The sequence below is a fragment of the Lactuca sativa genome, chromosome 4, assembly GCF_002870075.4.
Source record: "Lactuca sativa cultivar Salinas chromosome 4, Lsat_Salinas_v11, whole genome shotgun sequence".
Classification (NCBI taxonomy): Eukaryota; Viridiplantae; Streptophyta; class Magnoliopsida; order Asterales; family Asteraceae; genus Lactuca; species Lactuca sativa.
The window spans coordinates 399,121,345-399,193,433 of record NC_056626.2 but is presented as its reverse complement, the minus strand read 5'-3'; the positions used below and the strand labels follow the sequence as shown (position 1 = coordinate 399,193,433).

At 36.2% G+C, this 72,089-nt stretch overlaps 3 protein-coding genes and 1 non-coding gene across 5 annotated transcripts; 2 read left to right on the top strand and 2 right to left on the bottom strand.

Moving 5' to 3' along the window:
- Positions 1 to 45: 45 nt before the first annotated feature.
- LOC111901918 (uncharacterized) lies at positions 46 to 3,306 on the bottom strand. 2 transcript variants are annotated; one of them, XM_023897778.3, is made up of 10 exons: positions 2,919 to 3,306; positions 2,779 to 2,840; positions 1,971 to 2,114; positions 1,708 to 1,818; positions 1,426 to 1,609; positions 1,226 to 1,284; positions 1,029 to 1,081; positions 731 to 953; positions 558 to 666; positions 46 to 469 (listed from the first exon to the last, which is right to left on the bottom strand). In XM_023897778.3, exons 1-10 carry the CDS (start codon positions 3,289 to 3,291, stop codon positions 207 to 209), a joined length of 1,581 nt encoding a protein of 526 aa, XP_023753546.1. In that variant the 5' UTR covers positions 3,292 to 3,306; the 3' UTR covers positions 46 to 206. The 2 variants fall into 2 exon arrangements, with proteins under 2 accessions (XP_023753546.1, XP_023753554.1); XM_023897786.3 differs by having other exon boundaries at positions 46 to 466; positions 2,919 to 3,212.
- Positions 3,297 to 3,369, top strand: TRNAA-AGC (transfer RNA alanine (anticodon AGC)). Its single transcript has one exon. It is a non-coding gene; the product is annotated as a tRNA-Ala (tRNA).
- A 2,130-nt stretch (positions 3,370 to 5,499) lies between these two features.
- LOC122197436 (uncharacterized) lies at positions 5,500 to 6,394 on the bottom strand. Its single transcript, XM_042901527.2, has 2 exons — positions 6,028 to 6,394; positions 5,500 to 5,778 (listed from the first exon to the last, which is right to left on the bottom strand). The coding sequence occupies exons 1-2, from the start codon at positions 6,220 to 6,222 to the stop codon at positions 5,668 to 5,670; spliced, it is 306 nt and encodes a 101-aa protein (XP_042757461.1). The 5' UTR covers positions 6,223 to 6,394; the 3' UTR covers positions 5,500 to 5,667.
- A 34,294-nt stretch (positions 6,395 to 40,688) lies between these two features.
- Positions 40,689 to 41,078, top strand: LOC111902068 (uncharacterized mitochondrial protein AtMg00810-like). The gene has a single exon (XM_023897948.1). It carries the CDS (start codon positions 40,689 to 40,691, stop codon positions 41,076 to 41,078), a length of 390 nt encoding a protein of 129 aa, XP_023753716.1.
- The last annotated feature ends 31,011 nt before the right edge of the window (positions 41,079 to 72,089 follow it).

Genomic DNA, 72,089 nt, shown 5'->3' with positions numbered 1-72,089 from the left:
ACTTAACATGCCATATACATTTCATATCAAATAATCTTCAAATCAGAAAACAGTAATCGTAAACGAAAAAGCACACAAGTGCTCTTTCAATTACTTGGCTCCCAACAACCGATATATTTATTAAAATATTAATTAAACATCTCTAACAATCATAATCCAACATGAAAATAAAAAATCAAATGTTAGTTTTATAGTATGAATTTAAGTTAATGAAAGGGGACAGGGGTACCTTGCTTTTTGTTAACAATAGCCATTGCTAGATACCGAGTGCCCATTCCAATTGGCATTTGCTCATTTGGACCTTCCCAAAATGGAGCTTCACCCTCCCCCACCAACCGCCAGTAGCCTGTTCTCAGTGACTCAGCTTGCTCCTCCGTGCAATTTTGTAGCAAAGATTCCACGCGGAAATTTATCCCAAGATTACCAAGAAAATGAGACTGTGTGATTGGCCCATACACACACACATCTTCTGCAAACATGATATAGCAATATACTTTACTTTCATTCATTTGTTTATTATAGAAATAGAACCCATATAATAAACAAGGAATGCAAACCGGAAACTTCCTCAGCAGAATGCTTGATTGCAGGAAAATCAACATATGCACTTAGATCAGCAGAACCAGGATCATCCAACATATTCACAAACTTGTGTTTTCGAATTGCCTAAAAAAACCAATAAAATTTTATTTATGGAATTCATAAATATTGGAGAAGAGTGTTGAATTACCTGAAGACTATCGGAGACTATTCCATCCAAGCCATAATCAATTATGAGGGCCCCACCACCATCACTACTTATTCTTTTGGCAATATTTTGTGTCAAATCCATTGCTTTGGGGCAAATCTCAACATGTTCAAGTTTACTTAAATCTTCAGTCGGGGCCCACTTGCAACGTTTTAGAAGGTAAAGGGTTGCAGGTGTAGGCTGTGGTGAGAGGACAACACGAAACCTGAAAATAAATAAATAAATAAATCAAGAAGCTATAAAAGAAGTTGATGATAATTGTGCAGGCTTTAAAACATACTTTGAATCTTCTGCAACATCAATCATCTTTTCACACCACCCACGAGAAGCTTTCTGGAAAAAGAAATAAAAATTTATAATAAAAGAATGTAATTGGTATTTGGTAAGCATAGATTATGATCTTAAATTCTTATCACTTTCTATTTTAGGTTGCTCCAAATTGCAACATTTCCTTATTTGGAAAGAAACTAAGTTAACCTGAAACTGATGAACTGGTAAGGCATCATAGAATTCATGGGCAATGATAATTGTTGGCACTGCATGGAAGCAAAAAAAAAAAAAAAATGAAGTCAGAAAAAGAAAATGACTAAAATGACCCTTTTAGCCTTTCAGAAGATATACAGAAGGAGTTTAAACTTAAAAACAACATTTTTAGCATTATAGAGTAGCATACTTACATCCTGTTGGAACTTCCTCTAGGGTTGAGTGCCATGAAACAGGTGTTCCAGTCAATGTGGTAGCAGTATTTTCATCCTCATCTTCACATTTTAATGTTAGCTTTTGGATCTTCTTTAATGCTGGACTAACTTCAATCATGTGTATGTTTAGGGATTTTGTGAACTTCTCAAACTTTGAAGCACCCTATGGTGGGAAATCACATCCCCATATTATTAACATACAATTAGCAACATATATAGGAAAAAGAAAGTAAAACCTAAAGCATAAGATTAGTAGTATACTCTTAGAAGATCAGCCATGAGAGTTCCTCTTCCTGGCCCCAGCTCAACTAGATTGACTCTATCTGGTTGCCCCATTTGCTCCCACAAACACATTGCCCAAACACCAACCATCTGAATCAAGAATAGCATGATAGGTTAATAATCTAATATTTTTGTGGTAAACTTTGATTCAGGAATATAACATATTTCTACATTTTTAACAGAAGTTTGAATGATAAATGAATCAATGACTAGTTTGAAGAATGGGTATGGCATCAAATTACCTCTCCAAACATTTGGCTTACTTCAGGGGATGTTATGAAGTCACCTTCTGCACCGAAAACATCCCGATTGATATAAAAACCAGCCTTGGGATTTATCAGGACTTCTTCCATGTACTCAGCAACCGATATTGGGCCACCTCTGAACTGAAAGATAAACAATCAAAACTCTTTATGAAGATGAAAACAAAGCCAAAACAAAGTGAAGAAATCAAACCAACTAACAAACAAAATCCTAAGGGCTGAATACTCCCTGAGTTCCAGAAAAATGCCCAAATAGAGTCCTATGGTCACAAAAAACTTGAGTATTGACATAAGAGTTCTGAGAGTAGGTAAGAAGTGATTGTTATGTTGGACATCATAAAAGAAGCAATATGAATCAATGAATTGTGTTACTATTGTAAGAACTAAAGAACATCTAAATAGAGCACATAAATAGGCTATGATCCGATTACTTGCATTCTATGCTGAGGTTTATGGGTTTCCATTTCAAAACCATTAGTTAAGAGAGGATTCACGTTTGGATCTTGATGAATGAATAGAATTTTAGGCAATGCGACTAACACTATGATGTTCTAAACCTACTCTTCAAAAGAGTGTATCATGACATTGAATTCCATCGTGCGACTGATAGAATCAGGCAAACTGACATACTTAAATTCTCGAATGAATAACATTTGTTCATATAGAAACAAATTAGGTAACACTAGGAATACAACAAATGCTTTAATCTTCAATTCAACTCAGACCGATAGAAAAACAAACTGGACGCATATTCGATGTAAATAGAGAAACGAGGCGCAAGTAAAACCTTAATTATGCTTTTAAGATGCTTAACAAGCTCAGAATCTTTCGACGTTTCATGAGAATGCTCTGTAAAAAAGACATGTAAGTTATTGCACATCTCAAGTAATTCGCGTGTAACAATAAAGAAGTAGACAGAGACCGAACCAGGAGGATTGCTCAATCCTGACCGGTCTATGGAAATCCTCGCGGCGGGTTGAGAAGTGTAATCATCGGAAAACTGAGTGTTCGTCGGTTGTTCGGCGGAAGTTCCCACCGGAGCTTGAGACGACGCAGTCGCCGAAGATGAACATCGACGGAGAGTGTCAGCTGACGATTGCCGACTGATGAGGCATCGACATCGTTGTGCTATAGAAGCTTGTCCTATGAATCTCCGCAGCATTTCAATGGTGCCTTTGTGAGCGGTTTGCAGATTGCAGGTGTCGGAGCAAATATACCTCGAATCGGAAAACAGTAGTGTTAATCTACAGAAGTGGAATACACTTATTGAATAAAACTTTACAAGTTTGCAGAAAGACATCAAAAGGGGATGTAGCTCAGATGGTAGAGCGCTCGCTTAGCATGCGAGAGGTACGGGGATCGATACCCCGCATCTCCAAGTTTTTTTTTCGCGACAGACTAGATAAATAATTATCTTGTACACTTTTTGTTCGAAAAAAGACGATACATATTGGCCTGTTTACAAAAATATGTTTTTAGTTTTTTCAATAAATCTTTACAAAATACTAACTATACATTATAACATTTTTCAATCGCTACCCTGAATCAATCCTCACTATTCAAACTAGCTATTTTACAGTGGAAGTTCTAAGCATCTATCTCTTTGTATTGGTGGTTGTATAACATTTTTACATTCTTTACATAACTCCTAGTGTTTCACCTTTATATGACTAATCTAAGTTTGGCGCAAAGTTTCACCGAAAATCGATGACGTTACACTGATCAACAATGTACGATCAGGTATAACACAGCCAAGTGATATCCTTGAGTTGATGATTTATGTATAGTTGAAGTTGATTTATTTCTTTTGACCACGGTAGAAGTGATATCCTTGAGCCCCTTAATAATTACATGTTGATATTGAATGTATAGTTATAGTCAGACTAGATTGATAGTCAATCATGTTGTATGTCTTTTGGGCCACCATGAATCCATATTAAGAATTAAGAAACAAAATAATAAACACGAGAGTTAGACGAGAATCACATGTCTTACGTTTATAAAATGAATGTTTGATGACTTACCTATGACTATATCAGACCTAAGGGTTCAGATGACAATGTTAGTAAAACATACCTAGTGAAAATTGTCAGTAAAACATACCTAGTATAAATTGTAAATACAAATATATAGATGTTGGGACATATACAATTGAAAGTTTGTTGAAAACATGTTGTGTAAGCTAGAGTGACAAAATTTCAATTAGTTGTCGGTTATAATTGGAATAACCATGTAAAAATAATTAATATGTCAGTAAGATTTTTCTCTTTTTTTTTTTGCAATATTATCGGGTAAATCTGTAATTTTTGGCTACGATAACGTTTTTTTTGAACACTTTACTAAGTTCAACGGTATATGATCGAGCAAGAAAAAATCTTTAATGATATATTTTGAACAAACTGAAAACTTTATTAATAACGTACTTTTTTATCAAAAAAAGTTATATGGTGTCGGTTTTTTTTTTTTTTTTTTTTTTTTTTTTTTTTTTTTTTTTTTTATGAATCACACTAAATGTACTCATCCCTCATGATTCGAGTAGTATTATGCATAAAAAAAGGTGCCTATATTTACGAGAGTCCTAAACTAATCTAATTTCATCACTATTAAGGGAGGAAGGAGTAGTGGGGTTGTGAATATTTGATGTCAGCGGTATCACCAATATATGGTTCCGAGTAGTGGCAGTTCCAACCGGAACAACTTAATTGATTGAGTTGCTTTATTGACCTGCCAACTTTGTTGTATTCAATATGTATGTGTGCATGTGTCTTTATTTATGTTTTTTTTTTTTTTTTTATATCTTTTTCTGTTTTTTTTAATATAATTTTTATTTTAAATTAGCGTAAATTTATTTTTAAATGTAAAAATGTTATGTTTATTTTATTTATATTTTTTAATTTAATTAAATAAAAAAGAATGACGTGAAAGTGGGTTGAGTGACATGGTAAAAATATATTTTGTATGTGTTGTGGGTTGAAAGATGGAAGACAGTGAAGAGAAAAAAAAAACTGACGTGACAATGAGTTGAGTGAATTGGGAGGAAAGAAGTCTCTTCCCTAAAAATAATGAGTTGCAGAAGAAATTTTGGTTTATTAAGTTCGCACGTCAAAGGGTGAAGACGTAAAACATATGCTTGGATTTCCTTTTGATCATTTTCTACTATTTTTTTGAGTTTTATGATTATTGATAGTTTCAGTGATTTAGTGAAAATTATATGTAATTGTGTTTGGGCTATTTTTATCAATGTTAATTAATTTTACTGCATTTATTCTTCTAATGCTACCTCCACTCAACATAGATAAATAGTTCATTCGATACCAATAGAATAACCATTTCGATTCCAATATAGAATAACCAAACATCACAAGAAAACAATAATAAATCATTCTATTACCTTAGCTTATTTCATAATTTCATTTATTTTATTCCATTGATTTACTTATTATATTCACTATTACCTTGTTTATTTCATTGTTTCAGTTATTCCATTCCATCTTACAGTATTACTTAATTATATTAACTTCAATCATCCAATACCTTGATCATACTTCATACATTCATACTACCATCCAACTAAACATAATACTGTACTTGATAATCATTCCTGATTAAAAAGAAAGACAAAAAAAGTGTAGAGATCATCGAGAAGACACAAAAAGCAGCAAGCCCACAACTCCATTTACACTTTCTCCAAAACGGAATCGGAGTCATTCTTCAGTTCTCGTGCATCCAACCTCTGATTTCCAAGTAATCCAATTCCATGTTCACCGGATTTCATATTCTCCCAATCCTTAACAAGATCAACAATTACAAACTCATATAACAAAAACACACTACACACCACCACAACAAAGTACAAAGCCACCGTTATTTGCAAACTGAGAAAATACCCAAACTCACAAACGAATCCAAACGAGAGAGACATATACAGAAACCATATTATCAACTTCAGCCATAATTTGCGACTCGAATTCTCGTTTTTAGGGATAGAAAAGTACAATGGCAAGCAACAATCATACAATGCCAAACTTAAAAGTACCAGGAGACTGAGAATAGCTAGTGAGTAGTCGTTACGCCGGTAGGCTCTGGAGAACATTCCGATGGTGTTGGGAATCATGATCAGGAAGTAAAGTGGGAATATTGGATCGTCGTCGTTGATTTCTTTCGGGTGTCTGTAGATCGTCCGACGAGGATTTGGGGTTTTCTTTTCACGGGGAGGCGCTACGGCTGCCATTTTGATCGGAGTTGAGGATGTGATATTATCGATTTTTTTTTTTGTTTAAAGTTGCTTTGATGGAGTTTGGTGATGGAGGTAGTCGGTTTTTTATGATGGCAACGCCATGAAAGTGATCTGGAAGTTTCGATGTAATTTCTTGGCAATTTCGCAGCATGTACTCGTGTGTTTGAAGTTGGGTATTGAAGTTTAAAGATGTAATATAAATAACAATTATGGAACAAAATAGGCTGTTCATCTAAAAATAATTAATTTTTTTTTTTCAAAAGTGAATAAGTTAAAAAAATATATTTAGGTATAGAGAAAAAACTTTTAAAACAACTTTCTGTTTAGTGTTTAAAAATATGATTTTAAAAAGTAACAATTTCTAATTTCTTGAAAAAGTTTATAACTAATATTTATAAAATAGATAAAAACATTAAGCCAAATATTTTTTAAGTTATTGATTTATGGGGCAATTACTAATCTAGCCAAATTAAGGAAGTGATTAGCAATTTTTAGCTAAAAAATAGTAAATGTCCAAATATAGCCCACGAAACCGTAGGTTTCTATATTCGTCTACTGTTTCGCCAATTCTCAAAACCCTAAATGAGACATGAGCACTATAAAAGGAATGATATTGCCTCCATCCCAGCCACCATTTTCAGAGAGTGAAACCCTAAAAGAGATAAACCTTCGTTCTAAACTTGTGTGTGTGTATTTGAGCTTGAAAATGTCATTGTGTGCTTGTGAAGAAGAAGAGAAGACCTTGAAGAGGAAAGATTAGAGTCCAAGCTTCTAGATCTGAGCTAAACTGAGTGGGGAGCCTCTCACAAAAGGTGGAGACTTTTTGAGCAAAGGAACTCCATGGACCTTGATCTACCCCATTTCAGTGTATTTTGTGTTATAAATCCATAAAAATCCAATCTTGGACGTTAAGATTAAGTCATGCATGAGATTAGGGCTTAATGGGGAAAAAGGATATGTGTTTGAAGTGATTGGTGACCTTTACAGCCATGCAAAGGCTTAAAGGTTTCGACTTTATGGCTTAAGAGACAATAGAGTGCTTGGATCTGAGATATGAGCTTATGTCTTAATCTATTCAGACCAAAAATCATGAAAGTATGAGACTGGGACTTACGTTGGGCGTAATCCTAGTACGCGCCGCGTAGGGGGTCAAGTTCCCTGATTCTGGATGACCACGGAGTACGCCCCGCGAACAAAGCTGGTACGTGCAGCGTACCTCCCTACAATTGACTTTCGTTGACTTTTAAGGTTTGGTCAACATGTGGGCTTTTGGACCATTAGAGGGGTAAAATGGTCTTTTAGCCTTCTGAGAGAACATAGGAAGGGATTAGTCTAGCCTTGAGATCCGTTATTGATTTGAGATAATTACTTTATGTGATTAGGCGGGGGCTAGGTCATTGTTTCAAGTTCGGGGATATCGAGCACATAAGTTACTAGACATCATACGAGGTGAGTCTTCTCACTATACCTTACCTAGAGTGGTAATTATGTGTGACTGGAAGGTCTTATGTGCTATGACGAGTATGTGATATATGTTACTATGTGATATGTATATGTTATGTATGTTATGAGTAGCATGGAATGGATCGGAAGGTCAGTATGATATGGACCGGAAGGTCAACAGGGTATGGACCGGAAGGTCAATAGTGTGTGGACCGGAAGGTCAACAGTGTATGGACCAGAAGGTTAGCAGTGTATGGACCGGAAGGTTAATATGGTATGGACCAGAAGGTCGACTGAGTAGGACTGGAAGGTCTACTCAGATTGTGGGACCGGAAGGCCCCTGAGACACATTGATCGGAAGGTCTCGTAGAGCTATAGACTCGAGTGGCTAGTCGTATGTACGTAGTATTTTGGGGAACTCACTAAGCATGCGTGTTTACCATTTATGTGATATGCGTTTCAGGGACTTCAGAGGACTGCGGGAAGGCACCGACATGATTGTACACACACACACTATGTTTTGGGAAGAGCTACTGTGGATCCTGGATTTTATGTGATGATTTTGAAAACTTTGTTAAATGAATAATTGGTGTTGAACAATATGATATATGTTTTATGAATTAAAAATGAAAATTTGTTTTGAATTTCCATGACGTTACAACCATTCTACCATTTCCAAGCTAGACCGAGCCAAACTGTAACATCCCACAATTTCCAGATAAAATTTTCATTTTAAAATTTGTCCTAATCATACGATAATCATATTAAAACAGTCGAAAGTATATCATAGTAAAACAATATATGAGTACAACTCCTAAAATCAAGTAAATACAGAAACATGGGCGGATGCGGTGCGATCAAGTCAGACACTTCCCTTTTGAGCTAAAAGTACCTGAAACATAAACTGAAAAATGCAAACACAAACTTAGTGAGTTCCCCAAAAATACCCCTTACCATACATACATAACAGTAAAAAAACATATTGGGTCTATTTCACCCCCTTCAGTATCTTTCAACCGGTATTGGGTCTATTTCACCTCCTTCGGTATCTTTCACCGGTAAGAGTCTATTTCACCTGCACAACTAACACATATAATCATAAAAATAAGAGTCACAAAGGCATCAAGCATATACAGGAATAACATATAATTATCACGAAGACAATCATCATCTTACAAGCATAATCTAGTGGGTCGGCCTTGGTGCCTTCAACCCACGGATACAGTGAAGGAAACTCCCCTCAGACTGAAGATATCTGTAACATCCCAAAATTGAGACCCAATTTTTTTTGTTTTATAGTATATATTACTTGTAAAAATAGTTAACGGAAAACAACATTGATATCAATTCAAACATAAAGTCACAAATCACAAGTCTCAAAATCATATGATCAAATAGTATAATATCATAGTACAATCCCAGGTTTCTCAAATGTGGAATATCATGTGTGAATGTGTGATGTGCTGCTACCCCAACGGTTCCTTCCCCTGAGATGAAGAGGTACCTGAAACCAATTTGTGAGTTCCCCCATCATACTCATACCAAATGGTGCATAATCTTCGGTATCTTTCAACCGGTAACTGTCAGGCATAGCCAGGAGCTGGGCTTCTCCTCGGTATCTTTCAATCGGTAACCAGGAAGTAACCTCCCATTCGGTATCTTTCAACCGGTAACTGGGAGCTACCCTCCCCTTCGGTATCTTTCAACCGGTAATCGGGGACAATTTCACCACTTACTACTGCTAACACATACCAAGCATAGTAAACATATCAAGCACAATAATAATATCAGGCACAATAATCATATCTCATATCAACACTAGATAATTATCACAAAGACAATCATCTATCCAACACTCTTACTCATGGGCCAGCATTGTGGCCGTAGACCCACTCCTACTAGGAGAAAACTCACCTCAAAGTCGTGTAGTGTCTGCACTGATCTCGATGTGAAAACCAACTCTCCTTGAATCCTCAATCCATACACAACAACTTTTATAACTTATCGATTCATACTCGTAACCCTTACAAGGGCCAACTCAAATCCAAGACAAGGTCAAGGTCAACACCTTAATCAATGGTCAATCCTCTGTCAAAGTCAACATCTGGTTGACTAGACTCGCCGAGTTGGTCCGCTAACACGCCGAGTCCCCATGTTCACCTACTACCATAATCCCGTCCTTACTTGTCGAGTCTAGCAAGAGCTCGACGAGTTCGCCTTCAACAACACATCTGACTATCTTCAACCGAATCGTAGAGTTCGTCCTTGAACTCGTCGAGTTCATCTTCATCCATATGAAGATGTTCAGTCTACGACTCGCCGAGTTCTCCTTGAACTCGTCGGGTCCATATTCATGTGGTTGGGACATTTCCTTGAACTCGTCGAGTCTATTCATCCACTCGCCGAGTCCTATGATTCCGAGGTCCAAAACAAACCCCCTAGCAGGCTGAGTGTTCCTTCCACTCAACCAAAACCCTTTCCAGAAGACGTTTGTGTTGGATTAATGTCTAAGTCCATAACTATATTTGGTATGCACTTGACTCAACCCGGCATGGTCCATTTGGGTTGCACTTCACCGGCACAATTTATATGGATAGTCTTTTGAAAATAGTATATTTATGATTTATATTAATATATTATAAGTTCTAATATATTAATATATAATCATATTATTTAATTAGTATTGATCAAGAATTAATTTATAATTAATTAAGTGATCAGAAGGAACTAATTAAATATGGACTCTTAGATATATATGTGTAGTGGGCCAAGTTCATTTAGGTTGGGCTAAGTCTTCATGGATAGTCTGTAGAGCTTTAACCCATGGATCCTAGGAAATGAAAGGTCATGGGTATTAGGGTTTAACCCTAATCCTCCACACTATATAAAGGGTCTTATGGTTCATGAAATAAGGCTAGTGGCTAGTGTGGATACACTAAAGAGGGCAATAACCGATTTCATAAAGTGTGAGCCAAGTATCCATATTCTCTAAAGGTTTTCCAAGGTGTTTTGGTGATTTGTGATTCCACTTAAGGCTTCCACACTATTGAGGCTAAGCTCTTAAAGTTCAAGACTTCAAGCTTCATTAAAAGGTATGTATTCTAACTTGTTATATTACCCAAGTATCAAGGATTGTATGCTAGATAGGGTAATACCTTGGAATATTCATATTTGCATGTATAATAGAGAAAACATAGATCCAAGGTATTTAGGGTTGCATGTACACTTAGGAGTCTTAGAATGCTCAAAACCCAACAGTGGTATTAGAGCCATGAGTTGTTTTGTGTTATATTCATGCAAATGTTTGATTTTCAAAGTTGGAAAAAAAAAGGAAAAAAAACATGAAGTTTGTCAAATTTTAAGATAATTACTTGTTTTGTGAAAAACTAATTATTTGTAAAATTTGAATCATTTTCTATATGATTTGAATTAGGTCAAATTTAGTAAAAGATAAAATGATATGATTATTTTATTAGTTTTAAAAGTTTGATCTAAATGTTTTAAGGAGTTACAAATTTTGTCATAAAATTTTGGAGCTCAAAAGTTTTTTTTTAAAGTTGTGATCTTAAGTGTTTTGAAACCTCCATAAGTTATAGATATGAAAAGGTTTAAAAAAAATTTGATTCAAAGTTTTTATGGAGTTACAAATTTTGGTGTTAATATTTTAAAAAAATTCCATAACTTATTCTTAAGTAATGGAACATGAAAAGTTTCATCATAAAACAAGCATTTAACTCCATAAATTATGGATTACAAAAAGTTTTATGTTTCCTTGATTTATGAGTTAGTTTAGATTAAAAAAAATTGTGTTTTAGTTGTTTTCAATCCTAATTAATCTAGAGGCAGTTCATAAAATGTGTTTTTGTAACTTGTCCTCAAGTTACATAAAATGTCACATTTATGAATCTTAAAACTCATAGGTTACATAAAAATTGAGGAGTCTTTTTCATTAAATAGTATTATGACTCTATAACTTGTCATCAAGTTGTGGATGTTTACGAGTCACTTCTTTAAAAGTGTTATTAAAGAATAAAAATGAAGAGTCTTCATTTTAATGAACCATTAAACTCTTAAGTTATGAAATGAAAAGTTTTGAATAGTTTCAAAAAACTTGCCCTCAAGTTTTGGAATTTGTAAAGTTTTCCCATGATACTTTAATTCCAAGTTAAGCCCTTAGAATTTTAAAAGTTAAAATTCAACCCTTATACTTTATAATATTATAAGTTAATAATATTTATATATATGTATAAGAGCAAGTCGTCTTACCATTAGTAGGCCTCATTCACGAAACCGGTCTATAAGGGGGGTATAAGGTTACTGCCTATAAAATGGCAGTTTAATGGGTGTCCACTCTCACCCACCGCTTCCTTGACTGGTGGAGGGTTGTTAGCCGAACGGGTAGGACAAGGACTATAATTCCCCCTTCATTAAAAAGTATTAATGATAAATACTAAGTAACTAAACTCTTATTAATACCCAATCTTAGTTACTTAGGAAAAATATGAATTTGGTGCTAACCCATGAAATTACACTTTGCACTTTGCTTAAATCGGTTAGTGGAGAGTGTGTGGTTAACCGGCACACTAGCTTGATTTAACAAGGTAGGCAAAGGGTAACTTAATGTTTATCATAATATCGATGGAGCGTGTGTGGTTAACCGGCACATCGATTGAGGGGTAAATATTAAGGGTACCAAGTATATTTGCATGGTTATTCACTCCTTGTTTTGTGATCCTCGGCATCCCAGTCACAAAACCTGCAGGGCACACTCAAGATTGAAATATGCCATTGAAAAGTTCAATGAATCTCAAAAGAATATAGGAGTTTCAAAACCAATTAAAACCTAATAATACATTTCGTTTATCTTGGTGGAAATTGGTGAATCGTCATTCACATACCTTCAAATATTTTATAGCTTGGATTACGACATCCCTCTTCCAAGTTATAAAATAGTTTGTTGGGTCCTAGCCTTAATATTTCATATTGGGTGTTATATTAAGGACTTTATATCAACTATCTTGAATATCTCCCAAAAGATGTCTAGTTCAGACATCTATGATCCTACCAAATCTCTTGGAACTTCACTTCCTCCACCTCCTCCAATTATTCTCCCTAACCCACAAGTTCAAGGTCACTCAAGCCCTATTGGCAAGTCAAGGTCTAAGTGTGATCACATCTTGGAGATGAAGTCACATAGTGATAAGCCGGGAGAGTTGGGTGTCAAAGTCTTGAGAAAGTTGGTGGTTCAATCACTTTCTAAGCCACATAGTGAGTTCCTTTGGGACTCCTATGAAACAGACTATGGCAAGACCCTTAATGATCTTATCTATTTGCTTGGTGTTTCTGAATCAGAAATGATCTGGAAGGCTAGTAAAGCACATTTGATTAGAAGATCGACTTCCCAAAACTTTATGGATATTGACAATGGTTACACTAGAAATCCAGAAAAAGCATTATCTTCCCAATGGAATGGGATCGGCCATAGTCAACTTGGTTGACCAAATGGTAAAGAGAAAAGCTAAGTTTGTGATAGTCCCATGTACCAATACCAAAGGGTCCATATGTTAAATTGCCAAAGGAAGGGGCATTGATTGCGAAGTTGCCAAATTTACCTAAGGATGTTAAAGTCAATAAGTTTGACTCTACTTCAGGTAAAGTCCGTTGTCTAACTCTGTTAAGCTCCTATTTAGAGATTCTTATTACATAATGTGACTGTGTCACATGGTGATGTTATAAGAATCAAAGAAAAGAGAGAAAGCTTAAAGGAAGTATATGATGATTCTGATCGCGAAGATGGATTTCGATCGCATCAGAATTTTGAGCTGTTACTTAGGAGTTATGACACATTGCTTAGGAATCGATAACAACAAGGTTTCCATATGGATTGTAAGGATGAGTTTTTCCACATAGTTTTTAAAATAAAAGGAAACTTTTGATTTTATTTATTTTAAGTATCCTTACAATGGCATTTGTGAAAAAATTGTTGCTTATATGATTCCATTGCTAGTAATATAGGAAAATGGTTTTGATTCTTTCATTTGTGGTAGTGTCTAAAATTACCAAATAAGGAAAGTTTCTCATCACCAAAGTTTAAATTAGACCGAAACTTGGAATCATGCAAGGTGTATAGTATGATGAATGAGAACTTTCAAGCATTGGAAAATTAAGACTAATTACTTGTTCACATGGATGTGTGAGTCAAGTAAAGGACTGAGGGATTGAATACACATTCTTGTGCACTGATCAAGCCCACCACAAATAATCGTTAAGACTATTCAACATGATTTACTAAAGTTTAGTAAATATGGTTATACTTACAAGTTCAAGTATAATTTTGAAAATTTGAAAAGTTTCAATGTATGGCAGCGCAAATAAGAAAGAATCAAATTATGGCAGAAAGATAAAAGTTTCTCAAATCTGAAAAGATGGGAGAGTACTTTATGATATATGATCATCGTAATGATTAAGAGACCTTATCGCAATTCATCCTCTAAGTGCATTCTGATAGCTAAAAAGAGGAGTTGTGAATTGTTGACGTGGTTAAATCAAGAAGATGATTCATACTTCATTCCAAAAACAATTCTTAGAGTCATACTCCAAGATTGTAACTTGAGTGACACATCTTAAAGAAGGTTTATTAACACTATTCAAATGTAAGAGTAAAAGGTTTTCTACCCTTGTACATTTGAAATTGGTAAGTTGTGATGTTTTGGATAAAACAGAGACCAACTTAGGCCAATCGTGTTAAGTGTTTGTCTTGATTAGAATCCACATTATCTCTTGAATATTTGGCAAGAAAGTCTTATAGGTCAAGGAGACAGTGGGAGTCTAAAATATCCTGAAAGGGTTTCAAGAAGTAATCAAGAATAAAACCTGTATTTCATCACTAGCACACAACTAGAGGTTTATAACCTATCATGTTGACATTTCTGTGCCCATTCCAGTTAATTTGGCTATACATTTGAGTTCTACATGTTCTCAATTGTTTTCATAGCTACTTGGAAGCAATGTTAGGCCCTTGAGCTGCCAGGTGGCAAGAAGTTAAGATTGCACAAGTTCAATCCATATGAGTTAGGATTTGTCACTAACCTAGTCTTGTGATTATGGTTTGACAAATTCACATGGATAAGAACACATACACCATAAAATATAAGTGTCATAAGGTTTCTCTCCGATTCATGAAAATGATGGTGAGGAAATTCTTTCACTAAGTAGATTTTAAGTAGATAGCAATTGTGAAATTTGCAGTTCTCAAAGTCGTTAGTGGAGCATGCGTGGTTAACCGACACACTAACATTGACTTATGAGAAATGGCAAAAAGTATAAACAATTGAGACTATGATTACAACATTCCTTTTCATAGTTCTGAAATTGTTTAGAAACACCTGTGATCTATCTAAGATAAGGTGTATGATTTTGATAAAGTCTTATCAAAGCAATCTAGTATCAGAAATCCAAACTTTGGTAAGAATGTCAATAAAGTATTGACTTCTAGAGGTCTAACTGTTTTATGGATACATGTCAAAGCTAGTGGGAGCATAAGTGTTATGCTAATAATCATCATGTTAGTGGGAGCATGATAATTATGGTAAGTATTACAAGTTATCAATGTTAATTATAGAAAACAAAAGTTTCAATTCGTAAGGTTGCATGGGTTGGAAAAGTTGTTTTGCTATAATTAAGGGAGAGGAAATTATACTTCATTTCAATTCTAAAAAAATTAGATTGAGTTTATAATCATTCTAAAGAGCTTATATTGAGATTTTAATCACATTTAGTCAAGAATATATATACGAATTTCATGTTGGATTGGTTCAACTTAAGAACGTTCTATATATTGCGTTCTCAAAATTCGGTTATGATTACGGCATCCCTTTTCATAGTCAAATTTTGAGAATATGGCAAACAAAAAATTATTATGGCAAAAGACTGGTCTAGAACCATGTATTTATGTGAAACATCATGAATCGTGTCCCATTTACTTTGGGTACAAGATCGATTACATGTGCTATAATATTTATCCTTTCTGAATTTTCCAAATGCCTAGGGGAATTAAGGAGGAAAATGTCTAGAATTGGATATGACTAAAATGATTAAGCAATTGTCGAGGACAATCTAAGGTTTACCAAAGATTGGTTGCTCAAGGACAGTTGGAAGTATATTGTTAATATTGGAAGGACCATATTGACATAGTCTGAAAAGAGGCAACTCTTGTTCAGAAGTGGTAGTCAAAATGGGAATATAGAGTTGTCTTCATAGGTGGAAGCAATCTGTGTAAGGTTAAAGAAACTTAATGCAAGAAGCATGTTCAAAGCAATGCGCTTTGAATTTGATACATTGTTTCCATGGAATTGCACTCCATTGGAATACTCTGTAATGATTGTTGCCAAGTCTTTGTGGCTTTGTGCATAATCATTACAAGAGGAACAATGCATATAAGTTTAAAATCTAAATAGATTTCGATAAATGTTTGGAATTCTTACATTTAAGACAAGGATTTGGGAGTGTGAAAAGAGAATCACTGAAATTATGTTGAATTGATCTAGTTCACTAAGAAAAGGATCATAGACAAACATAGAGTTCATACTTGGTGTATGCCAAAGCTATTGTTTAGAAAACACGGTGTACATGCTTGGAGCATGGGACACCTAGTGTTTTAATTCAAGTATAAAGTTGATAAAACCGAAACAATGAATAATCAGTAATCAGTATGGTGATAAATAGAAAGTGTTTTATTTATATTCATAGGTTTTGATACCATATTAGATTCATTTATTCTTGTGTTTCACTTTGCATGTTTTGACTTCCATAATAACTAGGTTATTCTTCCGGAATGACTAAGTTATTCAAACCATCCACGGTCGGTCATATGTTGGAAGTAGATATGAATCAAGATTGTCATGGGTTGGCTTGTATAGGTCCAAGTTGGTGGACAAAGTTGTGCTACAACACTCATGAGTGATCATAAGTTCTGACTACTAGATTCAACCCGCGCTCATTTGAATCACTTCATGGATTTTATCACGAGTGATCATGAGACAATAATATCTTATATTCTTCAAACCTAGAGATATGAGTTGTTACTATGAGTTGGTTGTATATTGATTGCACGAAACCGCATTGGTAACTCGATGTTATAAAATGTGCCTTTGTGTATGATTCAACAAGTAGTAGAATAAGACATATGAGTCGAAGTTTATCCATTCCTTTTACCTTTGGGATAAAAGCGATATCTGTGGTCCCCTCGATGATTAAGTGATGACACATGTGAGTGCTTGGCCAAGCCATGACTGATTTGATTTGTTCAATCAGTTAGTCGTCATAAATCAGAAATCGGGAAACAACAAATGGACAGAGAGAATGATTGATAATCCATGTCTCAGTCCATATGATATCTAGAATGGAGGAATATATGAGCCCTTATCTAATGGACAAGTCATTGACAAAGTTTAGAGTTCGTTGACAAGGTCAGAGTTCGACAGCGGCTTTAAGAGCTACGATTGCCAGTTAGGTTTTGGAGTCATACTCAATAATAGTTTTAGACTTATCCAAGTGGGAGACTGTTTGATTAATGTCTAATTCCATAACTATATTTGGTATGTATTTGACTCAACCCGGCATGGTCCATTTGGGTTGCACTTCACCGGCACAATTTATATGGATAGTCTTTTGAGAATAGTATATTTATGATTTATATTAATATATTATAAGTTCTAATATATTAATATATAATCATATTATTTAATTAGTATTGATCAAGATTTAATTTATAATTAATTAAGTGATTAAAAGGAACTAATTAAATTTGGACTCTTAGATATATATGTGTAGTGGGCCAAGTTCATTTAGGTTGGGCTAAGTCTTCATGGATAGTCCATGGAGATTTAACCCATGAATCCTAGGAAATGAAAGGTCATTGGTATTAGGGTTTAACCCTAATCCTCCACACTATATAAAGGGTCTTATGGTTCATGAAATAAGGCTAGTGGCTAGTGTGGATACACTAAAGAGGGCAATAACCGATTTCATAAAGTGTGAGCCAAGTATCCATATTCTCTAAAGGTTTTCCAAGGTGTTTTGGTGATTTGTGAATCCACTTGAGGCTTCCACACTATTAGGGCTAAGCTCTTAAAGTTCCAGGCTTCAAGCTTCATTAAAAGGTATGTATTTTAACTTGTTATATTACCCAAGTATCAAGGATTGTATGCTAGATAGGGTAATACCTTGGAATATACATATTTGCATGTATAATAGAGAAAACATAGATCCAAGGTATTTAGGGTTGCATGTACACTTAGGAGTGTTAGAATGCTCAAAACCCAACAGTTTAGGGGAAAATGTGTCTCGACTCGCCTAGTTACCCAAGTGACTCGCCGAGTCGCTACTAGTCCAAAACTATACAGTCGATTATAATGGGTCTTAAAGCATCAAAACCATATATCTGACTTCCTAGGGTCCCTTTCATACGTAAAGCTACGAAATTGATGTCCATGCATGGGGTTTTTGGCTCCAAAATCCATAAAAGAAGGTCTACAATATGCATGGGGTGTTTATGGCAACAAAGTTGGAACCTTTATGCTATAAAGACCCCTAATAGCCGCAGATCCGAAGTGCAACTCCAAGCACACCCACAAAATACGATTTTTGCTTCTATATACTCATAAAAAGGGTAGAAATAGCCCCAAATCAAAATCTAAGAGATAGATGGTCATGGTTCCAGCTTTACCTTGAATGAGCTGAGAATGAACTAAAACTTCTAGATCTCCTTGCTTCTACTTGAACTTCCAAGCTTCCTTCTTCTTCTTCAACTTCAAACACACACAAAAAGCAGCAAGAGGCTCAAGAACAATCAATAAGGGTTTAGGGTTTCAATCTAGGTTTTCTCTGAGTTAGGAGGGTGATGGAGGATGGATTGGGACGAGGTAGAGTGTTTAAATAGGGTGCAAAACCTAAACATTAGGGTTTTGTCCAGACAACTCCTACTCGCCGAGTCCGTCTCCCGACTCGTCGAGTAGATCATTAAACCCCCTGCATAATGTTGAGTCTACTCGACGATTTGGGCCTCCAACTCGCCGAGTCCCAGAGTAAATTACAACATTACTTGAATTTAAATACGGACCAGGAACCAGGTGTTACAAATCTCCCCACTTATTTTAGTCTTTTTCCTTGAAGTCTGCTGCTGAGCCCTGAAAGAGCTTGGGGTAGTGCTCCCTCATCTCATCCTCCGGGTCCCAAGTCCATTCCGAGACCTTGCGGTGCTGCCATTGCACCTTCACCAATTCGACCATCTTGATCCTCAGATCCTTCGAATTCCTGTCGAGGATAGCTACTGGTCGCTCGATGTAATTCAGGTCGTCATCCACCTGAATGTCCTTAAATGGCACCACTGCCGAATCGTCCACCAGACACTTCCGTAACTGGGAGACGTGAAAAGTGCTATGAATCTGACTGAGTTCGAATGATAGGTCCAGCCTATACGCCACCTTGCCCACCTGGGCTACAACCTTAAAAGGTCCAATGTACCTGGGGTCTAGCTTTCGCCGCTTCGTGAACCGAATGACCCTTCCAAGGAGACAACTTCAGGAGCACCATATCCTCGACCTGGAACTCCAGGTTCGAACGACGCCTGTTGGCATAACTCTTCTGCCGACTCTAAGCGATCTGAAGCCTGCTTTGCACATGCTGGATCCTCTCTGTAGTCTTGAGTACCACTTCGGTACTCCCCATGACCCTCTGTCCAACCTCACCACAACATTTTCTCCCGTACAAAATCTTGAAGGGAGGACGGTCAATACTCACATGATAGATGTTATTATAGGAAAACTCATCCAAAGGAAGGTAAGTATCCCAACTACCTCCGAAGCCTAAAACACACACCCGTAGCATATCCTCCAGAGTCTGGATGGTCCTCTCACTCTGACTATTCGTCTGTGGGTGAAAAGCAATGCTAAAGTGCAGACGAGTACCCAACTCGTCATGAAACTTCTTCCAGAACCTGGAAGTAAACCGCACATCTCTGTCAGAAATCACCAAAACTGGCACCCCATGCCGAGCCACTACCTCTCAGATATAGATGTCGGCCAACTTCTCGGCCGAAATTCTCTCTTGAATTGGAATGAAATGGGCGCTCTTGGTTAACCGATCCACAATGACCCAAATCGAATCCACTCCCCGCGCGGTCCTGGGAAGCTTTGTGATGAAATCCATAGTGATATCTTCCCATTTCCACAGTGGAATATCCAACGACTGGGTCTTGCCGTGAGGCCTCTGGTGCTCGGCCTTGACTTTCCTGTAGGTCAGGCATCTCTCAACGAACCAAGCTACACCCCTCTTCATGCAGGGCCACCAATAATCAAGACAGAGATCCTTGTACATCTTCATTGCCCTGGGATGGATAGAAAACCTGGATTTATGCGCCTCCTCCATCAATACCTGGCGCACACCTCCATGATATGGGTCCCACACTCTACGATGTAGAGTCAACAATTAATGAATGTCATAATCTAAGTAGGAAACCTGGCCCACAATACGCTCACTCTTACGATGTTCCTCCTTCATAGCCTCCTGTTGGGCCTCTCGAATCCGCTCCAACAGCGGAGTCACCACGGTCATCCTCATGCAGATGTCTCTGATCGGCACTGCCTTGCGGCTAAGCGCATCGGCCACTACATTGGTCTTCCGCGAGTGGTAGAGGATCTCACAATCGTAATCCTTCACCACATCAAGCCACCGACGCTGCCTCATGTTCAGATTCGGCTGATCCATAAGGTACCTCAAACTCTTATGGTCCGTGCAAATAGCACAACGGACACCATAGAGGTAATGATGATAAATCTTGACGACGAAAACAGCTACCCCCAATTCCAAGTCATGTGTGGGATAGTTCTCCTCATGAGGCTTCAGCTGCTTCGAAATGTAGGCGATAACATGCCCCCTTTGCATCAATACTGCGCCCAAACCCGAGATGGATGCATCATAATACACCACAAAATTCTCCACGCCCTCTGGCAGAGCTAAGATTGGTGCCTCACACAACCGCTGTCTTAATATCTCGAATGCGGCCTGCTGCTCAGGCCCCCAGCGAAAGACCATAGCTTTCCTTGTCAACCGGGTCAAGGGAATGACTATCTTGGAGAAGTCCTGAATGAATCTCCGATAATAACCTGCCAGTCCCAGGAAGCTCCGAATCTCAGATGGAGACCTCGGGACCTCCCACCTCATCACGGCTTCCACTTTGGCCGGGTTGACTGAAATCCTGTTCTGGTTGATAAGGTGCCCAAGAAACTGCACCTCGCGCAACCAGAAATCATACTTGGAGAACTTGGCATACAAGCTCTCCCTCGTCATGGTATCCAACACCTCCCGCAAGTGCTCCTCATGTTGCTACCGAGTCTTGGAATAGACCAAGATGTCATCAATGAAAACTATCACAAATCGATCTAACATCGGTCTGCACACATGGTTCATGAGATCCATGAACATGGCTGGAGTATTGGTGAGCCCGAAAGACATCTCCACAAACTCATAATGACCATATCGTGTCCGAAAGGCAGTGTTCTGCACATCCTCCTCTCCGACCCTCATATGGTGATATCCTGAACGCAAATCAATCTTAGAGACCCAAGATGCTCCCTGAAGCTGGTTAAAGATATCATCAATCCTCGGGAGTGGGTAACGGTTCTTCACCGTTACCTCGTACCATTGGAAATACATTCGCGTACTCTCGTACCACTGACACATCACTCACCGTCGCTGCTGAACATAAAGCTGGTCCGCATTGTGGCCTCTCTCCCTGAGTCACCAGTTCTCCCCCACCCAGGGTCCTGATCCGAACCAGCTACTGCGCACAGTCGATCACTGCTCCATTGGGGATCAACCAATCCATCCCTATAAAAACCTTGTTTCCCCACAATGGTATGGGAACCAAATCTACCAAGTAATGCTCCTCATATAACCTTAAAACACAATCTCTAAAAATCTCTGACGCTCGCACTGACCGGTCGTCTGTAGTCTCGACCTCTAGAGGGCAATCTAACATGCCCGAAGACTCAGGAAACCTTTTGCTAAGCGCAAGAGAAACAAATGATCGGGTAGCACCCGAATCAAAAAACACCTGAACCAGGATACTGTTCACATGGAATGATCCTAAACAAAACATATAGCATAATAAGTCAATATCACAAGCGACATATATATAAATTAGAGAGAAGAAACCATAGCTGTCACCACATCGGGTGCGGCACATGCCTCCTCGGCTTTCAACTGGAAAGCTCAGCTCCTCACCACTGGAGCCTCTGACTTGACCTTTCGGCCATCCATAACCCGTGTAGTCGCTGGAGTTGGCGCCTCCACTGGCGCTGCTGCTGCTGTCAACCTGGGGCGGTTAGCCTTTTAATAGCCCCTCTGATTGCAATGGAAGCAAATCAGGTCTGACATCTGAACAGTGGGGGCAGGAGCAGTACAATCCCTGCCAAAATGCCTGGTCTTACCGCAGTTATAGCAGCCTGATCCCGACCCAGTGCGACAAACTCCCTCGTGTGACCTACCGCATTTCCACAGCGGTCCCGACCCTACTGGCCCTTCGACCTAGCATCGAATCCCTTTGGTTTCTTCCCTGAAACCCCAACAACCTGTCCTGTCTCCAATTTCCTCTTCATGAGGTGCTCTAAATCAATCTCCATCTCCCTTGCCCTGGCAATCATGGAATCTAGACAGGGGCGGAATGCAAACAATAATGCTAGAGGGGCCGAAACTTAAATTAACCTATGATTACTATATTTTCATTTTAATATAAACTACATGAAAAAATTAACAAACATTAAATGAAAATAATAATACATTGATTTTTAAAAAAACTAGTATTTTGATTAAAATAAAAAATAAAATAAAAAAACTAATAATATATAATTTCTTTACCATTCCAAAGTTAATGTCTTTTTTATATTAAAATTTGATTCATAGAATCTTTAAAAACTAATTTAAGATCTTAACTATTTTTTTAAAGCTTGAAAATTAATCGACTTTTCAAAAATAAATAGATTTTGAAATCAAGAATTATATATATATATATATATATATATATATATATATATATACACCACTATTTACTATTATTATTAATTTGTACTTTTATAGCTGTGATAGAGGCTATAACCTTATAGGTACACAACTAGATTACTTGTTCCAAAGTCTTTATTGCATTACTAAGTCATGCCATATTAATATTCATATATACAATTTTTTTTTAACCCGGTTCAGATATACAAATGAGAGTTTATTAGGTTTAATTGAGCGACTGAAAGAGATATAGAGGTGATGCATACCTCATTCCGACGGAGAGGAGAGCAGGAACAATAGAATGCATTACTTCTGTCGGCATTTGGCTCTAGCAACTCGGCGAGGATAGACGATAAGGAGTAGGTGGAGAAGAGACAACTAACCTGGCGAGGAGAGAGCAAAAGGCCTGATAAGATGCATTGCGGTGGTCCGATGGAAGAGTTACGTTTTCAAATGCGGTAAGATCTAGCCTGAATATTCTGATTTAAGTCGGATTAAAAGCTTCGGTGAGTTGCATGGCGGTGGTGATAACATTTAGGGTTTTCTTTTGTTTTGAAGATTAGAGTCCGTAATTGAGTTTTTCGGTATTTGTATAGAGTTATTACTTAGTTTTCAATGTTAATTTTGTGTTCGATCTAATAAGATTCATTATTCCTAGTTAAATTAGGTTTCATTTGATAAGATATTATTTAAATTAGTTTTTGACTTGCTTAACTTTTCTTAACTAGACAACGATAGTTATGATTTTTTTTTTAAATTAGAGAGCATAATTACTTGTTTTTTGTAGATAAAAACCTATAGGGGCCGATTAGTTTTGATTTTCAAATAATTAGTATATGATTATTAATTTCATATGTTCTAATATTAACTGGTTAAAAAAGCTGGGGGGAGCATGGCCTCCCACAGCCCGTTCTATGTTCCGCCACTGAATCCAGGGTTGGGCAAGCATAATAGATGACATGCTCCCGAATGGCAGCCCTCAACATATCATGATAGCGGGTCTTCCGCATCTCTTCATCCCCTGCATACTGAGGTACCAACAAGGCCCTCTCTCGGAACTTGGCGGTGATTTCCGCCACAGTCTCAATAGTCTGCCTCATATCAAGAAACTCTCTGGCCAGCTACTGAAGCTCCACAGACGGTGCAAACTCAGCCCTAAATATGGTTATGACCAAGTCATAGCCTCAATGGCTGGGGCTCCTAGTGAATCACCCACTAACTCCCATCAATCTCTGGCTCGATCCCTCAAACAACCCGCAACAAAGCAGACCTTCGACCCCTCTGGGCAGAAGCTCGTCAACTGTGCAGACTCGATGTCTACAATCCATCTCCTGGCCACAATGGGGTCCTTCACCCCGTGAAAGTCTGGCACACCACTCCCCCTGAAGTCCTTGAAGGACAGTATGCGCGAACCCGACTGGCTGGGCGCCAAGTCACTCCTGAATGTATGGAGGCGATCGTCCATCAGCTCAATAATCCCCTCCTTGATCGACCCGAAAATAACCGGGGTTGCCTCAAGGATACCTCTCGTGATCTCAGACGCGATGAACTCGCGTAGCCCGTCATCAACCTGCTCGGATCCTACACTCGAGCCTGATCCTGATCCTATATCCAGACCCCGAACCTCCTGCTCCATGATGCGTAATTGCCATACTGAAATAAAACGCATAAACATCAGGGCCATACATATAAAGAACGCCGAAATCCGAGTTATAACGAAGAAGTTATGACCTGTCAAAGTTTCGCGACAAAATCGGCACGACACCGGAAATCGTAAAAATTGAGTTTATGATAGAGTACTTTATCTACAAGTGGTATTAAAAAATGGACATTTTCTAGAGTTGGAATTAACCTAAATTTGGTTGTTATGTTTGGTATTTAGTCATGTTAATTAATCTCAAAGTGTGTTGGTGGGATCATCTCATTTATGTGTTTGGATATGCATACGAAATGATTATTACGATTTCAATTGAAGATAGATTCATTTGGTGGAATATTCATCTTCACACTATAAAATACTTTTAGTTTTGTTTGTAGTTATGAAAATGAAAATAAAAATCAGATAATTAATTACGACAAAATTGCAAAAAATGGTCTCTGTGCTATGCATTTTTTCTAAGGTTTAGTTCAAACCTCAACTTTTTTGGCTTCGTGGTCTTTTGGGGCTAATTTCGTTGCAGATTTGGTTCCTTAGTAAACTGAAATGACTGTAATACCCGTGAGGAATTTATTTTCTATTCTTCTTTCAGTTTTTTAAATCTAGTACTTATTTTATTTATTTTAATAATTAAAAAATAAAATAGGTCCACCTTTCTTTCTCTCTCTCTCTCTCTCTCTCTCTCTCTCTCTCTCTCTTTCTCACACACACATATAGACAAATCATCACTAAAGAAACAATACAAGAAAATGGTTGTTCTTCTTCTCCCCGATAAGAAAAAAAACCATGGGAGCAAATGAAGCTTTTAAATTTGTTTCATAATCATGGAGTGTTCTTTCTGGGAACACAAAAAGAAACTTGTACGATCTCCAAGGAAGAAGAACTAGAATGTGTTGGTGGCTCTGATTAATGTCAAAAATAAGAAATCAAATGTTGGTTGATCCAACCCCACCTTCACCTCGTATAGTTGAATCAATATCATCGATCTTAACGACTTCAGGTGTGATTATCTTCTCAATAATCATCTGCCCAATTCTATCACCCAATTTCACTTCAAAATCAATATCATAATGGTTGAATGAGACCAGATCTCGAAGCTACAAATAGATGAGTTGTAATCTATAAGAACACAACCCTAGTATACTATATAAAAATCAATCAAAGAAGGAATGGATGTGATTTTCAAAACTGAAGGATCTCAAGAAACAATTTTTTAGTCAAATTAGGTGATAACAACAACAACAATTGACTACCGAATTCACAGAAGCATAGATTCAACTAGCTCTTAAAATACCTAAATCGAATTAAAGAAGAAAATTACCTTAATTTACCAGAACTTCCCCGATGGTTTTCGTGAAGTCAATATTTCCTAATATTCAACAGCCAAAAGGGGAAATGGTTGCAACTAATCCAAAATTGTGTGGTGCAAAAAACCATATCTTTATGTGGTTACTTGTACCAGTGAAATCTTTACTATCATCTTGAGGTAAGAAATGAATCGAACTCTGATCAAACCCGATTAGGCAGATGTTGGAGGAGAGGCGAAACATGATTGTGAGAAGAACGTATACTAAATTTGGGCACCAACAGGTAGATCATATATTACCAAATCCCGAAAATTTGTTGGGTCATCTATTTCACCTCCTACTCCCCGACACCATTCTTCATATTTAAACATGTGTACATCCACGAAAATTTGTCGGAGTAGAGGTCTTTGGTTGTTATAGATGAGCGGTGGTGGTTTTGGATATAGATTAGAGGAAGTGAACATAGGCAGACTGATGAGAGAGAGAGAGAGGGAGGAGGGAGGGAGAGAGAGAAAGAGAGAGAGAGAGAGAGCGTGAGAGGGGACCCTTTTAATTTTTAATTATTAAATAAATATAATAAGTATTAGATTTAAAATATGAAAGAAAAATTGAAAATAAATACCTCAAATGTATTACAGTCATTTCAGCTTACCGAGGGACCAAATCTGCAACGAAACTAGCCCAAAAGGACTACGAAGACAAAAAAACCAAGGTTTGGACTAAACCTCGAAAAAAATGCATACCAAAAGAACCATTTTTGCAGTTTTGTCATCATTTAATTAGATAACTTATACATCCGGTATTCATTTTAAATTCTTATTTTTAAAATATAATTATATTACCCTATAAATCATAATGTTGGAATCAATAAAACTGCTCACCAAACTCTCATAAATTAGTTACTTAGATTTCACGTTGCAAATAATTAATTTAAAATGCATCCAAACACTTAACGTAAGTTACAACACCTATACATTCTCTCTCCTATAAACAAGAAAAATTCCTTAACCTTTTCTATGTCCAAAACCATTATGTTAGGGATTCACACAATCAGAAGAAGAAAAACATCACTCTCTTGAAATCAATAATAATGTTACTCTTGTTTTTCAAGGTTAATATCCATCTTTATGAATTTAAAAAACGACATTACTTGTTGCAATAATATGTGACAAGGACGTGTGGGGTCGGAAGTTTGTCCTTTTGTCATGTTTATTATTGAGTTTTCAACTAGCAAAAGAGTTTTCATAATTCGGGTGACATGTTAGAGATCTAGGATAAAATAAGTAACTCAGCTTCAGTTCAAGACCTAGTAATGACATTGTAGGGTTTTCCATAATTGTGGTTATAATTTCCCTCCTTGTTAACCGGTTAGCTTGTCGTATGGATGAGAATTTGGCTCCGAAACCCAAACCGAACCGAAACCCGAACCAAACCAAATTAGGCCAGAATAAGCAATTCGATTCGGGTTTCGGGTATCTATATTATGCTTTTTCGGTTCTGGGGTTATTCAGTCCGGGGTACCCAAATAAGAGCTTATTTGGTTCTAAATACCCAACTCGAATAAACACTCCTCGTCCCTTTTCTCTTATCGACAGAATTCAAAATCACGATTCACACTTTTGTCCTCGTCGTTCATAATAGAAAAAAATTCTATGCTTGTTCTCGTTGTTTCAAAATAAACCAATCTTCTTAACTATTTCCAAATTCACAATCACTTCTGTCGATCTTCCTCTTGTTTCAGACTTTCAAAAATCGACCCTTCCTATTGTCTCTAAGGATTCACGAATTCGTACTTTGTCTAGTAATGGAAAATTAGGTGTCAACTCAAGAAAATCAAGTAAGAAATTAATTCTCATTATTTTAATCTACTATGTAAATGCTATTTTTTCAATGTGTTGTGTTATGTTGGTCTTTGAATGTTTTACGTTGATGTATATAAGTACATTGTTATTCTATTATTCGAGTTATTGAATCCTAATACGGTTTATTCAGCTTTTTTCTGGTTATATTAGGTTCTTAATCATCTTATACATATTATTCGGGTTATTCAGGTAATAACTGAACCGAACCGATTAATACCTGAACCGAACTAAACCCGTTTTGGTAATCGGTTCGGTTTACCCTTATTCAGTTTTTAGGTTATTTGGGTTCGGTCCAGTTCCGACCCGAATAACATCCCTAGCTTCTCGTTCTTAACGAGCCATTAAGTACATGTTTAAACACTCATAATGGGATTGAGGTTGTTTATGGGGTTCTTAGGGTCGCGAGGATTCAACCTTTTGGGGTTTGAGATAAGCCAACAAAAATTCAGCTATTGGATTCGAATGATTATAATAAAACATATACCTATTTGTATAGTTTTGAAAATGTTAGTTGTTTATTTTGGTGTTTTTAGTTCATAATAATTATAATTTATGAGGATATAAACTCTTAACATTGTGTTTTTACTGATACATTTCAGAAAATGCAAATTATTGTGATCTTCATCATGTTGTTATACTTTACACAATACATTATTTTTATTAAAATAATTAAAAACCATTACTTGTACGTAATTTCATATTTTCTCATATTTATAATATAATTTGTAAATCATTATATAATGATAAATATTAATTGAATATTTTTTTGTAGGTCAACTTAATGATGCTGAAGAAGAATCACATTCAAACATTAAATTTACTTCAACGATTGGTTTTTTAGTTTGGATTCTAGATATACTACATGTAGAGGTATGTAGTGTTATATTCTTTTTTTTATTTTTTTTGAAATAATCAAGTAGTTTAATTTCATATTTTATATATTATGTTATTACATGTCTAATATTATGATATTAAATGTCTCATATTCTTGTTAATGTTTAATATTCTGAAATCAGGTATAATATTCATATGATTACATAATATATTGAAATTATGCATTAAGAGTTAATATTCTACTATTGTTATTGAATAACAATCGTCAATGTGTAATATACTTATATCAATATGTATTAAATTATTTTATTATTATAAAAAGATCGATAAGTTTAAAAGAAAACAAATGTTTAATGTTTTATGTTAGGTATTCTATATATTCTGTTTTTATCAACCATTGTGTATTATTCTTATTGTCTCATGTTTTAATATTGTGTTTGGAATATAATTTGTAAACCAATATACAATGATAAATATTAGTTGAATACTTCTTTTCGTAGCTCATATTAATGATGTTGAATAAGAATATCATTCAAGCATTGAATTCATTTTAGCTAATGGTTATTCATTTTGAGGATTCTAGATATTCAACGTGCAGAGATATAAAGTGTTATATTCTAGTTTAATATCAGAATATAATATTAGAATCTTATGTAATATAAGTTCATTTTATATGCTATGACACAATTTAGAATATTACACTTTAATATCAGAATATTCCATACAATTTCATAATATTAGAATATTTTACATATAACTTAGATTATCTTAGAACATTATGCATATTATTCTACATGAACAGACAAAACACAAAATTATTGTATTAGAATATTCTATATATACGCATTAATTACGTCTTATTAAGAGTATATATAAATTTAAACGAAATCATAATACTTAGAATAATCAACTTAAAACAAATCACCTTTTGCAAATCAGAGTATTCTAAGTATAATATTATACTTCTATTCATGTTAGTACTCAACCTATAACATTATTCTACAAGAATATTTTATATGTACATTCACATGTATATTGTTCTTTTAGAATATTCTACTTCTATACATGCTAGTATCCAACCTATAACATTATTCTTTATGAATATAACTTATTAAACTATATCATAATAATTAGAATAATTAAATTAAAAATAAATCATAATAAGTATAATATCAAGTAATTAAATGAAACCAGAATATTTATAATAATCAACTTAAAACAAATCAGCTTTTACAAATTAGAATATTTTAATTTTAATATTATAGTTCTATACATCTTACCACTCAAACTATAACATTATGTTGTAAAAGTATTCTATATGTACATTCAACATATTTTATTCTTTTAGAATATTCTAATTTTATACATGTTAACAGTTAGTCTATAATATTATTATGTAGGAACAATCTCTATATATATATATATATATATATATATATATATATATATATATATATATATATATATATATATAAACAACATATATATTATTTATTTTAGAAAAATATACATGTACATTAGGACTAATCATATTTCCAACCATTCCATTAAACAATCATCATATTACCAAACATCGAATTAAACAGTCATCATATAATCAACCATACCAAATGATTTACAAAACATTAAGCAATCATTAATATCTAATTTATTCAAAAAAACATAACAAAAGAAAATGTTTTCATGTTACATAACCATATCTCCAAACTTTCAAATTTGTAACAATTCTATTTTTCACTTGTTTCCTATGCATCTCTTGCTTCATTTCTTTATTTTATCAACCTACATCAACAAAATCAAAATTATTGACTTGGTCGCCATCTTCAGCTTTCAACCATTTCCATGTTCCTTGTTTCTGAGTTTCTTTAACTCCAACCCGCTCTTTTTCATTTTCTGACTTATTGGTACCTGAAAACATAGTACCTGAAAATAAGTGATTGAACTTCTTTGTCATACTTTTGTTCTATTGTCATTTGGAAACATATATACATAATTAGAAATAATTTCTTCCATATTCTCCTTTCTAACTAAAAATATTTTGAACACACTTTCAAACATTTTTCATATTCCTGAAAAGTAAATATAACTTAGAATATCAAATGAAATTAGAATACACGGAAAAAATAATCATTTATGAAGTAACGCATAATTTATCATATCAAAATACATAGAATATCAAGAATAAACCATAAGCATGTCATATTATAATACATAGAATTAAGGAAAATAGCAACATACTTTAACTTTGATACAAATATAGAAAATATATTATAACTATATTCTGTTTTTCTAACTAATTAATTTTATTATATAGTATATGAAATTTATGATAAAGTTCAAACTAATGCAACATTCTAAAACATGTAAAATTAGAATACCTATAATTTCCTAGAATATCATCTATGAACCATAAGCATGTCATATCAAAATACTATTTATCTTATCAGAATACATAGATTATCAAGAATGAACCATACGCATTTACTATTAGAATACATAGAGTTATGTAAAATAACAACATACTTTAATTTTGATACTAATATAAACATTGTTTTATAACAATATTTGGTTTTTTAACTAATCAATTTTATTATATATTTTACAAAATTTATAACAAAGTTCAAATTGTAGCAACATTCTAAAACATGTACAATCAGAATACCTAGAATTTCCTAGAATATAATCTATGAACAATAAGCATGTCATATCACAATGCCTAGAATTACAGAAAGCAGCAACATGATTTACTCTTGCTATTAATATAAACATTGTACTTTAGTTTTTACATATTATAACAACATACTTTTATTGATTAACCAATATAATAAATATATAGAACCTCTATAAAATGATCACATGTGTTACATTAATGTTAACACGAACATTCCATAAGATTGACGTTATAAACTATAAACCTGTATTATATACTATAAAAAAATGATAAACAATTAGACTTCAATGTGTAAAAAACCCTATATCATCTAAATAAAATCAACAAAAAAATCAAGTTATGAAGTACATATGGTTTATCTTATTAGAATATCTAGCATATCAATTATGAAACCATAAGATTGTTATATCATAATACTTAAAATTACATAAAATAGTAACATACTTTACTCTTGCTATTAATATAGACATTGTACTTTACTTTTTAGCCATTATGGCAACAAACTTTCATTTATTAACCAATATAACCAATATGTAACTTGAATCTTTGTAAAATGATCACATGTGTTCAATTACATATTGTTATTATCAGTAAAAATATGAGTTAAATTCTCCACCTGTGATTTACCCAAGGTTAACTAGGTACTCACATTCAGTATGAGAATGACATGAGGAATGCACAAAAAATAAATAGAATATATATTGAATGTTATACCTTTGTTTTTTATTTGCTATTTTTGAGTTTTAATGATAACTTAAAACCTATAATCAGAATACTTTCGAGTTACATGTAGAGTTAACATCTAGATGAAAATCTCTTTATGATTTCATATATTCTAAATATATCGCACACATAAATGTGGGTTTAAGTGATAGGTTGTATAATACTATATTCCATTACATAGTGATTTTTGACTAAAAACTATATTATAATTAGAACTCTTAGATTTATAAAATATCTAAATATGAATATATTAACTCAAAATCACATGCAGAGATAAAGTTAATGATTATAATACATTAACTCAAAATCACACATAAAGATAAAATCATGAAGAAAATATAGTATTATGTGTTACTTGGAATAACTCTAGATGCAAAATTTGAATCTGATTATGTAGAATGAGCCATTTGTAGGAATAAACTCCTTCGGTTTGTCTGATTCATGAAATGTTGATGATTGAGGCCTTGATTTGGTTTTGAGATTAAGAATCACAAGGTTGAAAATCTGACCGGTATCCGAACTAGAAAACCAATTCTTTTCATAATATTACACATCTCAGAATGACTAGAATATGTGTATAAAGCTTTGCAAAATACATGCAACACAATATTTCAAGATTTTTGTTATCCATAAAACCTATGTTCCAAAGTGAATATTCCACCAACCCTTGTTGCAGTAATCAATTTCATTGCTACAGTAAACAATTTCATAAATGAGAACAAATACAATAACACTAGTATTATTTTAACAATAAAAATCAAACTTTAATATAAATACTATGTTTTTACAAATGATTCAAACTTAATCCATGGATTCATAGAAAACAGAATTGTATAAAAAACAAACTAAAAGACATATTAGTTTTATCTTACCTGATTGTGTTGAACAATCCGTTTTTGATGATCCTAATCAGAATTGCTAGCTTCATAATCAGAATCAAAATCCAAAATCTAACCCGAAAGGGATAAATTTGATTTTTTTGAATCAGATGAAGATTTTTAAATCGGTTTCATTGGGCTTTTCTCGAGAGATTTGGGAAGGTGATTTTTATCAGAAACAAATGTATTCTCGATCGAGCTTAGGTACATACGAGTTTAGGGTTTTCTCTAGAGATTGAGTTTTTATCGAGAGATTTGGGATACAACATGTAATCTTGAACAACATTTGGATCGGAAATCGCTTCAGATCGATGAAACCACGATGTATTATGGAAGATTTGTCGAACAAAATGGAATCGGGAGGGATGTTTTTAGCATTTTATCGTGAAGAGTTCTTGGGGAGGATGATGAATTTCAGGTAGAATGAGAATAAGGAGCTCGAATCAGATGATCAACTTAGATTTATGATTAATCTGAAACAAATTTGTGAAGGAAACAAAAGATGTCGATGATCGAGATTTGGAACAAATGGGTTTTAGTGTTCGCATCTAGGGTTTTTAGGAAGAACAACGAGTGTTTTTGTGTGCTTAGTGAAAAAGAATGCAAAATTCCATTCCTGCCCCTCCGTGTCTTGATCTAATCCCAAAGTTCCATTAATTTACAAAAATGCCACCTACTATTTTATGTTTTAATCTAAATTAATATCAACCTTTGATTATTCAAGATGAGTGATCAAGATTTGGTCTTCCCGTCTCACAAAATGTAGTGGTCTCACATGAACCTAACCCTATATATATATATATATATATATATATATATATATATATATATATATATATATATATATATAAAAGGAATCCACCTTTTAGGAACAATATGACTTGGGTATTATTCATCGGGTTACCACAGGTTACGCCTTTTACTTCCCGATTCTTCCACCGTCTTCCTTTTATCTCCTACCGTTTCTTCATCTCGATCATTCCATCCTCTGTGAGTGTTTCTCTTTAGAAGCGATTGATCACAACCATCACCACCGTCTTCACGACTTACAACCACATCTTGTTTGTGATAATATTAGGGTAGATGTTCATAATACATGCCCAAGGCCCACAACCTGTCTACGTCCTGAAATGAATTTGCATATTCACCAAATAAATAGCAGTTATGTCTATCAATATGTATGGTTTTGGATTATCAATAATGATTTTTTTAGACTTCAGATACTTGATCGAACTGGTTACTTCTATTATGTTAATGTTAATCACTATTATTGGAATTATGGGTCTTATTTATAATGATAATTATATGTCTCATGAGAACGAATATTTGAATTTTTTTTGCTTATATGAGGTTTTTCAGTAATTTGTATTTTTTTAGGAAGTAGTTAGTATATGTTTGTATCTTTTAATATGACTTTTAGTAATATCCGCACTTGGTAATGATGATGAGAATCATGAATCTCGAGGCTTTGTGAATCTTTTGTTTGTCATCTCTTTCATTAATTGTTCTTACATGTATGATACTTGGAGAAGGAAATGAGGTGCTTTGGGATTTTTCTTTCTGGTGCATTCCTTGAGGAAACATAATGGTTGAGATGCTTTTGATGTTGACCCGTTCAAGTTCACATTGTCCAGTTGAGTTTCGTTGAAGGTTAACTGTTTTCTTTAAATTGTATCTCGTTGGCTTCCGATCCAACCCTCATCGGTGTTAATATCTCTTCCACCTTTTGCTCTTTTTGCGATGACCTAATTATAATATTGGCCATGTTTTTTCGAGTGTATCTTCTCGAATAGGCATGAGCAAATGAACCGAACTGGCCGGAACCGGGAACCAACTTCGGCCAAAATCAAGAGTCGAATCGGCCCGCCGGTTCTACCTGTTCTGGTTTTTGTCGGGCCTTCGATTTGGGAACCGGTCTTCGAGAAATAACAACGTATATTTTGTTTGTAATTTTGTAAAAGTGTTGGGTTTTGTTTATTTTTTTGAATGTAATCTACATAAAAAAGTGTTTGCCAGACAATATATGAAAAACTACAAGTTTGATATTATCAAAAATAAGTCAAATTTTCTCTGTCAAACAACCATTGCACCATCATTAACTATCCAACATTCCAACATTCAACATTCAAAATATACTTTCAAGTCCCCCCCCCCCCCCCCCCCCCCCAAAAAAAAAAAAAAAAAACAAAGTCTAATATGTGGATTTCAACATCTATTTGACATTTGACTAATTCCCCATTAGCTTCAAGTTGTGTATAGCATCCACAATGTCTATATGTAATACAAAAGAAAAATGTTATACTTAATAAAATGTAACAATTACTAATAAGACGTTAAAAATAAGATGTAACAAGTATTAGTGTATTACCAATAGCGAGGTTATCGTCAGCTAACACATCGTGCACTTTGTCGTAGTCATATATAGGCAAGCTACTCTTTCTTAGCCAATCTTGAGTGCATATCAATGCCTCCACAATCACAACGGAAAAATTAGTACGGTAGTCGGTAATTACTCGACGACCGTTACTGAATGTGGATTCGGATGCTATGGTGGAAATTTGCAACCCCAAAATATCTATTAAGAAACAAATTAATATATAATACACGATATAAATTTATAAATTAAAAATGAAAATTAGAGTAAAAGAAGGTCGGTACCTCTTCCATTCGAGAAACGATCGGGAACCGCATCGTGTTATTTTTCCACCATGTGAGGATATCATATCCTTTGTCAAATCCGATTGGGTACTCGTTTAAGTATCGTTGCAATTGACTTTCTAGATGAAGTCGAGGGGAAACCTCTCAAGGTCATATAGCTTCCAAAGAATTCATTTTCGTCATCAAAATCAACAACTTCTTCGGGAGTTTCTTGTTGAGACGATGAGGTTATGTTTGACCTTTCCAAGTATGTCTTGAAAAACTTGTCCAATTTGCATTCGATATCAATAACCTTTGCACGTGCTTTCGATTCTATCTCATTAGCGGACATCTTATTATCTTTGTTCTTGGCTTTAAGCATTTAGGTATAAACAGTTTTCATAAACTTTGACTTGCATTGAGATTCTAACAATGTCGCAAAGAAGACATAATCACTTATATTGTCATAGTCACCCCAATATTTGTCATATTTTTCTTTCATATCCGGTACCATAAACAAAAAATCCGGGTTGGTTTCATGTTTCCTAAGCTGTTACTCTATGTCTAGGATCTCCCGGGTATACGTATGGAAGATAGGCTTTGTTGAAGATGAAACTTTTCCAGTTTTCTTCTTAAACTTCTCAAGAAACTCCATCATATTTTTAATCATCTCAAAGTCGAAATGCGATGGTATCCTTTCCACACTTTTTTTGAAACATTGGATCTATAAAAAATAACAAAGAAAATACAATCAAAGTTTCATGTATGTCGCTGCAACAAAAAATAGATTTGGTATGCTATATTCCAAGACATGTAACTCATTCAATTTTTAACCAAATCAAACATTTTTATAGTCTAAAATTAACTACAAAACCTAAAATACATGTAGGAAAAAGATTCAGGTCAAAACAACTTAAATTGAGTGAGTTATGCACATTTGAACAACAAATTTAGATTACGTTTAATTGCTGAAACATAAAAAAAAAAAAAAAAAAATCTGATTTGACACGCTTTCTTGTGGGGCTTGTAACTTATTCAGTTTTTAACAAAATCAAGCATTTTTATAGTATAAACTTAACTACAAAACCTAAACTACATGTAGAAAAAAGATTCAGGTCAAAACAACTTAAATTGGGTGAGTTATGCAACTTTCAAAATTTGGACAGAGTGCTAAAGAAGTAAATATTGTTAATTTTTAGTGTTGAAACATATTTGGTTTTATTTACCTTGATGACTATATTCAAGAAACGCGTCTTTCACATCGTATGTTGATCTTAGCAATTCAAAGGTAGAGTTCCACCTTGTTGGAGTTTCACCACACAAAAACCTTTGAGTTTCTGCAACCACATCCTTCATGGCTTGTTTAAAGGTCTTGATCTGTTGCGGGGAGGCTCTAATGTATTTCACCGCATCCTGTGTGTTAGTGAATACCTGAGTCCGGAAGTGGCTAGAAGGCGTGATCCGATCCAGAAGCAAATTCATTGGAGTGTTGTCCAAGTTCCAGAGAATTTTCTTGAGCCGTAAGGATTCTCTACATGGAAAGTTTTAGATTACTTTTAGGAAACCTAATTATATACAAATTAGTTTTGTTTTGTATATATAGTCAATACGTTCCTATAATCAGATATATTGAAGTTTTGAGTGATATTTCTTCAATAAAACAAACCTGCGAGTTTATGCAGTAATAGCTTTCTGTTTACGTTAATTGGTATCAGAGCAAAAGAAGAAGGCAAGTTCACTGATAAATTTAGTTCCTGAAAATCGATACCTGCTCAGCATCCTTCGGCAAAAGCAAGTATTCCCTCCTATGCAATTCCAGGATCTGTTTGGAGAAATCAAGCAGTAAAACTACTCAGTATTCTCGTAAGGAAAATCTGTGCAGGAATAGACCTCAGTGACTGCAGGTGATCTCTCAGAAGATCGTTACCTGTTCTGAGATCGTGATAACAACAAGAGAAATCGGCGATTAAAACATCCTTGTTTAGAATCGTTGACCGTTTTTAACTCGTGAATAATCTTGAGATCGTAGGTTATTTATGTCCAAAGTGAGGAAGACATACCGTGACCTACAACAGATCGGTGAGGAAGACGTCTTTTGCCCTAAAAGAAAAATACAAATGTGTTTTTTTATTTGATTTGGGCCCTTGTTCAATCGGTATTTGACTTTTGAGTTTCTATTCCAATTCAAAAAAAAAATCCCCAGCTTTTAATTAACAATATATATTTTTTTGTTGATGATTCGTGTGGAACAATAATAAATCAACCGTGATGTCGGGAGGAGAATTCGTCCCAATCACCAGCTAAGGAACACACGTCGTTCACATTCCAATGTCCAACTTTGACATCAACAAACTACACACTTTGGAGGATGCGCAAGGTGGTACTACTCGGGATTCATGGCATTTGGGATGTGATTGATCCCGGACTAAATGATGTGAAGAAAAACAACATCATGAAAGGATTGTTGTTTCAATCGATTCCGGAGGATTTAATCCTTCAAATCAGTAAATTAAAACTAGAAGAGAGATGTGGGAAGCGATTAAAACTCGTAACTTAGGAGTTGATCGTGTGAAGGAAGCCCCGCTCCAAACTCTAATCACAAAATTTGAAAATCTAAAGATGAGTGATACTAGTACAATAGATGAGTTCGCTGCGAAATTATCCGGAATTTCTTCGAAATCCGCTTCACTAGGAGAAGTTATGATTGAACAGAAGCTTGCGAAGAAGTTTCTTACAAGCCTCCCTAGGCAATTTGTCCACATTTTGCAGCCCTTGAACAAGTTTTGGACCTTAAAACAATTGGCTTTGAAGACGTGTTTGGTCGCTTAAAAGCTTATGAAGAAAGAATCAAAGGTGAAGACAAAGTAATCGAGACTCAAGATAAATTACTTTATTCCAAAACTGAATCGTCCAACAAAAACACCGATTCATCAAAAGGTAGAGGTCGAGGTTCAAATAACCGAGGAAGAGGACGTGGTGGTGGACGTGGTCGGGGTAACACCCAAAATCACGGTCACTCGGAATCCTTTAAAAATCATGAAGATCAAAAGCAAAAAGAAAAAAACGCGAGCAAAAAGATCTCTGAAACATCCAATGTTACCGGTGTGATAAATACGGACACTTCGCTTCAAGATGCCCATATCGAATAAAAAATCATGAGGCTAACCTTAATCAGACACACGAAGGAGATACAAATCATGAAGAAGGTAAGTTCTTTATGATGAATACAATTCAAGAAATGGTGTTCTTGAATGAAGATAAATATATTCGTCCAAAAGTTGAAGCAAATGCCGATGAAGACGGAATTTGGTACTTAGACAATGGTGCGAGTAACCACATGACCGACAACTACTCTTATTTTTCAGAATTAAATAAAAACATAACGGGTAGAGTGAGATTTGGAGATAGATCGTGTGTTAGCATTAAAGGAAAAAGGGCCAATTTTGTTCGAAGGGAAAAACAGTGAGCAAAAATTAATGAAGGATATTTATTATATCCCATCACTTCGTAGCAATGTTATTAGCCTCGGGTAATCTACAATAGCCGGTTATGATATTCTAATGCGAGGTGATTTTCTAACCATGCAAGATGGAGATGGAAGATTGCTTATGAAAGTCCCAAGAAGTGAAAATCAGCCCTACAAAATAAAGTTAAAAGTTGGAAAACCACATTGTTTACAAGCCAAGTTTAATGAGGAAGATTGGTTATGGAACGCACGACTTGGACACATTAATTTTGGCGCGATAAACTTGATGCACAAGCTAGCTAAAGGGGTACCAACAATCCAACATCAAGACCAACTTTGTGAATCTTGCATGGTTGGAGAACAAACAAAGCAGTCGTTTGCAAAGAAAGCTAATTATAGAGCTACAAATATTCTCGAGATGGTGCATGGAGATATTTGTGGACAGGTTGATCCCCCCACCCCAAGCGGGTAATATTTATATTTTAGTTCTTATTGATGATTATTCTAGATATATGTGGTCTTTTCTTTTGAAGCACAAAAGCGATGCATCCGAAATTATTAAAAGATTCAAGATATCAATTGAAAAATGAATCGGTAAAGAGATCAAGACTTTCCATATGGATAGAGGTGGAGAATTCACATCGACTGAGTTGAACCGTTTTTGTGATGAAGAAGGGATTTCATGTATGTTGATAACTCCTTATGCACCTCAACAAAACAGTTTAGTTGAACGGAGAAATAGGACTCTACTCGAGATGACACGATGCCTAATGAAAGCGAAAGATATCCAAACCACTTTTGGGGCGAAGCGGTACGACATGCAACATTCATCATAAATTGTACACCTACTCAAGCATTGATATGTGCTACACCATTCGAGAAATTTTATGGTGAAAAACCAAATCTTGAAGACTTGAAAGTATTTGGTTGTATTGCATATGAAAGAGTAGCCTCAAAACATTTGAAGAAGCTTGAAGATAGGTCACGACTGTTGGTATATTTTGGAAAGGAATCGAATTCGGGAGGTTTTCGGTTATATAATCTGCGGGAAAATAAAATTATTATTAGTGCCCATGTAGTTTGTGATGAAAATAAGACATGAAATGGAATAATGAACCCAAAATTATGATGGAAATGGGCCGGGTACATTTACGGTCATGTGGAGTAATGGTAAAGCAACCCATGATAATGGTGGTTCGATCCCAACTGCAACAGAAACCAAACAATTCACTGATCTCGCCTAAACCAACCAAACGAGTGACACTTATAACGATGATAGCAGCCCTTCGCAACATATTGATGATCAAAATAATGATGCAAGTTTTGTTCCACTTCAGCGGTCCACTCGAACTTCAGTATTGCCAAGAAGATTAAATGACTACAAGTTAGATGTGGATCATTTAATGTTATCATTCGATGAAGAACCAAATAATTTTAAAGAAGCCAAAGTGAACAAAAATTGGCTCGATGCAATGAAGTCCGAAATTGACTCCATTGAGAAGAACAATACTTGGAAATTAGTTCCTCCACCTAAAGATACTAAACCTACTGGGTTAAGATGGTTGTATAAAATTAAAACAAATATGAATGGATCGATTACAAGGTACAAAGCACGTCTAGTAGCAAAAGGCTATGTACAAGAGCAAGGCATTGACTTTGATGAAGTATTCGCACCAGTAGCTCGACTCGAGACAATAAGACTATTGATTGCTCTCGCGGATGGGAATGGATGGAAGATTCATCACTTAGATGTAAAAACTGCATTTTTATATGGAGATTTAAAGGAAGAAGTGTATGTGTGCCAACCATAAGGTTTCGTGAAGCAAGGTGAAGAAACAAAAGTCTACAAATTGGCAAAAGCTTTATACGGTCTTTGACAATCTCCGAGTACATGGAATTTGAAGCTTAATAACACATTGAAAAATATGGGTTTCCAACGATGCATGCAAGAAATTGCAATTTATAGAAAGTTTGCAAATGGAGAATTCATCATCGTTGCGGTTTATGTAGATGATTTGTTCGTGAATGGAGCAAGTTTAGAGTTTATAAACCAATTCAAGAGACTAATGGCGTTACAGTTTGAAATGTCGGACCTTGGTGAACTAACTTGCTACTTGGGTATTGAAGTATTGCAAGAAAATGGTTGTGTAAAGGTGAAGCAAGAGAGTTATGCTATGAAGATTCTAAAAGAGGCAGACATGCAAGAGTGTAATGCAACTCAATGTCTGATGGAGCTAGGACTAAAGTTGTCAAAAGCTGAAGATGAACTAGAAGTTGAAGCTACCCATTATTGGAAATTAGTGGGTTGTTTATGATATCTCTTACACACCCGTCCTGATTTAGCATATTCGGTTGGAGTAGTTAGCCAATATATGCAAAGTCCACGATAATATCACGCATGTGCTATTACGCAAATTCTTCGTTACTTGCATGGTACTCTATCTTTTGGGATAGTATATAAACGAAGTAATAATATGAGCTTGATAGGTTACAGTGATAGCAGTCACAATATAGATGTTGATGATGACAAAAGTACAACAAGGCATGTTTTCTACCTTGGTGACTCACCTATCACTTGGTGCTCCTAGAAGCAAGATACAATAGTGATGTCCTAGTGTGAAGCTGAGTTCATGGTAGCTACTGAAACTGCATGTCAGGCAGTTTGATGAAGGGAGTTGTTAGCTGAGCTGACAGGAATGAAGAAACAGAAGGTGTTGATTCGCATAGACAACAAATCAGCAATTGCACTATCAAAGAATCATGTCTTTCATGGAATAAGCAAGCACATTCACACTTGATTCCACTTTATTCGAGCATGTGGAAAACGAGCAAGTGATTGTTAAACATGTTTCGGGAGATAAGCAACGAGCAGATCCACTTACGAAGGCCTTAGCTCGAATAAGGTTCACAAGGATGAGAGCGTTGCTTGGTGTGCAAGAATTACCCTCGACTCAGAAATTCAGGGGGTGATTGTTAATGAGTACCTGAGTCCGGAAGTGGCTAGAAGGCGTGATCCGATCCATAAACAAATTCCTTGGAGTGTTGTCCAAGTTCCAGATAATTTCCTTGAGCCATAAGGATTCTCTACATGGAAAGTTTTAGATTACTTTTAGGAATCCTAATTATATACTAATTACTTTTGTTTAGTATATATAGTCAATACGTTCCTGTGATCAGATAAATTGAAGTTTTTTAGTGATATTTCTTCAATAAAACAAACCTGCGAGTTTATGTAGCAATAGCTTTCTGTTTACCTTACTGTATGCTTTTTACATGGTAAACTTCGTGTTTTAACCCCATTTTCACAACTACGTTTATGATATGAGCCATACACCTAATGTGAAAATGTTTGCCATTCTCGTAAATACCCGACAGTTCTTTCACAATGATCTTGATTGTCGCGTCATTCGTCTTGGCATTATCAATGGTCATCGTCATGACATTCTTCATGCCCCACTCGTTTATGCAAATTAGCAACTCCCGGACAATGTCTTCAACTTTGTGAGTATCAACCTCTCTAAAGTTAACTATCCTTTTGTGCATGACAAAAACTTTGGTAATGAAGTGGGCCGTGACAACCATATAATTTATCTTTTGACACGATGATGTCCATGTGTCGGTTGTCAAGTGGATGATTGTTTTGGGGTTGCTCAAATGTTTGTACAACTTCTGCCTCTCCATAAAATAGAAGGACACAACATCACGAGAAATTTTATGCTTTGAAGGCAATTTCACCCTACCATTAAGGGCGTTTACAAGTTCTATGAAGACCTCGTTTTCAATGAATTTAAATGGTAGTTCCCTGATGGTGAAAAGGCCTAGTAAAGCAAATTGGATCCTAGTATCATCATGTTTCCATGTGTATACATGACCCTCACCATTAGGAGTTTTCGTAAATAACAACTTTTGTTGTTTATCATCAACTTCTTTCGGTTTGTTGTACGAATTTAATTTGCAGAATGTGTTTTCACAGTGCAACCTCTTAATCTTTTACGTTTGTTGGAGATCTCTAATCCCATTAGTACGGTGTTGCTCTTGTGTACACGATTCTTTGGTGGATTTGGAAGTCGAGAAACACTTTGCTTATCAAAAAGATTAGATGCTACTCTTTGAAGACCGTGAATGAGGTCAAACTTATGTCTTTTAACTGGATTAAACACAAAGTCCAATAATGGTTTTTTATTTTTACATAAATCAATGGATATCAAATACTTTTAAAAAACCAATATTAATATTAGGAATAACTAATCACTAATCTCCTCTAAACTGGAGGATACTCCAGTTGAATCACACTTTATCCAAGATCGAGACAGAGTAACCGTTAAATTTTCCGTCATCCATCGTCTGATCCTCAGGCAACGGAGTTTCATCCTCACCACCGTGTCTCCAAATCTTCCAAACCCTAACAAGATCAATCACCAACATAACAAACAGAACTAAACTCCCCACAGACACAACAATGTACATAGCCATCGTCTCCGCTAACCGATAAACAAATCCAAACGTTATCACCGTAGTGAGAAACCAGCTATCCAACTTCAACAACAATTGCTGCATCAATTTCTCGTGTTTAGGCAGGGAAATGAATTTGGACAAGCATAATCTCGACAAACCGAAGCCTACATAAAGCAATGCAAAGAAAATCGCAAATGAATTGTTATTGTTGCTGATGGCTTTGGAGATCGTATGGGTGAAGTTGGGGATTATGATGACGACGATAATTGGAGTCCACTGATCTTCGTCACAATCTCTTTGGCTCATGCTATTTGGAATTAGGGTTACCTTCTTGCGGAGAGGGATTTGGATTCCCATTATGATTAGTTCGAGGAGGTGAGAGTTTGAATTGTTTGTGTAGATTATCAATTTTCACAGAAAATTTAAGTGATGAAGTTTGGAGATGGAAGCAGTAGGGTTTATAGATACAGAAGCGCGAAAGTAAGCTTCCATGGAGTTTCGTAGCAGCTTGAAACTGATTTCGCAGCCGTTTCAGTGATGGGGGAGGGAAGAGCAAAGGAAATTCACAGGAAAGCATATGTTGCCGGTGGGTCTCCACCATAATAAAAGGGAATCAAAAAATATTAACATACATAATCACGAAAATGAATAAGAGAATATATTGCTTTAATCTTTTACAAAATTGATGTATTTTTTTTTTTCTTTTTGTCAATAACACATTAGGAAACGTTTTTTCAGTATGAGCTTTGTTTCTAACTTTCGATTACATTTTACAATGAGTAAAGGTTTTAGAATATGGATTTAAAACCTCGATAATCTAATTAGAGATGAACATTTGATTCGGTGGAATTGGATTGGTCTGAAAAAAACTGGAACCGGGATGTTAGTCAAATTTTCGGTTCTCTACGTCCCATTAAACCGGTTTTCAGTTCTTCGGTTCTCGTTTTGGAATCAAACACATCCGTAAAGAGCATACTTATTTTTAAATTTTATATATTATGAATATTTCGTAGGTTACAAAGATTTAGCTTAGAGGATATGTTCCACAACTCAGAAGATTATGAAATGCTTATATTCATTTTTTTTAAATCATTCGGGTAAGAGTGAGCATTTCGAATTATGGACCGGATTGGATTGGACCTTTTCTTTTTTTTTACCTCTAGGCCGGTTCTCGGTTCTAGGATTTGAGCAAAACCGGTCCGGTCTGCCTAGTTCCGGGTAAAACCAGTTTTTAACCGGCTTATTTTAAAAAAAAATGTATTTTGTGAAAATTTTTAAACAAAGATATCTCATTCGTTTTAAGTTTGATTGATATGCGAGATTTTTTCAACGTGTAATTTAGGGTTTGTAGATGATTTTAGACTATAATTTTGTTATTTTTGATGCTATATTCGATGAATTACCATCCTTCAAAGATGAGATATCAAAGCTGAAATATTTCAGTTTTTCATTAAAAATTTAAACTTTTGTATTCTATGAACTTTTTTAAACAAACATGTCTTATTTGTTTTAAGTCGGATTGACATATGAGTTTTCCTAACGTGTAATTTAGAGTATGTAAATAATTTTAGACTATAATTTTGTTGTTTTGTTTGTTATATTCGATGAGTTACAATCCTCTAAAGATGAGATATCAAAGCTGAAATATTTCAGCTTTTCAGCAAGAAATTAAAATTTTTGTATTCTGTGAAATTCTTTAAACAAACATATCTCATTTGTTTTAAGTCGGATTGACATAAACTTTTTTCCAACATGTAATTTATAGTTCGTAGATGATTTTAGAGTATAATTTTGTTGTTTTTAGTGTTATATTTGGTGAGTTACAATCCTTCAAAGATGATATATCAAAGCTAAAATATTTCAGCTTTTCAGCAAGAAATTTAAACTTTTGTATTCTATGAAATTCTTTAAACAAGCATATCTTATTTGTTTTAAGTCGACTTGACATGCAGTTTTTTCCAACGTGTAATTTAGAGTTTGTAGATGAGTTTAAACTATAATTTTGTTGTTTTTAATGTTATATTCAATGAGTTACAATCCTTCAAACAAAAGATATAAAATATAAACAATCAAAGTTTAACCGGTCCAAAGGGCACAAGAAACGGAAACATATTCATTTTTATGAGTTATACCGTATCAAACCCAAAAAATTATTCATTTTAACAACTTGTAATGTATCAAACCCAACAACATATTTGTTTTAATGAGTTGTATCAAACCAAAAAACACGTTTTAACAAGTTGTACTATGTGCATGTAAAGTTGTATCGGGCCAAACGGGTCCAAGAACCGGAAAACCCAAACCTGGACATGGACCCGACAAGTCTCATCCGGTCCAGTCCACGGTCCACAATATTCTTCGAAACCGGTCCGGTCCAAGAGCCGGTCCGGTCCAAATGCTCACCCCTATAATCAAAGGCCTACTCACCATATGTCAAGACAGATTCAACCTAATCAAGTCTTCCATTCACATGCACCATTGAACCAAGACCTAGATAAGAGATTGTTGGATTACATGGAAATAAGAGATTAGACAATTAAGCCCTCAATGATAGGAAAAACTATGTAAGTCTTTGGCTATTGTAATTATTCGAAAACAAATACTTAAATCTCGATCAACTTAAAGTATCTATCGTGCCTAAAGAAATTTAAGTGTAATATTGCCAATTTGCCATGAGTATAGATATATTTGAGCATGTGTAAATGTTTATATAGAAAATACATAGAATGAGTAATTAAAACATGCTTACCTCCTTTTCCTTTTCCCTTTTCTTTTTCTTCATTTACTTTGCCTCTTCCTCTTTGTTGGATGCCACTCACAAATGCTCTCCTCAACAAAGCCTTGATTTGCTTCTCTTCAAACAAAACCTTTCCTCCATCAATCACTCATACAATGAAGAAGATGATCTTGATTACATCTGTCAAGCTAGGCTAGGTTCTTGTTATCATCCAATTATGATGGACTGGCGAGAACACAGGCTGTTGCAAGTGGGATGGTGTCACTTTCAATCACTTGGGTATCTATTTTTGTGGTTTGGTGGGGTCCATTCCCAAATCCATAGTTAACCTTAGAAACCTTACTACTCTTGATTTATCATCAAAAAAGTTTAACCGAACATTTCCTTCATTCTTGTTTACTCTCCCTTTGCTAGAAAATGTTTTTTAGGGGGTAACATGCTCACTGGACACTTAGGTTGCATTTAGTAGCGGAAAAATGGATCGTTTTCCAGAAAAATGAGAATTTTGAAAACGCGTTTAGTTCGTCTATTTTTCTAAATTTTTCATGGAAAATGAAAATTTTCCATTTTCTAAAATTACAAAGTAGTTGGAAATTTTTGGAAAATTGATAATCATTGTTTTCCACATTTTTCTAATTCTATAATTTTTCTAAAATATAAACACACAACCACTCCCACCCCACCCACCTCTACTCACCCCCACCTTAACACCTCCAACCCACCTACTCCCAAGCCCACCCCTACACCCACAAACACACCCTCACCCCCACCCCCACCCATACCCCCACAAACACACAAACAAACATACACACACATACCTTCACCACTACAAACACACACCTACACCCACCCCCACAAACACACACACACACAAATCCACCTTCACCCCTACAAACATACATACATACACCCACACCCACCCCCATAAACACACGCACACACACACCCACACCCCCCACACATACACCCACCCACACCCACACCCACTGTCACATCCCCGAACCAGGATGCTGGAAACGTTCGGGGGCAGATGACGTCATAGTGTAATATCATAACAGTTGAATATAAATGATACATAGCAACCAAACATCATACATTACAATATACCAACATTCATTGTTTACAAATTGTACTTGTTCTTTAATTACACAAAAATAACAAAAAGTATGATGTCTCAAAAAGATAGCCAATATCCAGATCCAAGGCTCGAGTACCTGTTCACCGAGTCCTTGAGAATACAAGTTGTTTTGAAAAGCGTCAACATAGAATGTTGGTGAGTTCATAAGCATATTTGTAAGGAACTTTGTAAAATCTTTGTTTATAATGAGTGTAACACTCCAGAAAATCCAATATTTTATATAAAAGTAGTTTGTGAGTCTCGTTCCAAAATCGTGTATAATTTGCATGCATGTTCTTTGTTTCCTTTGTTTGTATTTGAAAATAGCATGTTCCCAGAAAATTCTATATTTTATGTATATAAAAGAGTTGTGGTCTTAAAACCGTAAGTCCAGAGTGGTGAAATTAGTTTACAAAATAGACGAAACATAGTTGTGTATTTTATCAAACTAGTAGAGTGTATATCCTGCGTAAATTCAAATGATGTTGTTATTCTCTTTGTGAGTCGTTATAACCATGCTAATATGACTAACACGCCTGTCTTGACGTTCTTCAGGCATCAGTTTCTAAAAGATACTTGTCACCCTAGACTGGCCCGTCTAGCTGTAGCGAACAACTCAGGTGTGGGGGTGTCAACCCCATATAGATCTATACACAATTGTATAGATCTATATACAATTACCTCACTCTCCCTCCATGAAACTCTGGTTATAACTATAGGGTTTACGGTGTATGCTAGGTAGGTACGGTGAAGGAGTGTCTCACAAGAGTCTCAACAAAATTTACACGAGTTTATAGAATAATGTATACGATGTTCTTAGGGTAATTTATGACTGCGGTTTTTTGACACACGTTTTACAACTTTATGACATACAACTTAACACTTGTATTATTAAAAGCTTTATGATGGTCAGATTATGACCCGCGAATATTCCTGTCGTAAAACTCTGTTTTGCATACCGATTATATTAAAATTATTTATAACGATATCTATAAGTAATTGCTTATAACTTGTCAACTTACCATATGTGTTGTAAGCGTAACAAAATATGTTAGGTTTTAAACGTTTAAAATAGTGAAACCTCTTACGATTATTTTACTAATAAAACTATATTTTAGTAAAATATTCAAGTGTTGTGGTGAGCTTTTAACACACCAAAAATTTGTTATAAGTATTTTGTAGCACCAACATACTCATTTTTCTTATTGTGACTAGAGTTTGTTATAATTTACCCAAATTACATAAAACCTTGAAATTTATCATATTTCCCCAATCTTACAAGTGATAGTGGTAAAATTTTATATTTCCAAAAATTACCATATTTAGTGTAAACTTTCTACCATCTTTCAAGTTTTTATAACCAAAAATGTTTTAACATTTTATTTGACATTATTTGTGATTTTTAACCCATATTACAAGGAAACCATTTTCACTTAGCAACATATGTCATGTTCAACATGACACCAAAATATGTGAAACTACACAAAGATAATTTTGTTCCAACAACTTGAGACTTTGTGAAAATCTCGAGTTTAAGGAATATTAGCATGAAATAATAACATTTCAACACACATAGACATATAAACATACAAGTTCATACAAATGTCCAAGATTTCAAACAAGACTTGACTTCTATTCCTCCCCCCTCCCCCCAAAAAAATAAAAGAATGAAAACTTGGAAATAATGGGGTATGAAGCTCACCTTGGGTAGTAGAAGGGTGTAGTTGAAGTGATGAGAGGAAAGTTTTGATCCTAAACACTTGGAGTGTTTGATGAACTTGTGGAGATATGATGCCCTAGAGTTGTTAACACATTATGTCATATGTAAATGGAAGGAAATTAACAAGATAATGTGTACACTATACAAACTTGAAATACTTACTAGGATTTAGGAAATGCCTTGAAGAATTAAGTATCCTTAAAGCTTGAAGCTTGAGTTCTCAGAGAGCAAATTTAGGAGTTTACAGTAAGTGAATATGAGAAATGTGATATGGAAGAAGGGAGTTTTCGCCAATATAAGAGAAGGAAAGGTGACTTTATGTTTGCTTAGATTACTAGAGGATAAAGCATGGTTATTTGATAGTTAATACATGTTTACCCATGATTGCCTTGGAAATGGTTGAAATGTCCCACCCTAAAGTCAAATGTATTTGTATTTTCCTTAATTCTAATCCGTAAACACCTCAAAACATTCAAGCATGGGCGTAAACACATGTGTTTACACCCTAGGATGGTTTTCCCTTTGAGTTTTCGCCCAATGTGTGATCCATCAAGAGTGTTTACGCCCCTAAGTGGGTTTCCCTTTGAGTTTTCACCCAACATGTGTACACCAAGGGTGTTTATGCCCCTAAAGTGGGTTTCTTTTGGGTTTATGTGTAACATCCCGAGTTCAGGAGTGCAAGTTCAGGGTTTAAAGTGTAAATGTGGAAGGGAAACTCGGCGAGTCCATGGGTGGACTCGGCGAGTAGGGTCGCGACTCTGGTCGCGTGTTAAGTGGCCAACTCGGCGAGTCGGAGGCTGGACTCGGCGAGTAGGCGCTGAGTGGAGAAAACCCTAATTTCGGAGGATGAGCCCTATATAAAGGACATTATACCCTCTCCCCAGCCTCTTTACCCTCTCTTGAAGTCCAGAAAACCCTAAGGCGCGTTTGTGAGGGATTTGAGTGCATTTGAACCTTGGAGAAGAGATTTTGGAGGAGATCTTGGAGAGTTAAGAGGCTTGGAGCAAGGGGCTTTGCGAAGATTCGGATTTCTCTCCAGTTGGAGCTCCCTTTTGAGGTATTATCTCGTTGCTTGGGCTATTATTCATCATTTTGGAGTATTTGGATAGAGTAGCTTGTGGTATCTTGAGTTTGGAGGTTAGATCTGAGGTTGCTACCTCAGATCTGGAATGGAGAAGGTCTAGAGTGCATTAAAGTCCCTGTTCTTGAGTGTTTGGTGAATCCATCTTGTCCCAAACCCTAGCCCTAGAGTGTAAAATGACTAGATCTCTTTGGATTCACGTAAAGTTTGCCACTTTATGTGATGGATGGGTTGTAGAAGGGTAGATCTATGGTTTGGATCAACTGCATGGTCTGGAAGGTTTCTGTATGGGTTAAGATCTAGAGGCACTTGGCGAGTCACAAAGGTGTACTCGGCGAGTTGCTTGAAGATGGTCAGGAACTCGGCGAGTTGGAAGAACAACTCGGCGAGTAGGTTGAAGATAGCCTTGGACTCGGCGAGTCTGTTCTTGGACTCGACGAGTCTGGTCGTGAGGTCCTAACTTTCTTCTGTTTGAGCCATGAATCAGTGAGTCAAGGGAGGACTTGGTGAGTTGAGTGCAAGGGGACTCAGAGTTGTAGGACTCGGCGAGTCTCCGGGTGACTCGGCGAGTTGAGTCGCAGATTAGGGAAGTTCTGAGCATGGGGACTCGGCGAGTCATCTGGTTGACTCGGCGAGTAGAGTCAGTCAGGAGGTTGACTTTGACTTTGACTTTGACCAAGGGTTGACCAGTTGACTTCCAGGGGCATTCTGGTAATTGTTGGCTTTTGTTTGAGTTCAGTGCTGGTGTTGGCTAGTGGTGGAGATCGTATCAGTGGTCGGAGCATCTTGGTCTTATCTTTTAGTCGGCAGTTGCGAGGTGAGTTATCATCACTATATCAACAGGGTCTAAGGCACCAAGGTCGGCCCTTTATCGGATTGTGATCCGGGTATCGTTGTTATGTTATTGCTTTGATATGTTTGCATCCTGGTAGTTAGGATGGTATATGTTAGAGACCTGGTTAAGGTCGGTATCCTGGTATATAAGATGATGCTATGCTAGTGACCGGTTAGGTCGGTATCCTGGTTAGGATGATGTTATGTTATGTGATCTGTTAGATTGGCTTGATTAAATGTGAATTGTTATATGTTTGAATGTTTATGTGCACATGGTTGTTGGACTGGGGTTGGGTTGAGGCGGGTCCTGCTTTGTGCTGTAGGCCAACATACCCAGGGCGGACCGGTTATCCCGAAGGCCCAGCGAGCGGTCCGGATAGGCTGCAGGCCCCAAGAGGGCGGACTAGACGTGCCGAGGCTCGGAGACTGGACCAGGCCGACTGAAGGCCCAGTGCGGGCGGACCAGTCATACTGTAGACTCAGAGAGTGGACCAGGTGGATTGAAGGCCCAGTGCGGGTGGACCAATCACACTGTAGACTCGATGTATATGGCTAGACTCGGAGAGTGGACCATGCCGACTGAAGGCCCAGTACGGGCGGACCAGTCATACTGTAGACTTAGAGAGTGGGCCAGGTGGATTGAAGGCCCGGTGCGGGCAGACCAATCACACTGTAGGATCGATGTATATGGCTAGACTCGGAGGGTGGACTAGGTGGACTGTTGGCCGGTGCGGCGGACCAGTCACACAGTAGACCCGAAGTGCATGGTTGTTCTGTATCGGTTATATGATATGGTTATGTTTGTATGTGGTTGGTATTTTGGGGGTATCTCACTAAGCTTTCGGGCTTACAGTTGTGGTTTAATGTTTTTCAGGTTCTTCAGGAGACCGTGGCAAGGCAAAGGCGTGATCGTACCGCTCCTCATGATTATGTTTTATGATGTGGTTCTGGGAAGAATCTGATAATAATTGTATTGAAAACCTTTTTGTACTAACATTATGAAAATGAGTTGTTTTTGAAAAGTTAAAATTGGTTGAAATTTTATGGTCGTTACATTATGGCCAAGGGTAGCCCAAGTAAGGGTGTTTTCGGCCCATTATGGCCCAATAGAGGTGTTTATGGTCAAGGTTGATTTCCATAATTGTGTTTACGTTCTGGATGATTTTTATACATGTATATATGCTTCTAGTGATTAGGAAACTCAAAATGATAGCCTTGAAGTTCAAGCATTCAAGGTTGCAACATAAACACAAGTCCTTATGTATCATTAGGGCTTAGGGTAACATGAACTCCAATCATATATCATAATTGCATCATAGCTTAAAAATTTGCGTATACAAGACCGTTGGACTTGGTTTTGACCTAAAATTTCTAGTTGTGACACCCACACACCTACCCCCACAAACACACACACACACCCACACCCACACCCATACCCACCCCTACAAACACACACACACACATACCAACAAACACACCCCTACCTCCACCCCCACCCCCACCCATACCTCTAAAAACACACAAACACAAACACACACACACATACACCCACTCCCACCCTTACAAACACATACATACACACATACACACACCCACAAACACACCCCCACTCCCCACCCACACCCCCCACAAACACATAGATGCACACACACACACACATGCACCCACAAATACACACACATACACACACCCACACCGGCCCCCACAAACACACACACACACACACACACCCAACACTACTACCACAATCATAAACCTACCATAACCACTACTACTACCCCATCAGCAGCACCACTGTTGTCGCGACCATCACAACCACTGCCACAATTGTCATTATTGCTGCCACCACCACCGCCGCCAACCCACTACTGCCACCACCACCACCATCACCATCATCAACACCACCACTGCACCCGCCGCCGCCCTACCCCCACCCTACCACCGCTACCATTTTCTAAAAATGAAAACTAATAGAAAAATAAACATCTAAACACGTTTTCTAATTTTCTAAAACTGAAAATGAAAAATGAATAAGTTTTAACTAAACATGTTTTCTAAAATTTCCAATGAAAACTAAAAACAAAAAATGAAAACTAGAAAGGGAAAACAAAAAAACGGAAAATGAAAATTGTTTTTCCGTAACTAAACGCAACATTAATATCTGAGTTGTTCAACTGTCGTTCACTAAAGGGATTATCCCTCTCGAGAAATCATTTTGATGGCGAGATTAATGGAGGCTTTAGTACTCCATCCTCATTTATCTAACTCACAAATCTCAATTACCTTGATCTTTCATTTAAAACTTTCACTTGCTATCAAGCCTACCTAACCTTCAAAATCTTGATCTCTCTTACAGTGGCTTAAGTGTTGTGAACAACAATGGTATCATCCATGTCAATCCTACGCCTTGTTCCCCAGTTTTTTTTTTCTTTTTTTTTTTTTTTTTTTTTTTAAAATTCATTAAAGAAAAGGGAAGGAAAATTTTGACTGAAAGAAAGGGAGGGGAAGAAAAATATTCGTTATATCATGTTCCCGAGTTCGAAGGAAATGAAAAGAAATGAAAAGAAAATTTTAAGTTTTTGTGTTCCCAAGTTAGGAGGAAAAAGAAAATAAAACTTGAATTTTCCTTCCCCACACTTTCTTCCCAAATCTGCCCAATTTGGGAGGAAAATTTGGAAGGAAAATATGACTCCAAAATCCTTCCCCTTCCCTCACTGTCCTTCCATTAATGAAACTCGGGAACACGATTTTCCTTCGACACCCCTCACTTTCCCTCCATATCCTCCCATTTCCATCCTTTAGTAGAACTCAGGAACAAGGCTCTAGGTTACAGTACTTAGAGTTGGCATCGTGCAAGAGTACTGTGTTTTCGGAGTCTTTACGAGCTATGAAAAATCTTATATATTTAGATCTATCAGTTAACGACATACATGGTCACATCCCTGATTGGGCAGGGGAGATTAGAGGAAACCTATTGAATTTTTTGAATATGTCAAATAACTTCGTAACATGGTTGCCAAAAATTCAATTTCAATGGGATGAAATTGAATTTTTGTATCTTCAGTCTAACCAGATTCAAGGATTGTTCCCTCCATCAATTTGCAACATGAGAAAGCTACAAATCTTGGATATATCCAATAATAGATTTAGTGGACTGATTCCACAATGCTTTGTATCAGCTCTTCTATTTTAATGGTAGATAGGAGGAACCATGATTTTCATGGCATCATTCCAAATATATACAAAGAGTGTGGAAGATTACAAGGGCTTATTTTGAACGGAAATCGATTATAAGGAGAGGTCCCAAGTTCCCTGTCGAAATGTCAATCCTTGAAGGTATTAGATCTTGGAAACAACCAATTAACTGGTATGTTTCCAGGATGGTTAGCCCATCTTCCAGAGCAGCATGCTAGTTCTTGTCCTCAAATCAAACAGGAAACACAACTTGAAGTTGATGGTGATGGTGATGGAGATGGAGATAGAGATGGTGAGAGTGGATTTCCATGGAGAGTGGTGATGTTAGGGTATGGTTGTGCGACCATAATTGGATTAGTAATGGGATATGTCATGTTGTCTACGGGAAGACCAAAGTGGTTCAACGCAATTGCTGATGCAGGAGAGCACGTGCTCCGAACAATGGGAAAAATAAAAGATATGTATATATTGGAAAATGAGTTTAGCCTCTCAATGTAGTGTTTGAATCAGGTTGTAGCATCAATTTTGTTTTGAATTTAGCATAAATTGTTGTTATGATGTATTTCTTATTCCTGTGTTAGTGTTGTAAACATTAGTAATTACTAAAAGTATGTTTTATGTTATTGCACATAATAGATTCCACTAATAAAGTATACAGAAACACATGTTGGAGGACTACAACACAAGATCGCCTTCACTAACATTAAAAAATTGACCAATGCTTTATAACCCATCAGAATTTGAAAGTTATAAACAAGAGAGTTATGCAACTTGTTAAGCGTTGGTTTTGTGGTAGTTAGATATCGGTAAAAGTTGTTATGAGATTAGTTGAGAGGTTTTACGATAGTTCAACTTTATCAACAATGCTACATTGACTTGTACACATGCAATGAAGGTTTCTATTTTGTCGTCCTTTGGGCATATTTCGAGGTTCTAAATGCATATAGTTCAGCATAACAATCTTTATGATCATTCTCGCTTTGATCTTCCTCATCTCCAACGACTCAACCTTGCTTACAATAATTTTACTTCTTCGAAAATTCATTGGTAGGTCTTCTAATAGTATTTTTAGGAATTATGGATTATAAATGCAACCTCATATTTTAAATGATCTTCTGCAAACTTCTTCTCATTTGAGAGAACTATCGATTGATGGTATTGATATAAGTTGGCTTTTACTCTCTTTTCTTAACTCGATTTCCAAGTGTGTGTGTGTGTGTGTGAGTGTCGATTACCAGATCTAGTGGTGGTTTCACATGGTGCGGTGGTGGTTTACGACAGTGGTGACAGAGGGTCGTCAGTATTCTTGAATGTGTGTGTTATAAAAATCTTCATGGGTGTTTGTATGCATGCATGAAGATGTTATTGAATATATGTGTATCCATGAAGAACAAACCATGGTATTCATTGAGATGTTTTTTTTAATAATTTATTGATTTATTAAAAAACAATATACAAAAAATGTAAAAAGAATAAAAAAAATGGTAGAAAAGTCATTATACATGCAATATAGACCAACGACACAAGAAATGAAACCACATGGACTAGCGCATAGAGTTTTCGATAATTATGTTGAATCAACCTGTTTCAAAAAACCATAAAGACTAACCACATAATTTTGTGTATTTTATAAAAATAAAGCCATAATTAATTTTCGAAATAAGGATAACTTTTTTCATGATCTTTCCAAAAAACCGCAACAAGGGAATATGTCTCTTTAGACGTACAAACTATTTGTGCTTATTTTAAAAGATCCCTTATGTTTCTTTTTGTAGTGTAGGGGCTTAAAGTCCAATTTGAGTGGTGAATTTGGTCACTTTACTTAGACTAAGCGGTTGTAATGTCATGTGTTTTATCCAACATGGCAAGGGAAAATGAAGACACACTTGCACAAATAGAATGCAATATGTGTAAGTAGATACACATGTGGATGGAACGGTCCTTCTCTTGATTCGGGCTCCATAGCTGATATGATTAAGTCATTTTTCCTGGTGGGTTTTCCTCAACTCCCACCCACAATAACTCATCGACAATGCAATTTCATCAGATCTTCTCACCCACATATTTTCTTTTAAGAAGTAGTAATCATACTCAAGATCTAAGATTCTCTCTTCAATCATTCAAATATTTGATGCTTCACCACCACCAACTAACTGAAGAAGGTAATAATATGTTTCTAGATGGCTGGGGATGACCGAAGAGAATGGTGGGTTGGGATGGCGGTGTTTCAGGTGGCTTTGCCTTCGGTTCGTCGCCGACACAAACAACGTTGTCCAGTGACACACCTTCAGTTCATACTAGGATCGACCAACCACTGTTCTTCGGCGTTGCTGCCATTGACCACCCGTCTTCTATGTTTGGTTTCACTTCCGGTGTAGGTGGGTTCTCATGGTTTCTCATTCTAGGATGTATTTAAGGTGAACAAGAGGAAGATGATGGAATATATGTCAAACCGTCATCTGTTTCCTCTGATTCACACCATTGATTCACCTTCATTCTTTTTAATCTTCTGTAACACCAAAAAATTCAAGCCAAATTAAAACTTTTTAAACAATTCAAAACCCATTAGTTATTACAAAATGTTTTCAAAATAGTTTCATATCAGAGTATCCCAGAACCATAAGTCCAAAACACGAGGAGGTGTATGGTCACGCCTTCGCCTTGCCAAGTCATCTGAAGCACCTGAAACAATAAACTGAAATCGTAAGCACAAAGCTTAGTGAGTTACCCCCAAAATACCGATACAAATACAATCCACATAACCATGTCAGTAATATCATAACATAACAAACTGAACAACATGCAATGAGTCTACAGCTTTACAGACTGGATTACCTTTGGGCCCACAGTGTGAGTCTGGATTGCCTTACAGGCCCACAACTAACATCTGGCTTGTCATCGAGCCCACAGTACGAGTCTCCCTTAGCCTGAAACTGGAATGCTCCCGGGTTTGTTGGTCACCACACGGAGCAGTCTCACCTCAACCCATCCCTTATAACATATCAACATATAACATAACCACTGAGCATGCAGATAATCATATAACAACACAGGTAGTCCTACAGATCTACCTAACTGGCATAACCACTAACATGCAACACTAAATTCATACTCAACATACTAACACTTCTAGGATAACATATCTAATGGGCCGACCTTGGTGCCTTAGACCCCTTAGTATAGTGAGGTAACTCACCTAGCACTGCTAAAGTCCCGCAGATAAAACTCCAGCTGCTGGTTGAAAGATTCCCAAGCTGTCAACATCAAACAACACCCAATTAATAATTGGGTTCCAAACCCTAGGTCCAACTCACACTCTAAAATCCTAATAATCAAATAATGAGCCAAAGCCCAACATATGGCCCAATTTTCCAAATTGGGCCTAGACCTGTACATGGTCTTTCTTTAAGGCCCATCCAATTATTCCAATCCAATCCTCATGGCCCAATATCACATAATCATAAAGACCCAATTATAGCCCATCTATGGCCTAATTTTCCAAATTGGGCCCAAGTCCTCACATGGGCCTTATCCTAATGCCCATCTAATTATTTAGGTCCATTAACTTGTTCTTGGATTGCCCAATTGCCAAAGCCCAATAAGAAGGCCCAACTCGAAGCCCAAGTAAAACATAGGGTTTTCATATGAGATGACAATTAGGGTTAAGTGCTCCTACTTAACCCATTAAGGACTTAATACATTAAGAGATTAATCCATTAAATCCATTATTGCCTTAGGTTTATTTGCCAATGATTATAATTTATTATTTTAAGTTTATTAAATAATTCTCGTGTGTGTCCCGATTGATTCCCACAAATTAGGGTTTTATGCCATTAGGGTTTTCCAAACCCTAATAGGGTTTTTCCAAACCCTAATAGGGTTTTTCCAACCCAATACTAACCCATTAATCCATTAATGGAGCTTTTAGGTCACTCTGGGCCTTATTGGCCCATTAGGGTCTCTTTGGGTTAATTAAGGTTTCCTTGGGCCCATTAGGGCTTCATTGGGCCCACTTTGACCAAGCATCCCCCAAATGAGTCAAACACAACAAGGCAAGCACACCGGTGGTGGTTTGGGTTTTTCTATTCATTATTCCACTTTTTGTTACAATTACAATGCTAAAAAAAACAAAATAACACACACAAACTTGAATAAAATTACACACACACAACCACCTTGTGGTGGCCAGCGGTGGTTCATGGTGGCAACCACCACCTAAGGGTGGTGGCAGTGGCTGTTCTTGGGAATTCCGGCCAAACAAGCTAAAACCACTTTACTAAAATAAATGCATACACTCTATCTGATCAAAAAACAACCCCAGCCACCCACCTAGCGGCATACGGCGGCAACAGCGGTGCCTCTGACAGCCGCAACGTCCGTTTCCGATTCCTCATGAGAAAAGAACTCACACCGGCATTTCTTTCTTGCTACAGCCATACGACGCGTCCACGAATGATTCCACGAGCTCAGCTACCCTTTCACGGTGGCAGAAAAGCATTTCCCGCGACAGTTGGGTCTTCAACGAAATGGGCAGCAACAACGACTGCAACGACCACAACGGTGGGCTCGAACGAAACACCGGTGAAAGAAGAAGGACGGCAAAAAGGAACAACCGACGTCGCTGGGGACGACAGTCGCGACGTCCGGTGATGATTCCGTCTTCCATGGAGCGGTACAACAGCCATAACACTCCCGCCGTTCTCCACCCATGCATTCGCGTTTACATCTCCGACTCCGGCGGTTCCCTCACTTGGCTGCATACGACGTCCGGTGGTGATGTTTCTATGACACACCGACAGGCGACATAGCGGCGGCGACTGGAGAGAGTGGAAGATGAAGGTGGCGGCCGGAAAGATGTTTCTTAGGGTTAGGGTTTGGGTGGGGGTGACGGGTTATATACCCCCGAACCCCCACAAACTTATTTCTATAATATCATAAATGGTCCCTCCCCTTGACATTTCTTTCAAAATAAGGTCAATATTTACCATTTAAACCCTCACCATCAAAATCCATTACAATTTAGGTACTATATTTACCTAACAACCCTCCACTTTGAGAATCTTTGCAAAACTAATCCGGGATTTACCTTTTTAACCCCCAATTCTCAATTATGACATATTCAACCCTTCCCTTCTCTTTTCCCTTCAGATTAAATCCATATTTACCCAAATAGTCTCGTTTCTACAAAATATTTTCAATATAAGTCCACGAACTACAAAACGAACCCAATTGATTACTCTTTAGCCATATATTCAAATATTCTTCCCACTACGAATCCCGAAGGCACTCTTTAGACCTCCAAAACCAATTATAATGCCAGCTACAAACTTTTCCACTAATCATAAATCAAAATAAATAATACCTAAAACACATTTTCTGATTTTAGGGTTTCTCTTAGAAACGAGGTGTTACATCTTCTCTCCAACTAGTAAATGTATGTTTATAATTTACTCATCATTTATCATAAAATCAATCTGGTTTCCATGAAATTTGCATTAACTCTTTAATCCGTATCCCGAGGACACGAACCCTACTTCCATTTATATGAATATTTTTTTGTGTTTAGGTAGATTCATTTGTAATCATTATTTGATTATTTATTTTGTTAGATTCGTAACCTAACATAATTTCACTATTATTTATATTGTTAAGATTATAATAGTATGAACATAAATGCAAAAAAAAAAAAAACTATTATACACCTAGTAAACGCATGAAAATAATAAATTATAGGCAAAACACATAAAGTAGTATAAAATTCATAATATATGTCAAAGTTATTATATATCTAGTAAACGCAGGAAAATAATAAATTATATGCAAAACACATAAAGTAGTATAGAATTCATAATATATGTCAAAGTTATTTATTAGACAAAAGCATATATGAAATATAAAATAAAAATAAACGACTCAGATTTGTCATTATCGCCGTACCTCTCATTAGTGCCCCTCTCGCACCTCCTATCATTTTGGATCGAGAACGATCAGATCACTTCTCGCTCTAGCTGGAAGGGTTACTAAAAATAATGATATAAGCATATTTAGTTATAAAATTCATACATTAGCTTAATAATTTATGGTGTTTTTGTCTCAAATATCGAACAAAAGGTACTTAACTAGTTTAAAATCTCATTTCAGCAACAAAGACATGTTCGGAAGGAAAATGAAGCGGAATTGGCAATTGGAAGCTTGGATATTGGATTTTGAAGAAAGAATGATATTGTTGGACAGCTTGACCATTCGTCAGTGTTTTAGCCATATCTCATGACTCGTAACTCCGATTGACAAGATTCAAAATGTTCTAAACACTAAACACAATTTCGGACGACTTTTGTGTTTTGAGAAAATGTTGATTGTAAACGAACATGTCGTGTTTATCACAAAAACTCCGTGTTGAATAGAAGCTTTGTGATTCTTGATGCTGACCTGGGGAATACGGGATTTATATGAAAAACACGCTGTGTTGGGTCCTAAAACACGTCGTGTTACGCCGTTTTTCATAATCTATATATTTGGATCGTTTCTATTCGAAACCCTAGCGAATGTTGGAGGTTTTTAGCGACTTTTGGAGGCCAGAGACATTCTCAAGGAGCTTTGGAACTCAGAATTCGACTAGAGGCTATTTTTGAAGAGATAAAAGGCAATTAATCATTAATTTTTCTTATTTCTTTTTGTGAATCATGTTTCAACATTGAATTTTGTTTTTATGGTTTTATTTGCTGAAGTTATGGGCTAAAACACCATACTTTTGTTTAGAATAGATGATCTTATGACAATGTGTTGATTGAGTAGCTTTGGATTAAGTTGATTTGGTTGTTTATCATGATAAGCTTGTTAAAAGATCCTTATGTGTTAATGACAATTATTTTATGTTAATTACTAAGTATATTGAGTTGTATGAACATCTGCTTGAATACTTGAATCTTATGGTTTTGTGAAAACAAGATTATAAGTCTAGTGTTGTAAACATAACCTAAGGTTAATTAGAAAATAAGTAAATTAATGTGTGAGCATGTATGATGACCAACCATATATGAGTCAATTTAACCAACCAATTTAATTAACTACCATTACAAGTCTTGCTTGATTCAAATTGAACACTAGTAAATTCTTTGATTTAGTCACTTGATCACTGCTTGAATTGATTTATTTGCTAAAGATAGTAATAGTGAACATGAACCTAATCACATTAGAAATTGGTAATTGATGATATATTAATCCACTTCACTTGCCATGAATCAACCACAGGAATAAGTGAATCGAATCTAAATGGAAGTCTATTTAATCTCATCGAATCTAGTTGTCTCTTGTTTCTCTTTTAGTTGTTAATTGTTGTTTGATAAGTGTTAAAGTAATTGCTTAAGTTTCTAGTCCTGCAAAACTAGAGAAAAACCCATTCTTTAATTAATTGTTTAAAATCAGATAATATTAGTAATAATTTTGATTTTTTACTGTTCACTGTGTTCGATACCCCACTTGCCTTCACTAAATTTCTAATTGATAAGTACATTGCCTTCTGTGTGTTTGTTTTTGTGTTTAAGTTAGTTAGGATTAAAACTAGTACATTCTACATGTATGAAGTTTTTGGCGCCGTTGCAGGTGGGATTAGTTGAAGCCATGAACCCATACTTGACAAAGGTTTTTATGAATGATGGGGTGAGGATCACATGCACTGCTTGGAGGAGGTTATTTCAAATACAGGAGCCGGTTTACAAGGAGCTATGCATGGAGTTTTATGTCACTGTTCAGTTTAGGGGTGGTGATGATCCCTTTGATACACACACCTTTACTTTCTGTCTCGGGGGAGTACATAGGGAATGTAGCAAAGTTGATTTGGCATGGAGATGGATCTTTACAATAGGTCGAAGGCTATGAGTGAAGATTTTTGTACATTTTTAGAACACTGTCATAGGGAGTTTCCGGATGGGTTTAATGGATCAAACTGGTGGACTAAAATTGCCAATGGAGTTCATATTCCATCGGCGACATAAGAAGTTGACATCCAGTCACCAATCCACCGGCTCATTCACCGATTCATTGCATGCTCCATCAATATGAACCTTGGCGAAATATTTGGCAGAGAGAGGGGCAAAGGATAAGAAAGCATCATCTATTTGTAGGGGCATGTTTGTGATAAAGTTGGCAAGGTCATATGGAATCTTTGAGAATGGGGCCGGAAATTTTCTTACAACGATGCATTCACGCCCCTTTAGCACCATTGTCTATAAGAGGGAGAGAATTATGGATGATAATGGCAGGGGACATTTTTATATCCCCAGGGATGATGAAGTGTTAGTGTCAGAGCAACCAGGAAGGAGAGTGAGGGCTAGACCTGCCGCCGTACATGAGGAGCCTCCCATTATTCCAATCGAGGATGAAATGCCTATGGATCCATATAACTTGTCTATGAGGCAATTTCATGACAATTTGGCCCGTGGTGTAAATCACACAAATATGACGTTAGAATTCATGATGAGCCAAATGAACATGCAACGTCCCGATTCTCATCCTCCATATCCATACATTCCAAGTTGGGAAGATCTTTGGAGGGAAAGGCAAGGTGGAGTCGGAGGAAGTGGAGCTAGAGGAGGAGAAGAAGACGACTAATTATCCTTTACATTTTTATTTGTGTTTGAATGTTTAAGAAATTATTTATTTATTTTGTGTGTTTTGTTTGATTTGTTTTTTTTTAATTTCTAGTAAGTAGGGTAATGTAGAATTTAAATTTAATGTTTGTTTCCTTTTATTATGTAGTTGTTGTTTTTGATCTTTGCAGAAGTTGGGTTGAGAATAGATCGAACAGTTAAACTGTGAGAGGATAAAATGAGGGTTCGAATCGTTAACGAGAAGATTAGAAGACTTTGCATGATATTTTTGAGTCCAATGATTATAATTGTTAAAAGGAGTCATGTTATTACATTAATAGCCTCTTTGATCAAGAAATCGGAACAGAAGCAGAAAGAAAAAAAAAATCACGAGCTAAACCATAAAAACGCCGTGGTCAAAAAACCAAACTCGGTGAGTTCCAAAAGAAAAACACGAATTTTGTTAGAATACAATTACAAAATGACGAGTTTTCCCACTACAACTTGGTATGTTGTTGCTCAATTATTTTCGAGTCATCGATTTGATCCTAATCATGCCTGACATTGTCCATATTTCTGAAGTTCATTCCATGGCATTTCAAGAAGCTTTTTCCAGTACATTAGGAGTTGTACCACACGAGACGTTTGACACCCAAGGCGTGGATGAGTAGTTCCCATGCCAAAGTCAGCTGAAGAAGGAGCTAAAAAGAAGAATTATCAACCTTGCCACTATTATCAAAGGGGAGTCCGTTCCTTTTCTCCTCTTTTTACTTGTTATTTTATTTTGCATAACATGCAATGGGGGAAATTGCATAAAATAAGTGTGGGGTAGGGGGTTGGTTACATTAGTTACATTAGAATCTTAGGTATAATGTTGAAATTTTTGAACATAAAAAAATTGCTAGGTTAATTCAGAAACTTATGGTAAAGCAATTAGGATTTCATGGTAGTATTGTGTTTGATGATTCTTTGAGGACCTAAATGTTTAGTTGATCCATATACGTTATAATGCATTTGTGGCCTCCTTTATTCTAGTGAAATCATGGAACAAAAACATAAGTCTGCTTAGCTTGAGGGATGCAACATGTTTAACATCGTGTACTTGAAATGTATCTAGAAAAGCTTAAGTAGTCATTGCACACTAAGACTAATGCCTTTAATCAATAAAGGATGAAGTTAAAACCCCATGTGTAAGCATATGTTTTTCTATGTTTTTAGATTTGAGTGAAAAAGTGTGTTTGAAAAAGAGAGAGAGAGAGTGCTGAAATGTTTGAAAAAATCTACAAGTATGAAGATATGAAAAAGAGCTACAAAGTATCAAAGATTAAAAAAAAAGTTGCATTTTTATTTTTATTTGTAATTTTATTTTCTAGGTTATTTTTCCATATGTATGCTTGGGGGTTTAACCAAATATTCCTTGAGGTTAAGAAAGTTTTATGCGGATGGATTCGAAGGGATGCATAAAATGAGTGTTGCTCGGAAAAAGTAGGCGAGTGTTTATGAAGATTGTGAGTATTTAGGGTTAGGGGGTCCTTAGGAAAAATTACACACAAATGCATGTGTTGCGGTCTTGGCATAATGGGTGGGTTCAATTGGGATTGTCTTATGTGGTATTAGTGTGCTAAAATTTAGTTTTGCTTGTGGGCAAGCAAAAGTCAAGTGTAGGGTATTTTGATATGGGCATATTTAGTTATAAAATTCATATATTATCTTAATATTTTATGTTGTTTTTGTATCAAATATTGAACAAAAGGTACTTAATTAGTTTAAAATCTCATTTCAACAACAAAGACATGCTCGGAAGGAAAATGAAGCGGAATTGGCAATTAGAAACTTGGATCTTGTATTTTGAAGAAAAAAGGATGTTGTTGGACAGTTTGACCCCTCGTCAGTGTTGTAGCCATATCTCATGACTCGTAACTCTGATTGACGAGATTCAAAATGTTTTAAAAACTAGACGTAATTTCGGACGGCTTTCGTGTTTTTAGAAAATGTTGATTCCAAACAAACACGTCGTTTTTATCACAAAAACGTTGTGTTGAATAGAAGCTTCCCGATTCTTGACACTAACTTGGGGAATATGGGATTTATATGACAAACACGTCGTGTTGGGCCCTAAAACACACCGTATTGCGCCGTTTTTCAGAATCTATATATTTAGACCGTTTCTATTCGAAACCCTAACAAATGCTGGAGGTTTTTAGTGACTTTTGGAGGCCAGAGACATTCTCAAGGAGCTTTGGAACTCAGAATTCGACTAGAGGCTATTTTTGAAGAGATAAAAGGCAATTAATCATTAATTTTTCTTAATTCTTTGTGTGAATCATGTTTTCAACATTGAATTCCATGTTTATGGTTTTATTTGTTGAAGTTATGGGCTAAAACAACATACTTTCATTTAGAATAGATGATCTTATGACTATGTGTTGATTGAGTGGCTTTGGATTAAGTTGATTTGGTTATTTATCATGATAAGCTTGTTAAAAGATCCTTATGTGTTAATGACAATTATTTTCTGTTAATTACTAAGTATATTGAGTTGTATGAACGTTTGCTTGATTACTTGAATCTTATGGTTTTGTGAAAACAAGATTATAAGTCTAGTGTTGTGAACATAATCTAGGGTTAATTAGAAAATAAGTAAATTAATGTGTGAGCATGTATGATGACCAACCATATATGAGTTAATTGAAACAACCAATTTAATTAACTACCATTACAAGTCTTGCTTGATTTGAGTTGAACACTAGTAAATTCTTTGATTTAATCACTTGATCACTACTTGAATTAATTTATTTGCTAAAGGATTAGTAATAGTGAACATGAACCTAATCACATTAGAAAAGTGGTAATTGATGATATATTAATCCATTGCACTTGCCACGAAATCAACCATAGGAATAAGTGAATTGAATCTAAACGAAAGTCTCTTTAATCTTATCAAATCTAGTTGTCTTTTGTTTCTCTTTTAGTTGTTACTTGTTCTTTGCTAAGTGTTAAAGTAATTGCTTAAGTTTCTAGTCTTGTAAAACTGGAGAAAAACCCCTTCTTTAATTAATTGTTTAAAATTCGATAATATTAGTAATAATTTTGATTGTTTACTATTCCCTATGTTCGATACCCCACTTGCCTTCACTAAATTGCTAATCGATAAGTACATTGACTTCTGTGTGTTTGTTTTTGTGTTTAAGTTAGTTGAGATTAAAACTAGTACATTCCACACGTATCAAATAACATCTAAGAGAATCCGGATATAATAACTTTTTTTTGGAAAGCATTATTATTGGACCATAAATACTTAAATAGATGGAAGCTCGATTGAAAGATTCTTGTTGTTAATTCTTATGTCAACTAGAAAGTTGAAACTTTTATGTGTTTTTAGACAAGAAAATTAGATTTAAAGTCCTATTAAATGCCAGATTACCAAAATAATTGTTACACCAAAGGGCTTTCTAATCCAATGGTATCAGGTGTTGTCCTCCATCGTTGAGGTCAATGGTTCAAGTCAAGTCTAGGAATATGTTGGAGATATGTGGACTTAAGAGTCGTATAGGAATATGTTGGAATTGTCGTTCCAAAAAAACCAAAATATCTTTAACCTATCATCTCTCTCCCTTTTATCATCTACGTATTTTGCTAGGAAGTTTTCTCTCTGTTCAGTCTCTTAGATTTTGTCCCATTTTAGACAAAAATTCATGCTTTAAACTGATGCATCAAAAACTCAATAACACTCAAATAAACTTAAAATCAAACAGAATAAGGATTGATGATCAAGTAAACCATTAAAACCTCCCATAAGCTGAAATCAAAAAACTTGTTAGGAGAATAAAAAACCAAAATAAAGTGATCAAGGAGTGCAACTTTCATAGAGCTGACAGGTAGTTGTCGAATGTGGGTTTAGGTTTTAATTCACAAAAAGACTTGTGCAACCCAAGGCGTTCATTCAACATTAAATGTAAGTGTACAAGTTGGTTCACTTGAAAAGTCTTAATGAGCGTATGAAAAAGTTTTACACATAAGACCCAATCAATATAACAAATAAGAAAGCCCGCAAAATCTTTATGCATGTCTTTGGATATATGGGTATTATAATTGTTCGACTGAAAATACTTCAAATCCCAATCAACTTAGTTTTTGAAAAAGCTTCTTTTCTTTTTTGAAACGGCAAATCTAATCTACTCCTAGACTACTCCTTAATTCCACCTATGTCCACTGCAGGACTTGAACCCTCAACCTCAAGGAGGGAGGGAAACACTGGATACCACTGGGCTAGAAACCTTTTGGTAATTTTGAAAAAGCTTCATCGAAAGATTTTTGTTATTTGTTACAATCATTTGCATGTTGAATAATTTGCATAATTAGACAACTAAATTAAAAGTGAGGGCCTACCAAATCAAAAGTCTTGTATTAATAAACCAACTCTTACGTTCAAAAATAAATGTATGTTTGTGAGTTGGTTTGGTTGAAAAGTTTATATAAAAATCTCACTTATTAACTATAGCGACACACAACTAATAATTAGGGAAGTGATTCGCCCATAACAATTTTTCTCCCTACAAAACAATTTGTGCTTCATAGAGTTCTACAACACAACATTTTTAAACACAATTTGTTGTGTACAGAGAAAAATGTTGTGTATTACTAAGGCACTAGACACACATCTATAGATTCTATATATCGTTAAGTCAATGAAGTTATAGACTTTGCATGATTAGTGAGACCATTTAAAATCGAGTACCTACTAATTGAAAGACTTGAACAACCTATGTTTTAAGTTTAGAAAGAAAAAATAGACCATACAATGTTGTCTGAAAACAACTTCAAGCATATTCTTGTAATATTAACACGAGTATATATATTTGACCATGTTCAAATGTTTATAGCAAATTAGACACAATGACTAATTCAAATGTCCTTATCTTCGTTTCCCTTTTTTTCATCACTTCATTTGCCTTTTCATCTTCTTACAATGCCATTCACAAATTCTCTCCTCAACAGGCCCTCAATTTGATTCTCTTTAAAAAAAAAACATGTCCTCTATTAACAACTCAGACGAATATCATGATTTTAAGTGTATTTGGCTAGGTTCTCGGTATCATCCAATAATGAAGAACTGAAACAAGAACACGAACTGTTGCAAGTGGGATGATGTCACTTGTAACCACTACATGGGTGACATTATCAGTATTGACCTGAGTTGTGGCATGCTACGAGATACAATCCACACAAACACCACCCTCTTTCACTTCCCTCTTCTCCAAACACTCAACCTTGCTTACATTGATTTCATTGCTTCCCAAATTCCACATGAATTTGGCAGGTCTTCTAATAATGTAACACACAGAATCAGAAAGACTAAGAAAGGAAAGGAAAACCCTAAGTCAAAGGGGTCAACTCATCGAGTCCATAGGTGAACTCGACGAGTCGAAGCGGGATCCGGGTCGGAGAGTAAGTGACCGACTTGACGAGTCGGAGAGTGGACTCGGCGAGTCCAGTCTCGATTGGGAAACCCTAAATTCGGGACTTGGTTCCCTATTTAAACGTCTCATTATCTTCCCTAGGGTTCCTTTACAGTCTCTCTCACCCAGAATACTAGCCACCATATCCATTTTGAACAAGATCTAGCCTTGGTGAAGTGATTTGAAGCTTGTAAGAGAAGGAGGTTCATAGTGGTGCAAGAGGAAGCCTTGGATACATTGTTGGTGTGACTTTTCAGATCCTTTGAGCTCGGGGAGCTAGTGGGGCAGCGATTCAGAGAATTGCCGGGCAGCAGTCAGAGGGTTATCAACAAGAGTTCCGTCGTGCAGGTGAGTTTCCCTTTGTGTGAATGGGTCTAAGGCCACAATGCCGGGCCATGTAGATATGAGTAGGAAGACCCAGGGGTTAGCCCTAGGCACTGTATGCCAGTATGATATTTAGGACTAAGGTCCATTGATAGCGGGCGGGAGCCCAAGGAATGTTTTGCATGATAGTGTTGGGTTTTGAGCAATCTAACACTTCCTAAGTGTGCATGCAACCCTAATAAACCTTGGATCTATGTTTGTCTAAATACATGCAAAATAATAATTTTCCAAGGTTTATAACCTATCTAACATGGCATGGGGAACATTTCAACATAAAAGAGTTAGAAGAGATTACATACCTTTGTTGTGTTGGGTTCTTAGGAGTTTGAGGGCCAAGCACCAATAGTGTGAATGCCTCAAATGGAATCACAAACACCACAAACTCTTGGAAAACTTTGAGAGAGTATACACACTCTTGTATTTTCGGCCACACACATGCACACACACACTAGAACACTAGCTTTCTCTTAGGCTATCTTAGGCTCTCTTTCATGCTCCATAAGCATGCTTATATAGTATGCATGGTTAGGGTGAAACCCTAATAACCCATGTCTTTTCCTATTCCAAGGATCCATGGGTTAAAAGCTCCATGGATCATCCATGGACTTCCACATAAGCCTAGCCCATTAACAAATGAGTATTAGCCCACACTATATAAAACAAATAGCCCATAATTTAATTAGTATTCCTTTTAATCTCTAAATTAATCCATAATTAATTTAAGACTAAAACTAATTAAATAACGTAACTTCATATTAATATATTATAACTCATAATATATTAATAAACATATGTGTATAACTCTCATAAAATTATCCATAATAGTTTGGATGAGATGCAACCCAAATGGACCATGCCGGTCGGGTCAAGTATATACCAAATAAGTTATGGACTTAGACACCTTATCCAACAGACTCCCACTTGGATAAGTCTAATAACTATATTTGCCTATAACTTCAGGAACCAACCAACAATCGTAGCTCTCGAAAACTCCCTCGAACAATGAAGACTCTGTCGAACTATGAAGCGCCATTTTAGATAAGTGATCACATAATCCTCTGTTCTCATGATATCAGCCGGACAAACACATGGAACTATGTCTTGCTTATTGTCTAGCAGCTGTTTCTCGATTATCCGATTTGTTTGACGAAGAACTTCACTGAACACATCGGTTTAGTTCTGACCAGGCCTGGTATATGGGTCAACACAAAATCATCGAGGGGCCCGGATATCGCTTCTATTTCTAGAAGGAACAGATAAACTTCGACTGATATGCTTGTTCTACTACTTATTGAATTGTACACAAAGGCACGTTTTATAACATCAAGTTACTGATGCGTTTACGTGCAATCAATGCACAACCAACTCATAGGTAACAACTCATATCTCTAGGTTTAAAGATTTATATGATGTTATCGTCTCACGATCACTCGAGATAAATTCCATGAAGTGATACAAGTGAGCGTGGGTTTATACCAATACTCATAACTTACGAGTACTCATGAATGTTGCAGCAACCATTGCCATGCCTAAACACCTTTAAGGCATCTACAAACCCAATTCATGACAATCTTGATTCATACTTACTTCCGACGTATGATCGATTGTGGAGGTTTGAACAAATTAATTATTCTGGAAGTCAAAACATGCAAAACTGAAACAATAGTAAATAATTGACAATGATAGTAACACTTTACTCATAAATAAATCACAAATTTTATTCATCATCAAACGTCGATTACATTTTACAAGTTTCAGGAAAACTATCTAATCTTTAAAACTAATATCGTCCCTCAGCCCGATGCGTCTCGCATGCTGAAAATGCTTAACCCTCGTCAGTCCCTTCGTAAGGGGATCTGCAGGATTCTCATCTGACGATATCCTCCTTGTCACAAGGATTCCTTCTTCAATCTTGTGCCTTATGAAGTGATATTTTCTGTCAATGTGTCGGGATCTGCCATGATCTCTTGGTTCCTTGGCTAAGATAACCGCAGCATTGTTGTCACAGAAAATTTCTATAGGTTCCTTAATAGCTGGTACAACTCCAAGGTCTCCGATGAAGTTCTTTAGCCATATCGCCTCCTTCGCTGCTTCACTCGCTGCTATATACTCTGATTCACAAGTCGAATCAGCCACCGTCTCCTGCTTGGAACTCTTCCAAGAAATTGCCCCTCCATTTAAGGTAAAGATCCAGCCCGACTGAGAGCGGAAATTATCCCTATCAGTCTGAAAACCAGCATCACTATACCCTAATATTCTCAAGTCATCACTGCCACCAAGGGTAAGGACCCAATCCTTAGTCCTCCGCAGGTACTTGAGAATGTTCTTTACCGCGGTCCAATGAGCCTTGCCAGGGTTCCCCTGATACCTGCTGACCATGCTCAAAGCAAATGCCACATCAGGACGGGTACAAGTCATAGCATACATGATCGAGCCAACTGCGGAAGCATATGGTAATTGGCTCATCTCAGCTATCTCAGCCTCTGTACTCGGACTCTGAGTCTTACTCAGTTTGGTATTGCTTTGGATCGGTAAATCTCCTTTCTTGGAATTCTCCATGTTGAACCTTTTCAACACCTTATCCAAGTAGATACTCTGACTAAGTCCAATTAGTCTTCTACTCCTTTCTCTTAATATCCTTATCCCTAGGATATAGGTAGCCTCCCCTAGGTCCTTCATAGCAAAGCACTTCCCAAGCCAGGACTTAACCTCCTGCAAGGTTGGGATGTCATTTCCTATGAGTAGTATGTCATCCACATACAGTACCAAGAAGCTAACTATACTCCCACTAGCTCTGACATACACGCAAGACTCATCTTCGCTTCTCAAGAAGCCAAACTCTTTTACCTTCTCATCAAAACAAAGATTCCAGCTACGAGATGCTTGTTTTAATCCATAAATGGATTTCTTAAGCTTGCATACTCTATTAGGGTACTCTGCATTGACAAAACCCTCTGGCTGATTCATGTACACATCCTCAGCCAACTTTCCATTAAGGAAAGCGGTTTTGACATCCATTTGCCATATTTCATAATCATGAAATGCTGCAATGGCTAACATAACCCTAATAGACTTAATCTTGGCCACCGGCGAGAAGGTTTCATCATAATCAATACCTTGAGTTTGAGTAAAACCCTTCGCAACCAGTCGAGCCTTATAAGTATGCACTTTTCCTTCCATGTCGGTCTTCTTTTTGAAGATCCATTTGCACCCGACTGTTTTACGGCCTGGTACATTGTCAACCAAGTTCCAAACTTGATTGTCATACATGGACTGTATCTCGCTGTCCATAGCCTCCTTCCATTTAGCAGACTCCGGGCCTGCCATGGCTTCCTTAACACTGCTAGGTTCATCCAAATTTACTAGTGTACTATCACTAATAAACGTATCACCTTCCGTAGTAATATGAAAACCATAATAAAACGAAGGTGTGTTCCTAACCCGTGTGGAACGTCTCGGAGGTACAGACTCGTCAGCTGGATCAACAGGAGTTTCTACCTCAGGTTGATTGCTAGTGTCTGAGGTTCCTTCACCAATTGATTCTTGAATTTCTTCAAGATCAATCTGCCTCCCACTGTCTCCTTGGCTTATAAATTCTTTCTCGCGAAAGATCCCTCTTCGTGCTACAAAGACCACATTCTCACTGGGTCTGTAGAAAAGGTAACCGAAGGATTTCTGTGGGTAGCCGATGAAAATACACCTTTCACTTCGGGGTTCAAGCTTATCATGAGTTTCACGCCTCACGAAGGCTTCGCA

Coding starts and splice junctions, on each gene's coding strand:
- LOC111901918 (XM_023897778.3), bottom strand. CDS start 3,291: ATGTCTTTCTGCAAACTTGTAAAGTTTTATTCAATAAGTGTATTCCAC. Junction 2,841..2,918: donor AGGATTGAGCAATCCTCCTG/GTTCGGTCTCTG, acceptor TCTTTTTTACAG/AGCATTCTCATGAAACGTCG. Junction 954..1,028: donor GATGTTGCAGAAGATTCAAA/GTATGTTTTAAA, acceptor ATTTATTTTCAG/GTTTCGTGTTGTCCTCTCAC.
- LOC111902068 (XM_023897948.1), top strand. CDS start 40,689: ATGGGTTTCCAACGATGCATGCAAGAAATTGCAATTTATAGAAAGTTT.
- LOC122197436 (XM_042901527.2), bottom strand. CDS start 6,222: ATGGCAGCCGTAGCGCCTCCCCGTGAAAAGAAAACCCCAAATCCTCGT. Junction 5,779..6,027: donor TAGCTATTCTCAGTCTCCTG/GTACTTTTAAGT, acceptor GATCTTGTTAAG/GATTGGGAGAATATGAAATC.